Source organism: Cajanus cajan, chromosome 1, assembly GCF_000230855.2.
Source record: "Cajanus cajan strain Asha chromosome 1, NIPB_CcT2T_4, whole genome shotgun sequence".
Taxonomy (NCBI): domain Eukaryota; kingdom Viridiplantae; phylum Streptophyta; class Magnoliopsida; order Fabales; family Fabaceae; genus Cajanus; species Cajanus cajan.
Genome location: NC_138517.1, coordinates 28,616,898 through 28,688,986, shown reverse-complemented (window position 1 = coordinate 28,688,986; position 72,089 = coordinate 28,616,898). Strand labels below are relative to the sequence as shown.

Sequence of the window (72,089 nt, the reverse complement as noted above, 5' to 3'; positions counted from 1 at the left end):
GATTCAACAAGGCAGCATTGGAAATCCGAGATCTCAATCCAGCTGTAGCACTCCATCACCTCACAACGCCCTTAAAGCCAGGGTGGTTCGTCAATAGCATTTTCAAGAAACCTCCTTCGGACATGAACGACCTACGAAGGAGAGCTGATAAGTATATGCAAATGGAAGAGCTGGCATAATACCGCAATCAAGCCCAAGCTGAACCAGTGGGGAAAGTCGAAAAGCAAACGGAACAACCATTCAGAGGGAGAGGCAAAGAAATAACACTACGAGACCGACCCACGCGTGGACCGAAATAATCTCATTACACACCCTTGAATGCTAGTAGGGCAGCGGTACTAGAACAAGCTCTTGCGTCTGAAGTGCTAGCAGTTCCGAAGAGAACTTCTACTCCACCACGCCCCGATACCAGCAAATCTTGCAGGTATCACCGCAATCGTGGACATTCTACCGAAGAGTGTGCTGCTCTAAAGGATAAAATAGAAGATTTGATCAAGCAGGGACAACTTCATAATTTCGTTGATCGATCAAGCTCATCTCGGCCTCGCTCCTCATATCAACCTCGACACCATGATCGGCATAGGCAGGACCGTTCTGAGAGGCCTTGGCGTGAATGAAGCAGGTCACGAGACAGGAAGGACAACCCCACAACTACGCATAAGAGGGTCATTAATACAATTGCAGGTGGATTTGTGGGTGGAGGCTCAACTTCCTCAGCCCAAAAGAGACACTTACGAGCCATCCGGTCGGTTCACGCCCTTGATAGGAAACCTGCCCGAAGGTTACCAACCATAACTTTTATCGATGCCGATTTTCAAGGCATTGACCCTATGCAGGACGATCCAATGGTGATTAGCATGGAAATTCACAATTGCATAGTCAAGAAAACATTGGTCGATCAGGGCAGTTCAGCAGATATTTTATACTGGAATACCTTCAAAAAGTTAGGTATCTCCGAGAAGGAGCTAATCCCATATGATGATCCCCTGGTCGGTTTTTCAGGAGAACGGGTAAGCACTAAGGGATATATTAAGCTCTTCACTCGATTTTGTTTTGACGAACAGGAAAGCAGGGAAATTCAAGTGAAGTATATTGTGGTACATGCTAACACATCCTACAACATCCTTCTCGGTCGACCATCACTGAACATGCTAGGGGCAATTGTCTCGACACTGCACCTAGCAATGAAATTTCCATCTGACAAGGGGAAGATCCTTACAATCCACGCCGATCAGAAGGCAGCTCGAGAATGCTATTTCGCTAGTTTGCGAATATCCCCCATGGAAGAAAGGCAGTTAAAATCCAAGAGGGTTCACACTGTCAACCCTTCGGCATCGGACGAGGCACCAGTTTGGGATCTTGATCCGAGAATGAATGACGAAGAGCACGTAGAACCAATTGAAGAAAAAATCCAACTACAGATCGGTTCACTTTCAACTCAAGTCACCTACATTGGCGCCGACGTGTCCGAAGAGGATCGTTCCACCCTAAGCCATGTGATCATTCAGAACAAGGACCTTTTTGCATGGACACCATCCGACATGCCCGACATAGACCCAAATTTCATGTGTCACAAATTATCAATATGCGCCGAAGCATGGCCGGTTGCTTAGCGTAAAAGGAAAATGGGAACTGATCGAAAACTTGCAGTTGAAACGGAAGTTGCAAAATTGCTTGATGTCAGGATTATTCGGGAAGTTCAATACACTACGTGGTTGGCGAATGTGGTAATGGTGAAAAAGCCGAACGGCAAATGGAGAATGTGTACTGACTACACTAATCTCAATAGGGCATGCCCGAAGGATGCTTACCCACTCCCAAACATTGATCGGTTGGTTGATGGTGCATCAGGGCATAAAGTCCTCACCTTCCTTGACGCTTACTCTGATACAATCAAATCCGCATGCATCCCCGTGATGAAGAAAAGACGGCCTTCATCACCGATTCAGCCAATTATTGCTATCGGGTAATGCCCTTCGGTTTAAAGAATGCAAGCGCAACTTATCAGAGGTTGATGGATAAAATTTTTCGACACCAACTCAGCAGGAATATGGAGGTTTACGTCAATGATATGGTTGTCAAATCTGAAGACCTTTCCCAATACATAGCTGACCTTTCGGAAGTGTTCCAACAGCTACGCAAATATGACATGCGGCTGAACCCAGAAAAATGTGTGTTTGGTATATCGGGCGGAAAATTCCTCGGCTTCATGCTATCGGCAAGGGGCATCGAAGCCAATCCTGACAAATGCATGGCGGTCATCAACATGGCGAGCCCCCAGAATCTCAAAGAAGTTCAAAAGTTAGCAGGACGACTCACGGCTCTGTCAAGATTCCTCCCATGTTTGGCCGAAATAGCAAAACCCATCGTTGGTTTGTTAAGGAAGGTGAAAAAATTTGAATGGACGGTCGGATGCGAAGAGGCTTTTCAGGCGCTGAAGCAACACCTCAGCTTTCCCCCAATTCTTTCAAAACCCAATCCGGAGGCAGATATGGTGGTGTACTTATGTGTATCAAACGAAGCAATCAGTGTCGTTTTGATACAAGAAAAAGAGGTGCAACGGCCTGTGTACTTTATTAGTCAAATGCTGCAGAAAGTCGAGACAAGGTATCAGCTCCTGGAAAAGGTGGCGCTCGGACTTGTTCACACAGCTCGGCGCCTCCGATGGTATTTCCAGAGTCAATGTGTCATAGTCCGAACTGATTTCCCGGTCGCCAAGGTCTTGCATAAACCGGAATTGGCTAGGCAAATGATGGCTTGGTCAATTGAGCTATCGGAATTTGACATTATATTTGAACCGCGAGGTCCGATTAAGTCTCAGTGTTTGGCGGATTTTGTTAATGAGTTGCAGCCGAAAGGACATTTCATAAGTGACTTGTGGACGATGCATGTGGACGGGTCTTCTAACAACCAAGGCAGTGGAGCTGGAATAATCCTAGAAGCACCAACCGGGTTGATACTCGAACAATCTTTGCGATTTGCATTCAAAGCCTCAAATAACCAAGCCGAATATGAAGCATTGCTAGCCGGTTTGAGACTTGCACAAGAAATCGGAGCTCGACGATTAATGTGCTGGACAGATTTGAAAGTTGTATTGGAACAAGTAAACGATAATTTTCACGTAAAAGAACCCAACTTACTGAAATATTATCATTTATTTCAACGGATGCGTGACACTTTCGATGAAGTGCAAGTAAAACACACTCCAAGGGAACACAATGAGAGAGTCGATCAACTGGCTCGGTTGGCCAGCAGTACTCGAAAGCCCAGACAACTGCGAACTACACTTCACCTTGACCTTGCAACTCCGAGTGTGAAACCTACCGAATGTATGACGGTCGAGGAACCTACCTGGACTTGGATCACCGAAATAATGGATTACCTTGAAGTTGGCAAAGAGCCGTCTGACCCTTCCGCCACCAAAAAATTCCGAACAAAAGCAGCCAGGTATTCGGTCGTAGGAGGAGAATTATATCGCAGGGGTTTCTCAGTCCCACTGTTAAAATGTATTGATTTGGCACAAGCGATTATGTTCTTAGAGAAATTCATGAGGGAATATGTGGGTTCCACTCGGGAGGATGAACCTTAGCCATGAAGGTGCTTCGAGCAGGCTATTATTGGCCAGCTCTCAAAGGTGATTGCATATAGTTTGTCAAACGTTGTCTCTCGTGCCAACGGCATGGCAACCTTATCCATACTTCTGCCGAAGAGCTATATAGCATTAGCTCACCTTGGCCGTTCGCAATGTGGGGAATGGATATCCTCGGACCATTCCCAATAGCTAAAGGCCAATGCAAGTTCTTGTTAATCGCGGTTGATTATTTCACAAAATGGGTCGAAGCCAAACCACTGGCCAATATCACAGCAGCCAATGTTTAAAAGTTCTTGTGGAAGAACATCATTACTCGCTTCGACATTCCTCATGCCCTCGTAACTGACAATGGTCTCCAATTTACCGATCAAAAACTCAACCAGTTTATTCAAGACCTCGGCATTAAACACAGGTTTACGTCAGTTGAGCATCCGCAATCTAACGGTCAAGCCGAAGCAGCCAATAAGGTGATCCTCACGGAGTTAAAAAAGAGGTTGGGAGATGCCAAAGGAGCTTGGGCCGAAGAATTGTTGGAGGTCCTATGGGCCTATCAGTGCACTCCTCAGTCCACAACAAAGGAGACCCTTTTCCGGCTAACATATGGTACTGATGCCATGATCCCCGTCGAAGTCGGGGAATCGTCCTTTCGGCGACAACATTTTGATGAGAATGCCAACGAGGCATCACTCCGAGCTGAAGTGGACATGATCGATGAAGTTCGCACCAAGGCCCAGATCATGGCCGAAGCTTGCAAGCAGCGAATGGCCAGGCGATTCAACTCTACACTCTCCAAGAGGGAATTTCATGAGGGAGACCTTGTCTGGAGGGTACAAGGATCAGCAAGACGCAACCCTAGAGAAGGCAAGTTAGCTGCCAACTAGGATGGCCCATTCAGAATCCGACACAACCTCCAGAATTGAGCATACAAGCTAGAAGAGCTTTTAGGAAAAATCATCCCCAGGACCTGGAATTCAACTCACTTAAAGACCTATTACAGTTGATTTGTGTAATGATAAAATAGCAGATGTACACACACGGTGCACTCTTTTCCTTGATCGGTCTTTTCTCCCCTTATAAAAAAGTGAAGGGGTTTTGGCCGACAAGGTTTTTAATGAGGCACCCATTAATGAAATATCAGTTCAATTCTTCTATTCTGCTCTTCATCATTTATCAACTACATAATATGAAACAAAAAAGGCTTCCCTCCCGAGTGAACCCACTCGGCCAAGGATGTGCCTTCGGAATTCGTACAAAAAGGATTCCCTCCTGAGTGAACCCACTCGGCCAAGGAGGTGCCTTCGGAGTTCGTACAAAGAGGCTTCCCTCCCATGTGAACCCACTCGGCCAAGGATGTGCCTTTGGAATTCGTACAAAAAGGCTTCCCTCCCGAGTGAACCCACTCGGCCAAGGATGTGCCTCTGGAGTTCGTACAAAGAGGCTTCCCTCCCGTGTGAACCCACTCGGCCAAGGATGTGCCTTCGGAATTCGTAGACGCTTCCCTCCCGAGTGACCCCACTCGGCCAAGGATGTGCTTTCAGAATTCGTACAAAGAGGCTTCCCTCCCGAGTGACCCCACTCGGCCAAGGATGTGCCTTCGGAATCCGTACAAAAAGCAAGCATTTCCGAGTGAACCCACTCGGTTTTGCTCATGAAGGCAAGCATTTCCGAGTGAAACCACTCGGTTTTGCTCAAAAAGAAATCATTTCCGAATGAACCCACTCGGTTTTGCTCATGAAAGCAAGCATTTCTGAGTGAACCCACTCGGTTTTACTCAGAAAGCAAGCATTTCCGAGTGAACCCACTCGATTTTGCTCAAAAAGTAAGCATTTCTGAGTGAACCCACTCGATTTTTCTCATGAAAGCAAACATTTCCGAGTGAACCCACTCGATTTTGGTCAAAAAGCAAACATTTCCGAGTGAACTCACTCGGTTTTGCTCAAAAAGCAAGCATTTCCGAGTGAACCCACTCGGCCCTGCTCATGAAAGCAAGCATTTTTGAGTGACCCCACTCGGTTTTGCTCGATGAAAAGATCTATCTCGAAACGACCCCACTCGGCCCTTACCAAAACATCTTCATTTGATTATTAACTTAATCAATATGCACTATTAAACAACCCAATTCAACCAAGGGTTTAGGCAAACCCTCCACTCAACAGATTATATAATTCAGATAGACAAGAGTATTTCGGTATACAAGCATAATCCAGTTAGCAAAAGTCACTTTTCATTGATAAAGGAGAAGGCTCTATCAGTCTTTAATAAAAAATAAAAAAAAAGGGAAGGCTCTATCGGCCTTTAGTACAAAACTATGATTCAAGCACATTCATTCATCAGGGTTGTCGGCGGCGTCCTCTTGCGTTTCAGGCTCATCCTCTTGGTCGCGGTTCGGCCCTTCTTGCTCATTTTCAGCCTCACCATACGAAGCACCCTGAGTTTCCTCCTCTTCGGGGCCGTTGTTCGGCTCATCACTATTAGGGACAGCCCCCTCGGGCATATCCCCGAATGATATGAAAGACCCTTGATAGAAGTCTTTGCTCATGTCAAACTCGAAGTTCTCTCTAAAACGGCCGAAATACCTCGCTTGCTGAAAAGCATGGCGAAACCCGGCTTCATGCTGAGCGACAATACGATCCTTAGTCTGCTCTTTAAGCCGCTCCAGCTCAGCCTTTACTGCTCGGTGCTGCTCTTCGTTCGACGCGTTTTGAAGGTCTAGCTGAAGGGTGTCATTATTGCACCTCTGCACATCCAGTTCGGCCGCAAGCTATCGATTCTTAGCCAAAGCTTCCTCGGCCGTCGCCTTATCGGCCTCCTCAACTCTTTGTCTCAATTGCACCAAATTGCCGACTGACTCCATGGCAAGGTGGTGCACGAGTGCGAGTGACCGAGACTGCACTTCACAAAAGTACTTCCACTTAGACACGGTATCCAACCGGCCTAAAAACTCGCGACCCTGTTCCGAGATGGCATCCGGCCAAACCAACGAGTCGGAAAAAACATCCTCACTTAAGAAGGCCCTTGACATCAGCACGGGGGGCACACAAATCACTGTCCCACCTGGGGAAGACACAGTTTGTTTCGATTTCTTTGTCTCTCCTCGGTGCTTTTCCTTTTTCAGCCCTCCTAAGCAACCTTCTTCCCTTTCTTCCCTCTTCGGTGCTTGCGGTTCGGGGAAGGAGGACTTCGGTTGTCTTGCACTGGGTGAGGAGTTTGGGCAATAGCCGAACTGCCCACGGCCCCGGAGGCCTTGGGCTGTTGTATTCAGCCGGCTAGTAGATTGCGAATGTTGAACTCATCAGCCCCGCTTGACACCATGATTCCTGCACAAATAATCAAGTGAACATCAATAGGAATTTAGCTTAAGGCCGAAATAGGACAAATCACATACCTATCAGGTCACTCTCCCATTTGGGAGATTCAATCACGTTTATTAACGACCTCGTCGGCAAGCGCCGAGGGAGGCGAAGTAAAAATTGCAAATCCTCCTGCTCTTCGGTTGTGAGAAGCTCATCCGGGACTTCATCATAGGGCCGAGGGGCACGTGTCCAATACAATGGAAACAAACTTTTCTCATCGGCCCCGAAGAAGAAACGTTGTCCGTTCAGACGAATAGTCACTCGAAAGAACCCAGCCTTGAAATTCTTGTAGGATGAAGTAAAGCTATCCAAGAGTTTTCGACTCCCCACTCGGCTAAGGGACACCCACTTGGCTAAATTCGAAGGCCGAGACGAATAAAAATAAAGAAAGAGCATAGGGGAAAGCCTAATATTCACGCATCGGCACAGGTGTTTGAAACCTTGCAGTTGAGCCCAACTATTCGAATGAAGTTGAGTCGGCGCCACATTCAAAACCCTAAGCACCCCCATCGTTAACTCATCGAACGACAATTTCACCTTTAGGTCTCTCAAAAGGCAGTCATACATGTAAAAGGATGCCATCTTCTCGGCTTGCTTGTCTAGGCAAACCATGTCGGGATTCGAGAAGGCGTCGTTTCGGCAAGCCCGAACCCCGATCGGATATGGTTCCTCTCTAGCGTTGAAATCCAAACATTTGGTATATTCTAACAAATTTGTGATCATTGTGGTATCTCGGTAACGAGAATAATATGAGGTCACCTCCCCGTTCACCCACTCATACTCAGGTACTTCAGATGACCCATATTTTTTCCGAGTGGAGACGCGTTTAGCTCTGGTTGGCACCTCTTCACTCCCACTGGTTGACGTCTCTTCGGATACCCCCACTCTCGCTAGGCCTTTCATCCTCATTCGGCACAGGCATCTCTATGTATAAATGCCCCGAAGCCCTAGACGACGACCCCTTGGATGATGACGACCGAGCCCCACTAGCCGAAGAGCTCTCGGAAGAAGTAGCCATAAAATCCCACTTACCAAGAATGAGGTTCTGAAACGTTCACTCAGTGTGCTGCGATCTGAGCTTCCTCGGACAATACACTTCGGCTGAGAGCGATACGCGTGAGAGGCCCTACCACGCATGCCTATATATAACCAAGAGAATAGGCGGGAAAAATTCAAACTTTTGAAAAACATAACCTCCTGATCATCAAGATCCAACGGTGGAGATGGCCCAAACCGTTCGACTTCCCACACAACCTAACGTCACCTCTGTACCCTTGAAGAAGGTTTCCCTTCTCCCAGGCTGGGGCGCAAGTGTACTAGTAAGACCATTTGGCCACCATGTGACCAACACCCGATCGACACCTAGATGGCCGAACTAGGTAGCCGACAGTTGATCGGCCATCGAATGCTCCATAAGCACGGATCACCCCTGATCAGGAATTAAGGATTACCTTTAATCAAGGGTTAAGAGTTAATCACACTAATAAGTCGATCAGAGGCGTATTACCTAATATGGTAATCCTGTCACAGGGCCCAGGGAAGTCAGGGCCCATAAAGGTCAGTATAAATAGCTCATGTCATGAGGTAACGTCACTGTTCATTAATTGCTATCGATATTTGTGCTTTGTCCTGACTTGAGCGTCAGAGTGCCTTTTGCAGGTACTTCCCCCTCACCGGTACCTCCCCCTCACCGGAATATTCGATTGGAGCTCTCGTTCGACCTTCAGAGTACGAGAAAATCACTAGTGTGCCCTTCAGATAGGTACACGTGGTATTCATGGATATCCACAATTATTGAAAAAATATGCAGATACTCACTTAACAAATATGCACAAGGATATGAGAATAGGTCTGACATGAATATTTATCCAATAGAGAGAGAAACAAAAAACTATTATCCATACCTATTTTGTCCCGTTGACATCTCTAGTCTTACACAATTATAATTTACAATCCAATACATAAGCGAACAAGACCTAGACAAGTCATTAAATACACATAAAGTCATGAGTGATTTATTATTCCCGTTAATATTATCTTGAATTTTAAAATTAAAAATAAATAAAAATAAAATTGTAGTTTTATGAAAGTAGCAACAACAATAAAAGTCTTACCCCCCATCTCGCATTGAATGAGATAAATTACATAAATGATATATATATATATATATATATAAGTATTATATCGATGTAACTTTTATTAAGTATTACACCGCTCAATAACTTTAAATTAATTGTGTATTTTGTAAATCCAACCGTTAGATTGAAAGTTCATATCACTTTATATGTGTATATCAAATTTTGCTAAAATTAAACAACAACTTGAAGGTAATCAAAGTTTTCATATTTTATTATATTTTGAACTGCATATATTACATCAATTTTGTTTTATAAGAATGAAGTATCGAAGCATTTTGGATTAATATAAATTTTGTACATATGATCTAAGAGTAAAAAACTTTCAATTTAATGGTTAGATTTATAAAATTCATATTTAATATAAAGTTATTGAATAGTGTAATACTTGGTAAAAGTTACACCATGTCGTTTGAACCCTTCTCTCTCTCTCTCTCTCTCTCTCTCTCTCTCTATATATATATATATATATATATATATGAGGAAGGTTATAATAACACCATTGTAACTTTTACTAAGTATTACACTGCTCAATAACTTTATCTTAAATATGAATTTTGAAAATCTAATCGTTAGATTGAAAGTTCATATCACTTTATATGTATATATCAAATTTTGTTAAAATTGAACAACAACTTGAAGGTAATCAAAGTGTTCATATTTTAGTATATTTTGAAATGTATATATTACGTCAATTTTTTTTTATAAGAATGAAGTATCAAATCATCTTGGATTAATATAAAATCTTGTATATATGATCTAAGAGATATGAACTTTCAATCCAACGGTTGGATTTTTCAAAATTCACAATTAATATAAAGTTATTGAGCGGTATAATACTTAGTAAAAGTTACATCGGTGTTATTATAACCCTCCTCTCTCTCTGTCTTTGTCTTTGTCTCTCTCTCTCTCTCTCTCTCTCTCTCTCTCTCTATATATATATATATATATATATATATATGAGAGTTATAATAATATCGGTATAATTTATACTGAGCATTATACCGTTTAATAACTTTATATTAAATGTGAATTTTGTAAATCTAACCGTTAGGTTGAAAGTTTATATCACTTTATATGTATGTATCAAATTTTGTTAAAATTGAACAACAACTTGAAGGTAATCAAAGTGTTCATATTTAGTATATTTTGAGATGTATATATTACGTCAATTTTCTTTTATAAGAATGAAGTATCAAATCATCTTGAATTAATATAAAATTTTGTACATATAATCTAAGAGTAAAGAACTTTCAATCTAACGGTTAGATTTACAAAATTCATATTTAAAATTATTGAACGGTGTAATACTTAATAAAAATTATACTGATATTATTATAATCCTCCTTTATATATATATATATATATATAGATAATGATGGAGTATATAATTACCAATTTTATTGAGACTTGATTGATTATTTTTAGTGGATTTTTTCTTTTGATTATATTTTCTCATAGATAAAACTCAAAGTTGAGACATTATATAAAAAAATTTGAATTCAATAACACCCTAACTATTGAGTTATTGATAAATTGATAATAAAAAAAAAAAAAAACAAATGACATAACATTTTAAACTTAGTTAAAGGCCAAATCTTCATATATGTTATTTTTTCTAAAAAGAATAAATGAAAAGAGAGAGAAAAACTATATAAAGTAAGAAGTGTAATTAAAATTATATTTGATATTAAAATTATTTAATAATATTTCTTAGAATGTGTATTTGAATATATTTTAATCTAACAAAGTAAGCATATAAAATGATGATTATTTCCACTCATATATTCTATTTTAACTTTATGATTATTGGTCAACATAAATTTTAAAAAATATCCAATAACATCCACTATTGGATGTTCAGATAGAATAAATTTTTATATTATTTTAAAAATATGAATTTAGATATATCTTAATTCTACGCATCCAATACATACGGCGAGAATTATCCATTTATAAACTTAATTTTCCTTTAATATTCTTTATCATTTCGATAAGTGTGAATATAGTCTTTCATTTTCAAAAGGAAAGCCAAACAGAAGGTTTTTTTTTATTTTTTTTATTTCTAAACGGATATACAAATAATAAAAACGAAAATAAGACTTAATTTAAATTTTGGATATAGATGAAAGACTCAAACCTGATTCGTTCTCTTCTCTCCGTTGTTTTCCATCTGTACACGACTTGGAGCAACTCGAAAAGAATTCATTGGATGTAACAGTGAGTTTGTTAGAAAGTTTGACTGATCACACATTCTTGAAAATTATATGCCCCAAACTAGTCAAGGACATGGCCACCGTTCCAATATCTGCCATAAAAATCTTGACTAATTGCCACTCATGTAGTTTTCCACGTGCACTATACCTAACCCAAACAAAGCAGAACACTTATCCATTCTCAAAAGTGTCTTTACACCGATGTTAATTGACATAGGTATCAATAGTTTGTATTTTTTTAATTACATTGTTGAGTGTTTGAATTTTAATTTTAAATATGTTGTAGATTATATTAAAAACTAAATATTTATTTTATATGTACTTATAGTTCTTAACAAAGATTATGTTGGATTTTAATCAAAGCACGAAACTTATAATAAATATCAAAAAATTCAGTGCGATGTTTCATAAGATAAACTCATCAATAACGAGTATAATCATCAATAAAAGATACATAATAATGAGATCCACCTTTGGTAAGAACAAATGATGGACCCCACACATCAGAATGGATCAAGTCAAAGGATGTATGAGAAATAGAAGCACTCTTACTAAAAGGCAAAACAATAAATTTTGCAAGTTTACAACCACAACAATAAAAAATATCACTAGTTTATAACTTTCCCAAAACTCTAGTAGAAGCCAAGTATTTTAATCTAGAGGAATAAACATGTCCAAGACGGGAATGCCACAAGTAAAAACTAGATGACGTTGAATTCAAATTAAACGACGACAGATCAACAGTGGATGCCACAACATCTGGAACCTTCAACTCATCCAACATATAGAGTCCCCCTATTTATAGCTTGTCCCAATTAGCCTCCCGGATTGTGGATATTGTACATAACAATTAGTGGAACAGAACAAAATTGAGTAACTAGAATCAATTAATTGACCAACAAAAGCAAGATTCAAAGTGAGACTTGGAATGTAATAAACATTTTAAAGTATCAAATTACCTGTGGACACAGATCCAATGCTTGTTAATGGCATTAGGTGCCATCAACAGTCATGACAGGTATAGATGGCATAATATTTAAACACAAAAAAAACATAGGATCATATGACATGTGATGAGATGCTCCAGAATCAAGAATCCATATTGGTGAAGACATACCTAGTGGACTAGAGGAATTCAAACCTTTTATAGAGGAGGCAGACAAGGCATGTGACTGAGTAGTAAGACATTTTTGGAACTGTTATACAATATCAATAACTTGAAAACTGATTTCAGTAGCAAAACTAGGTAGAGCATTAGTAACAACATGTGACGGTGGAGCTTTAAAGTTTCTCTGGTTTGACTGATAGGAAGAAGGACGCCATTGAGTTTGTTGTTGAGTGTCAGAGCTCGGAAAATTCTGATCTTGCTTACAGATGGTTTAGACTTTGTTTGAAAATCTCATTGATTAAAGAATGCCCGAAAACAAGACTAGTCCTTAATCAATGGTTTTAGAAAAGAGTTCAAAGGAGTCGTCACCGATGTTTTACTCAAAACATCAAAAAAATAAAAGATTCTTTTGAAAAAAAAGTCAACTATAGCCTTCATAGCCAGAATTAGATTCGGGGGTTGGTTACGTCTAAGGAATGTGTTAGGCACCCTACGATGCCCTATATTGGTACCCTATGATGAAATTAGTGAGATAGAGAATAAGAATTCGAGCATTTAGCTCCCCATATTGATGGTTATTTACATGTTTAATTCACTACAAAATATATGCAATTTAGCGACCACCAAAATCGGTCGCTAAATTGCTAAAATTGGTCGCTATTTACCTTAACGACCAAATTAACGATCGAATTTAATCAATCGCTAAAACCCTGGTCGCTAAGCTATTTAGCGACGAAAAAAATTTTGGTCGCTATTTAGCGACAGAAAATTTTGGTCGCTAATTCGATCGCAAAATGGTTGCAATAATTTTCGTCGCTGAAGTGTATGGGACCAAATTAGTGACCGAATAAATCGATCGCTAAATATTTATTTTTTTATTTTATTAAATTTTATAGATGTCGTAAATTTGGTCACTATGAACTACTCATATTTGGCCTCTTAAGGATTTTATTTCACAATACTTAACTTTTTAGCATGTTTTGTCCTTAATTACACAATTTTTGGAAACTTCCTAGAAGGTCACCCATCCCTATATTACTGCAAGTCAAGCATGCTTAACTGTGAAGTTTTATGAGATAAGCTACCGAAAAGCAGATGCATGTTGTTAATATAATATAAGTAGTACAAATTAATTCATTTAAGTTATCCTCAACTATCCAATCTCATACTTATATTATCTTTAGATCCTTATCATTTTGGTGTATTCGGACCGTTATAAATATATAATAATTATATTACTAATAATAATAATTATATTATATTTAATTAATCTTTATTTATATATATATATACTTACTTTTATAATTAACAATCTACTTATTTCTATTTAAAATTAATTTTATGATACAATTTAAATTATTTAATATAAATTTAAAAGTTTAAGTAATATATTTTAAAATGAGAAGGGTTATAATAACACTGGTATAACTTTTACTAAGTATTACACCACTCAATAACTTTATATTAAATGTGAATTTTGTAAATCCAACTATTAGATTGAAAGTTCATATCACTTTATATGTTTATATCAATTTTTGTTAAAATTGAACAACAATTTAAAAGTAATCAAAGTGCTCATATTTTATTTGAAATGTATATATTACATCGATCTTGTTTTACAACAATGAAGTATCAAATCATCTTGAATTCATATAAGATTTTGTATGATCTAAGAGTAAAAAAACTTTCAATCTAATGGTTGAATTTATAAAATTCACATTTAATATAAAGTTATTGAACGATGTAATATACTTAGTAAAAGTTATACCAATGTTATTATAACCCTTCTCTTTTAAAATATTATTTTTATAAATTAAATTTTAACATTTTAAATAAATTATTAATTAACTTAATATATTTATTCATCTTAAATCTAAGATATAAAATTCAAAAAATATATTTATCCTTGTTTTATTTTCTAATTATCAACCATTAATAAAATACTAAATTTAAAATCTTATCTAGTTATATCATAATATTTTCATATCAAGTTTAAAATTAGATATTAGTTATACAAAAATATTAAAATCATATAGTAAATTATTAATAAGATTCTAGTTAAATAATTTAAAATAATTTAAAATAATTAATTTTATCACACAACAATAAATAAATACTAATAGTTAAGAAAATAAATTTGTACTCTTCCTATTAGAAAAAAAGAGGATGTTATAATTCTTTTTTTCCTTAAGATATCACATCTCTTCTATCAATAAAATTTAAATATAAAAAATTATTTAAAAATAAAGTTATCATAAGTTAGAAATATATATTATAAATATGGATTAAAATAAATAAGAAATTTTAAAAATTTCATATACTCTAATTAAAAAACCGCCTAAAAATCCAATCATAAAAAAAAAAAACCTCTAAATATTTTTTCACATAAATAAATATTGGTATTAATTATGTAGGAGTGCATATAAATATTTTTTTATTATAAATTAATGTCTTGCTCTTACAAAAAAAAGAAAATGGGATTGATACTCAACAACAATATTATCATCACTTTTAAGAAATTTATAATTTTTTTTAAGTTTTATTTAGTTACCGAATAGAATTTTGTCGCTAATTTTAACTAATATTTAGCAACCAAATAAAATTATGTTGTTAACTATAACTAATATTTAACGACCGAATACAATTGCATCGCTAATTGTAATTAATATTTAGTAATCGAATTTAATTTCGTCGCTAAAAAAATCAAAATTTCTGATTTAGTGATCGAATTTAATTTCGTCGCTAATTTTAAATAATAGTTAGCGACCGAACTTAATTCCGTCACTAAAAAAAATCAAAGTTTCTGATGTAGCGACGGGACGGTCGTAAATATTAGTTAAATTTAACAACCGAATTTTTATTACTATTTAGCGACCAAATTCAGTTCCGTCGCTAATTTTAACAAATATTTAGGGACCAAATTCAATTCTGTCGCTAAATTTTACTACTATTTAGTGACCGAATTCAATTTCGTTGCTAATTTTAACTAATATTTAGCGACCGAATCTAATTCCGTCGCTAAAAAAATTAAATTTTTTATTTAGTGACCGAATTCAATTCGGTCGCTAAATATTAGTTAAATTTAGCGACCGAATTCAATTCCGTCTCTAAATTTAACTACTATTTAGCGACCGAATTCAATTTCGTCGCTAATTTTAACTAATATTTAGAGACTGAATTAAATTCTGTCGCTAAAAAAATCAAAATTTCTTATTTAGTGACCGAAATAGCGACCAATTTTCTAGCGATGACTTATTTTGGTCACTAAATCGGTCGTTATTTTGATTATTCATAATCGGTCGCTAAATCAGTCGCTAAATAGCGACTGATAAATTTCGTTCGCTAATTTCGATCGCTATTTTGCGATTTTCTAGTAGTGATTTAAATTTACGCGAATAATCCTAAGACGTCTACATCGTAGCTTTTATTTGTAGTAATGCTTTATAACAAAAATAATAAATAATAGAGAAGAAAATTGATGGAAATACCTTTTCAACGAACTCTTATAAAATGCTTCCAATATGATAGATCTGAGGTGCTTTTTGGTTGTCTTGCACACTACAATTCACCTCACAATTCTCAAGAAATATAAAGAAAGGAAGAAAGAGAAGATTTTGAGTTATCTTAGACTCTAGTAGACTATTTTTGCTCCATTTTCTGGTCCTCGAGCACTGTGCGTGAGGCTCTTATTTATAGATGCCAGGCCTGATCAGAATAGCCCATTCTGGTTATCAGAATAAGGAATTCAAGATGAGTTCTTTATGAGTAAATTTTGAATCTGGAATGGGCCATTCCAGAATTGGAACGGTCCATTCCAGATTTGAAATTTACTTGTAACAACTAGGACAAAATGACTCGTTCTATATTGGGAACAACCCATTTTGACCTAGAGTTTGTAGGCTATTTAATATGCTTGGAATGACTCATTCCATGCTCTTAATTCAACTTTTTGGGCTTTCAGGCCTTTTAATGTTATCCTGGTCCATTTTGATGTCAATGGGCCATTCTGGTGTTATGTTGGCTCATTTTGACGTCCTATTTGGGCCTTCGAAAACTCCTTTGTCTCGTACTAAAGGCTTATTTCCTTGTTTGTATGTCCCAAATAAAATTAGGTGTTTATAGATGCGCCTCTTTACTTGTCTTTTGGATAGTTATTTGATGCTTTTCCAGAGGCAAGTAAAGACGTAGACATTTCGTCCAAGTCTTCTCTTTTGCTTCAAAGTGTAGGTGCCTCCACATTGTATCCTTCAGGTAGATGGGTTTACCCGTATCCTTGCCCTTTGGAGTAACTAAGTGTTGAGTTGTGTGTTCCGTTGGGTGACAAGGATGGTAAACTATACCATTTGTGGATGTTCCACGTTGATGTTTGGTGATGGTGTGATTGAGGCTTTTATTCAAAACTTGTTGAGGGATGAGTATATTCTAAGCTTAGCCTCTTCAGGATGGACTGACATTAAGACTTCAGTCGGCCTTTGGTGGGGACTCAACGGTGATCCCAATTTCGTTCTCTAATTTGAGGAACTCGGTGGTGTCTTCAAATCGAGATGCATAAATGTTAACTCCCTTTGTGAAGGTGGACATAAAAACCTTTGGTGGATACTCAACGGTGATCTTGGTTTTGACTTGAGGAACTCAATGGTGCTGTCTATGTCGTTCACTAATTTGAGGAACTCAATGGTGTCTTCAAATCGAGATGAATAGATGTTGATGCCCTTTATGAAGGTGGACGTAAGAACCTTTGGTGGATACTCGACGATGATCTTGGTTTCGACTTGAGGAACTCGGCAGTGCCCTCGATGTCGTTCACTAATTTAAGGAACTTGGCGGTGTCTTCAAATTGAGATAAATAGATGTTGATGCCCTTTGTGAAGGTGGACGTAGGAACCTTTGGTGGATACTTGACAATGATCCTGATTTTGACTTGAGGAACTCGAGGGTGCGCTTGATGTCGTTAACTGATTTGAGGAACTCGACGGTGTCTTCAAATCAAGATGGATATATTTTGATGTCCTTTGTAAAGGTGGATATAGGAACCTTTGGTGGATACTAGGCGGTGATCCTGGTTTTGACTTGAGGAAATCAACGATGCCCTCTATGTCGTTCACTAATTTGAGGAACTCAATGGTGTCTTCAAATCGAGATGAATAGATGTTGATGCCCTTTATGAAGGTGGACATAGGAACCTTTGGTGGATACTCAGCGGTGATCTTGGTTTCAACTTGAGGAACTCGGTGGTGCCTTCGATGTCATTCACCTATTTGAGGAACTCAATGATGTCTTCAAATCGAGATGAATAGGATATCCCTGAAGTTGATAGGTAATGGATACTTGGTGTACGCTTGTTGTGGATTTGAGTTCAGTAGGATATTGGTAATGCCCCTACTGTGTGAGTATTGTGATGCCTCTCCAAGCCCCATGTACTAGGGAATGGATGGATGGTAGAGAATTTGGTGTTGCTTTTTTCATGTGAGTATTGTGATGCCTCTCCAGGCGTTTCTATTAGGGAACAAAATGTGTGGTAGGGATTCTAATGTTGTTCCTACTGTGTGACTATTGTGATGCCTCTCCAAGGGTCTGTATTGGGGATGTATGGTGAAAATTTTGTATTTTTCTCGTCATATGAGTATTATGATGCCTCTCCAGACATCTTTTAGGGATTTTTCTGACTAGTTGGTTGGTTGGTAGGAATCTTGTGTTGCTCCTACCAGGTGAGTATTATGATGTCTCTACAGGCATCTGTTGTGGATGTTGAGCTTTTCCTTTATAGATGGGTGTTGATTGTTGAGGTGGATTCAGGTGGATGTGTTGTCGGAATGCTGCCTCAAGTAGTGCTCATTATGGTGACATTGTGAGCATAGGGATGTCGATGCGGATGACTTGGATGTTGTTGCTTTCATTACTAGAGTGCTAGGCATGTCGTATGGTATTGATGTAGCCTGAAGGTGTTGTGGTTTGACGATGACATGATTGACATGCGGATGGTTCTGATCTTCGTCAGATTGCTTGACTTGATCATGAGGTAGGATTGTTTATGTGGGGAGGTTTTCACCCTTGATTGTGGTTGAGTCCCTTTGTTAAGGATTCTTCTGAGCCTTGAGCTCGTCACTATTTTCAGTTTCAGCTTGTCTAATGTGGAAGTTTCATCTTGTGTTGTTTATTTTTCCTTGTTTCAGCTTTTCCTTTATTCAATGTACAAATGATGGATGCATGCTTTACTAGCATATCTATATTTTCATTGTTTATTTTTTAAATAATTCCCCTTAGATGTCAAAAGTTGTTTTTCTAAACATGTATTTCATGTATGTATGCCATGCGTGTGCGATATGCCTTTTAGGTGTCCCTGTTATCGTCTCAAGAAAATGGCCTTTCATTTCTCCCTCAAGCGGGACTTCTTTTGAATGGTTTTTTTTGCTTCGAATGTTATGGAATTTTTGTAATGCTTCCTACTTATTAGCGGCTCATGCAGGGTTATTTGTTCATTTATTTCTTTCCTTTTATTAGACCAATTTGATTTCTGTTTAATTAATAAAACACTTCATTTAAAGATTAGGTCAAGAGAAATGAATGAAAGATGATATATTTGTTATAAATCAAAAGACTTTAAGAAAATATTACAAAAAGGAGTTTAGAAAGAATGACTGGTTGAAGTAGGCTAGTGTTAAACCTCAAACAAACATATCCCTCGGAAAACAAAAGTAAACATCCCCTAGTTGTCCTAAACTGCATGCTTTGGACTCTAGCTGGATTCTTTAAAAAGCTCAAATTCCTTGATAGGGTATCTAGATGCTTGTTACTTATTTTTTATATCATCCCTAACTTTTGCCTAGGACGTATCCTAGCAGATTTTTTTTCAAGAGATATTGTTTAAACGTAGTATTTCTTCACAGCGTCGTAGTTCACTGGATGAGTTAATTCCTCACCATCCATATTGGTAAGGACCAATGCTCCACCTAAAAAAGCCCACTTGACCACATATAGATCCTCATAGTTTAATGTCCATTTCTCTATCTTGTCCTTCTAAGCTGGTATGAGCTTCTTGAGCACGAGACCACCCTCTTGAAAGTGTCAAGGATGAACCTTCTTATCAAAAGCTTTATTGATCCTCCTTTGATAAGTTTTCCCATGACTGATAGCATCCAATCTTTTATCTTCTATGAGGTTTAACTAATCGAATCTACTCTGTAACCATTCAACTTCAGGGAGTTTTACCTCCATGAGCAGTCTCAAAGAAGGAATTTCCACTTCTATTAGTAGAACTACCTCTATATCATATACCAAAGAAAAAGGTGTAGCGTTAGTTGATGTACGGACGGATGTTCTATACCCATACAAGGCGAATGGTAACATCTCATGCCAATCCTTGTAAGTGATGACCATCTTTTGAACAATCTTTTTGATGTTCTTATTGGCTGCTTCAACCGCCCTGTTCATTTTAGGTCTGTAGGGGGAGGAATTATGATGTTGAATTTTGAAAAAGCCACATAATTCAGTCGTCATCTTATTATTGAGGTTAGACCCATTATATGTTATAATCTTGCCAGGAATTCCATATCGGCATATTATGTTTTGCCTGACGAAGTTGACCACCACCTTGCAGGTTACATGTGCATATGACATTGCTTTAACCCATTTGGTGAAATAGTCAATGGCTACAAGCATGAACCAATGTCCATTCGAAGTTTTGGGTTCAATGGGCCCAATAACGTTCATGCCCCACATTGAGAACAACCATGGTGATGTCGTGACATTGAGTTCGTTGGGTGGGACTTGGATGTTATCCACATATACTTGACATTTTTGACATTTTCTTGCATATAGGATTTAGTCCTTCTCCATGGTTAATCAGAAATATCTTGCCCTCATGATTTTCCTAGCCATGATATGTCCTGTCATATGTGTACCAAAGGTTCCCCGTGAATTTCTTTCATTAAGGATTGAGCCTCCTTGTGATTGACACATCTTAATAAGACTAAACTGAAGCTTTTCTTGTAAAGGACTCCCCGTGTGATGAGAATTCGATAGCCCTACGTCTGATTGTCTTCTTATCATTGTCGGATGCTCCCGTTGGGTACTTTCCTCCTTTGATATACTGCTGAATGTCAAAATACCATGGATGACCATCATCTTTTTTGTCTATTATGAAGCAATGGGCCTATACTTCATGACGTCGAATTCTAATGATCGACCTCTGGCTTCCTTCTTTTATGGTGAACATGAAGGATAGTATAGCTAAGACATCTGCTAACTGATTTCCTTCTCTTGGGGTGTGTTCGAAGTTGATTGATTCAAACTAGGGTATAGTTCAAATTTTTCAAGGGCCAGTCGTGATGGTGATAGCATTGGCCCCTTCCTCTTTTTTCTTCCCATAAGGATTCTTATGGTCTTGGCTCCTCGAGGCCTTCCCTATCCTCTCGCTCTTTAGGCCTTGCTTGACCTTTTCGCCTATAGTGACTATGTCAGCAAAAAGGGTTGATATGTTCCCTATCATCTTGTCATAATAGGGCCCACTAAAGGAATTGATGAACATCATCACCGTTTCCTTGTCGGACAGCGGGGGCTCCACTTGTGTAGCTTAGTTCTCTCCATATTTATGCGTAAACCTTGAAAGGCTCATCACCTTTCTTGCTCAAACTCTACAAATCATACCTGTCATGAATCAGGTGGATGTTATATTTATACTATCAGAGAAAAGCATCGGTGAGCTATTTCCACGTCTATACTTTCCCTCCATCCAACTAATGTACCAGTTGAGAGCAACATCAGATAAGCTCTCCTGAAAAATAATGTATCAAGAGCTTCTCATTGCCTATATGGGCGACCATTTTCCTATAGTACATAGTTAAGTGTCCTTTCGGACAACTAGTCTTGATGTACTTTTGGAAATCGGGGACTTTGAACTTGGTGGGGAATTGGATGTCCTACACCAAGCACATTTCTACAGCCTCTTAGATGTCAAAGTTGTGGCCCTCTACAACTCTCAATCTTTCTTCCAAGGCATTCAGGTGATCCTTGGAAACATCCCTGATGTTATTGACACTATTTTTGTCGTGTTGTAGCTTGTTCATGGCTTCGAGCATCTTAGCCATCTGTTCCTTGAGCTGCATGAGTTCTTCATTAAGTATGCAGTTTCTTTCCTTTAAGGCTTCCATAACTCTTACCTTTGAGCCATTGTGAGTACGGAGTGTTGAAAAGCCACCTTCAAGGGACAATGATAACATCCTATTAGGCTTATTGAAGGGGGATGTTCGAAGGAGGTCTCTAAAAAAAATTGGTGACTTGTCTTTGTGAAGGTAAGTCATTAGTGATCCTTTTCATAATATTTTATGATGTAACAAAGGTTACATTGATTCGTTTCTTGTTTTTGTTAGAGATTCCTTGATAACCCTATATATACGCGACATTCATGTTTTCTTTTATGTTTATTATTTTTTCTTAGGGAAATTATAAAAATGAACAAACTAACTTGAACAAACAATCAATGCAACAATCACATGCTCAAACAACATACAGTTGTGAACAGTCACGTTCAAATCCATGGTCTGTGGTTCGCGTCAAAGAAAGTACTTTGTATAGGAAGGTTCTAATTTTCCTCACTAGTCTTTAAAGGTTCCCAAGGTGTTCCTATTATAGGAACCCTGTATCTTTATCGCCGTCACCTAGCAAACTCTAAGGTTTGACGCAGTATTTCAGGCTAGAGTAATCGGTTATCACCTTGAGTGTGATTTTCGACAAGGATCGCAAGCTCCAAGTTCGTTCTTGGGCCGATCATACGTCAATCATTCCCTATGTTTACACACTCATGCCCTTAGGTATAGAGGGAACTATTGCGTGCAAGGTTTGTGTACAATTGTTTATTTCAAACAAGTGTAAAATTTAAATACACATACAGATATTAAAGCCAAATAAAATAAATACATACAAAGTAAGCAAAGTAAAGGGAACAAATATTTGAATTATTATTCTTATTTTGCTAATTTCATCGTTTATTTAGGCCTGACCCTCTTTAAGCTTCTCTAGTGGAGTCGTCATCTGTCAGAACCTGAAAAATTTTGAGTTTTCCCATAGATGATTTAGACTTCATTTGAAAATCTCATCGGTTAGAGAATGCTCGAAAACTAGACTAATCTCTAATCAATGGTTTTAGAAAAGAGTTTGAAGGAGTTGTCACCAATGCTTTACTCAAAACATCGAAAAAAGAAAAGATTTTTTGAAGAAAAAAAAAGTCAATTATGGCCTTCATAGTCATAATTGGGTTCAGGGGTGATGAGTCATTATTTTCCCTTATTTTCTTACCTTTCTGTGCTTATCTTAATCTCTGATTTGTGCTTAATTGTTTATATTCTGCACTGTTTTCTATTTGGGCTTTAATTGGACCGGTAATTCATATTTTAACTAAATTGAATTTTCTAGATCTGATTATCCCAATTTTTATTTTCAGGGCAATTTAATAATTATTTGGGCTTGGAATAAATTTTTGGACTTCAAGAAGAGCTGCCACGTCATCTGCCACATCACATGCCATGTCACCATTGCACCACTTATGCCATATCAACATTTTATTTTATTTTTCGTTTATTTTTATTGTATTTTCGGGTCAGACCAGTTGGGGGCCCATTTTTACACTCTATTAGGGTTTTTCTAGGGAAAAGAGCAGCACCATGCAGACTTGATGTGACCACGTTGCTGTCTCTCTGGGAACTTTGTTTTTTTTCGTTTTCTGCTGGTGGCTCTTTGTTCTTCACGTTTTCTGGTTGTTTTCTGGTTGATCTTCCTCTTGTATCTGAACATTCACGTTTTGCTATTATTATTCACATTTTGTATTCTGTTCCTGCTTCCATTTTCGTTTTCTTCTTCCTCTTCTCTGTTACGTTTTGCTTGCATCGCTGTTGCCACTTTCATGTTTTCTTCTATTTTCGTTTCTGTTGCTATTTTAATGGAGGGCTAAATCCCAGGGTTTGGGCCCTTGGACAGAATGCAATCCTCTGAAAGAGGTTCTCTATGCGTTGCATTTCTGCTCCGCTTGATCCTCCCTTGTGGGATCTCTGTTCTGAGGCGTTCAACATCTGAGCCATGCTTAATGACTCTGGGTTGTTCACGTTCAGTATCTCAGGTTGCTTAATCCTGGGGAAGGAGGTCTTGCAAGGTTCACGTTTGCTTAATTCGTGTAGTGAGGTCTCATGTTAGTCTTCGCTTAGTTGATTAATCATGGACTGAACAGGATTATGTTGGACAGATTATTTGTTGTGAACCAAGGAAATCAGAGGTGCATTATGTTCAGGGGTCTGACCTATTTTAATTACTGCAAGTAATCCATACTTCTGCTCGTTTTATTTAACTCGATAATCTGAACCAACCCCCCCCCACTGTGTGTTGGAACCTTTGACTGAGACAATTGGTCCTTGGGAGACGACCTAGGAGTCACTTCCTAGTACTACATTAATTGTTTTTTTTATTTGACCGGGTACGGCCTCGATCAAATTTGGCGCCGTTGTCGGGGACCATCGGTTCTTGTCAAAGGTTTTGTGTTTGTTGTGTGTTTTGTGTTTTTGTTAGTAGTTTTAAGTTTCTGTTGTGTTCTGTTTGTTCTTGGTGTTCTTGGTGGTGTGTTAGAGTGTGTCAGTCCCATATCAGTTTCATTTCAGTTTTGTGAGTTAGTTTGATGCTTGCATTTTCGTGTCATATTGCATGTTATGTTGTGTAATTTTGTGTGTTATTAGTCCCTAAGGTCATGCAATTAGAGAACCAATTCAACAGTAAACCAATGGAACAGTAACTTAGTCTGATATTTGGTTCAATTTTTGGTTCGAAATCTGGTTTGGTTTCTGGTGCATTTTGGTTCAAATTGTGGTGCATGTTGGTTAGAATTCTGGTCCGGTTTTTGGTTTGATTTCTGGCTCATGTGGTGAAAAATCTGGTGCATGTGGTTAGAAATCTGGTGCAAAATCTGGTCTAGTCTGGTGCGTTTTCTGGTGCATTCTCCCCTGTTTTTTGGTGCGTTTTCTGGTCAGTTTTGGTGCATGCTCTGTTCCGGTTTGGCCTGCTCTGTTTTGGCTGTCTACTAGTCCTCTGTTCGGGTTCCAATTTGGTGGGAAAGGGTGTGAAAATTGGCTCAAAAGCTGGTGCATCAAGTGGCTGTGAATAGTGCTGAATAGTGCTAGAATTTTCCAATTAATTGTGATTTTTGGTTTCCATAGCTAGACTTGTTATTTTTGTCTGATTTTTTTTTGTGGTAACTTCTTTCAACCTATATTTTGTGTAAAAAATAGCTAGGGCACATAGTTTGGTCAAAATTTGGAGATACAAATTTTTTAAAAAAACTTTTTCAGCAAAACTTCAAACGGCCATAACTTTCGCTCTGGTTATCGGAATTAGGCAAACTTTTTTTTCATTTTGTGTAGAAAAAAAAGATCTATCCAACCCACACCGCTACGCCGTGTGGCCCCAGCCAGATCTTCAAAAAAACGTCATTTACTATTTCTTTTGTATTTTTGAAGTTTTATTTCACTATTTTTCCAAACTTTTATAATTTTTAAAAAATAGTTAGGTTTGGAATTTTGTTCTCAACTTTTTTGTGGTAGTGTCTTATGATTTTAGGATGATGTTGGTGCATTAGTTTTGATATTTTCTGAGCTTTCATGGAAATTCCCAGTTTACCCCTACTGTTCACGTGTCCTGATGCATGTGTTGCATGTAGTGCATGACTAGGAGCAACCCTGGATTTTTGTATCCATTTGATCCTGAGATTGATAGGACATTCCATAGATTAATTAGAGAGCATATCATTCCATCTTTAGATAGTGATAGTGATAGTGTTAGTGATAGTATAAGTGTTGCATCTGAACTTCATTCAAGTCAACAACAAAACATGGGTGAACATAATGGACCTCGTGAGAGGACTCTTAGGGAGATGGCTGCACCTGATTTCACTTATGAGACTTTGTGCATCCAATATCCTGAAGAAGATGTTCCTTTCGTGCTTAAAACTGGACTAATTCATTTGTTGCCCAAGTTTCATGGTCATGCAGGTGAGGATCCACACAAACATCTAAAGGAGTTTCATATTGTATGTTCTACCATGAAGCCTCCTGATGTTCAAGAGGATCACATCTACCTGAAGGCATTTCCACATTCATTGGAGGGAGTTGCTAAGGACTGGCTGTATTATTTGGCTCCCAGGTCCATCACTAGTTGGGATGATCTCAAAAGAATGTTTCTGGAGAAATTCTTCCCTGCCTCACGGACCACTGCAATTAGGAAAGATATATCAGGGATCAGACAACTCAGTGGAGAAACCTTGTATGAGTACTGGGAAAGATTCAAGAAATTATGTGCAAGCTGTCCTCACCACCAGATTTCAGAGCAGTTGTTGCTACAATATTTCTATGAGGGGCTGAATAACATGGAGCGGAGTATGATAGATGCAGCAAGTGGTGGAGCACTTGGTGACATGACCCCAGCTGAAGCCAGGAACTTAATAGAAAAGATGGCCTCCAACTCTCAACAATTCAGTACCAGAAACGACAATGCAATTGTTGTTAGAGGAGTTCATGATGTGGCCACTGATACAGATAAAAAGCTGGAGAGTAAACTTGATGCCTTGGTCAGCCTGGTGAGTCAACTTGCTGCGAATCAAAAGTCAGCATCTGTGGCAAGAGTTTGCGGCCTTTGCACATCAAATGATCATCATACAGATTCGTGTCCATCATTGCAGCAGTCTTCTGATGTTAATGCTCCTCAAGCCTATGCTGCAAATATCTACAATAACAGACCAATGCAGCAGCAGCAACAACAAAATTGTGATTTGTCCAGCAACAGATATAATCCAGGATGGAGGAATCATCCTAATCTTAGATGGTCTTCGCAGCAGCAGCAACAACCTTCACCACCATCTCAGAGTTCTGCTGGTCCAAGCAGACCTTATGTGCCTCCACCAGTTCAGCAGCAGCAACAGCAGCAATATCACAGGCAGCAGAATGAAGCTCCTGCACCATCAGCTCCTCAATCTTCTACTTCCGAACCTTCATTGGAGGAGTTAGTGAGGCAGATGACAATTCAAAATATGCAATTCCAGCAAGAGACCAGAGCTTCCATTCAGAGCTTGACCAATCAGATGGGACAGATGGCTACTCAACTTAATCAGGCACAGTCACAAAATTCAGATAAGTTGCCTTCACAGACTGTGCAGAATCCAAGAAATGTGAGTGCCATCACATTGAGGTCCGGGAAACAGATTGACATGCCCACTGTAGTACCTCCACCGCCATCTGCACCTGTACCAGTTCCAGTTCCAACATCTGCATCTGAGCAAAATGATCAACCAGTTGGTGTCAAAAATTTTCATGCAGGTGGACCTTCTTCCAGCACCAGTTCAGATTTGCAGCCTCCTATCCCTCTTCCATTTCCTCCTAAGGTGATTCCAACCAAAAAAATGGAAGAGGTGGATAAGGAAATCTTGGAGACCTTCAGGAAAGTAGAGGTGAACATACCTTTGCTTGATGCCATAAAGCAAATCCCGAGATATGCAAAATTCCTCAAGGAGCTGTGCACTCATAAAAGGAAGATGAAGGGAAATGAGAGAATCAGCATGGGCAGAAATGTGTCTGCTTTGATAGGTAAATCTGTTCCTCACATTCCTGAAAAATGTAAGGACCCAGGTACTTTCTGCATACCTTGTATTATTGGGAATAACAAATTTGAAAATGCCATGCTTGATCTGGGTGCTTCTATAAATGTCATGCCTCTGTCCATTTTTAAATCTTTGTCTCTTGGTCCTATGCAACCTACGGGTGTGGTGATACAGTTGGCAAATAGAAGTGTTGCCCACCCTACAGGTTTGATTGAGGATGTTTTAGTTCGGGTTGGTGAACTGATTTTCCCTGCCGATTTTTATGTGCTTGATATGGAGGAGGGATTCTCCCATGGATCTGCCCCAATCATTTTAGGCAGACCATTTTTGAAAACAGCCCGAACTAAGATTGATGTGTATGCTGGTACATTATCCATGGAATTTGGTGATAGTATTGTCCATTTTAACATTCTTGATGCCATGAAACATCCATCTGAAAACCATTCTGTTTTTCGTGCTGAGATACTTGATGATATTGTTGATGAGTATTCTTCTAATTTTCATTCTCTGCATGATAAGAAACATTGTTTTCTGTCTGATCTATATACTTCTCTTGCATGCACTGATTCTGATTCTGTTTTTGATTTTGAATCTGTTTCTGTATCAGATTTTGATTCCTGTCCCAAGAATAATTGTGATTTTGTAACTGATTGTGCATATGATGTTTTGGGTGCTGTACCTCTGGATATTATCTCTTTAGAGTCAGAATACACTAACCATGTTTCAGGAAGTACACGTGAGTCTGACTTGCAGGTTGAGGTACATGCTGTGGAACCCTTAGTTCCTTCCACTGTTCAGCCAGCACCCATTCCAGAATTAAAGCCTCTACCAGAAAACCTCAAGTATGCCTACTTGGAGGATGATGAGAAGTTTCCAGTTATCATTTCCACCTCCCTTGATGCTGTTCAAGAGGAGAAACTGTTGCACGTTCTAAAAAAGCATAAGAAAGCCATCGGTTGGACCCTGGCGGACATCCCTGGTATCAGCCCATCCACTTGCATGCATAGGATACTCTTAGAGGATGGAGCTAAACCAGTCAGACAACCCCAGAGGCGACTCAACCCTGTCATTTTGGATGTAGTGAAGAAGGAGGTGACCAAGCTTCTTCAAACTGGGATCATTTATCCTATATCAGATAGTCAGTGGGTGAGTCCGGTCCAGGTTGTCCCCAAGAAGACAGGTCTCACTGTTGTGAAAAATGAGAGGGACGAGCTCATTCCCACTAGAGTGCAAAACAGTTGGAGGGTCTGCATCGACTACCGGAGGCTGAATCAAGCAACTAGGAAGGATCACTTTCCTCTGCCCTTCATTGATCAGATGCTTGAGCGTCTGGCAGGTAAATCTCACTACTATTTTCTTGATGGTTTTTCTGGTTACTTTCAAATCCACATTGCTCCTGAGGATCAAGAGAAAACCACATTCACCTGTCCCTTTGGCACTTTTGCCTATAGGAGGATGCCTTTTGGCCTATGCAATGCCCCTGGTACCTTCCAGCGGTGCATGCTCAGTATTTTTAGTGATTTTCTTGAAACTTGCATAGAGGTGTTTATGGATGATTTTACTGTTTATGGATCCTCTTTTGATGCATGCTTGGATAGTTTGGATAGAGTTCTGAATAGATGCATTGAGACTAACCTTGTTCTTAATTTTGAGAAATGTCATTTCATGGTTGAACAGGGTATAGTTTTGGGGCATATCATTTCTAGTAAAGGCATTGAAGTTGATCCTGCCAAGATATCTGTTATTGCACAATTGCCTTACCCCTCTTGCGTGCGAGAGGTGCAATCTTTTCTTGGCCATGCAGGTTTCTACAGGCGCTTCATTAAGGACTTCAGCAAGAAAGCCCTTCCACTATCCAGCTTGCTTCAGAAAGATATTGAATTTGATTTTGATGACAGGTGCAAGGAGGCATTTGATTGCCTCAAGACAGCCTTGACCACCACTCCTATCATACAGGCACCAGACTGGACAGTTCCCTTTGAGTTGATGTGCGATGCTTCAAATTATGCACTAGGGGCTGTCTTAGCACAGAGGGTTGACAGATCACCTAGGGTGATATACTACGCTTCCAGGACATTGGATGCTGCTCAAGCAAATTACACGACCACGGAAAAGGAACTTTTAGCTATTGTTTTTGCACTTGATAAATTTCGATCATATTTGCTTGGTTCTCGTGTTGTTGTTTTTACAGATCATGCAGCTCTAAAGTACCTGTTGAAGAAGGCTGACTCAAAGCCTAGGCTTATCAGATGGATGCTCTGGCTGCAGGAGTTTGATTTGGACATCCGAGACAGGAGTGGAGCACAAAACTTAGTGGCAGACCATCTCGGTAGGATTGAGAGAGCTGAGGACAGTGCTGATGTCATGCCCATCCAGGATAACTTTCCTGATGAAAATTTGTTGATTATTTCTTCTATTTCTGCTTCTACCACCCCTTGGTTTGCGAACATTGTTAATTATTTAGTTGCTTCTGTTTTTCCTCCCTTAGCATCTAAAGCTCAGATTGATAAACTTAAAAGTGATGCTAAGCATTATATTTGGGATGACCCCTATTTGTGGAAGTTGTGCAGTGACCAGGTTATTAGGAGATGCATACCAGATCATGAGATTGATTCGGTCCTGCAGTTTTGTCACTCTTCCGCACCAGGTGGCCATCTTGGCATTCAGAGGACAGCTCGCAAGGTGCTTGACTGTGGTTTTTACTGGCCCACCATCTTCAAGGATGCGTGGAAGATTTGTAGCACTTGTGAGCAGTGTCAACGAGCAGGAGGATCCCTTACATGGAGACAGCAGATGCCTCAACAGCCCATGCTATTCTGTGAGGTGTTTGATGTCTGGGGTATTGATTTCATGGGTCCTTTTCCTGTTTCTTTTGGTTTTTCCTACATTCTTTTAGCTGTTGATTATGTTTCAAAATGGGTGGAAGCCAAACCCACCAGAACTAATGATGCTCGGGTTGTTGTAGATTTTGTCAGATCTAACATATTCTGCAGGTTTGGAGTACCCAGAGCTATTGTTAGTGATCAGGGCACCCATTTTTGTAACAGATCCATGCAGGCCTTGCTTAGGAAGTATGGGGTTGTGCACAGAATTTCTACACCCTACCACCCCCAGACTAATGGGCAAGCTGAGATTTCAAATAGGGAGATCAAAAGGATCTTAGAGAAGATTGTGCAGCCCAACAGAAAAGATTGGAGTAACAGGTTGGATGATGCTCTTTGGGCACATAGGACTGCCTACAAAGCACCCATAGGAATGTCTCCTTATCGGGTTGTCTTTGGCAAGGCATGTCATTTACCAGTTGAGATTGAGCATCGGGCCTACTGTGAAGACCTGTAACTTCTCAATTGATCAGGCTGGTAAGGAAAGGAGGTTGCAACTAAATGAGCTTGATGAGATCCGCTTGGAAGCCTACGAGAATTCAAAATTCTACAAGGAGAAAACCAAGAAGTTCCATGACAGCTTGATAGCTAGGAAGGACTTCGTGGTTGGACAACAAGTTCTCTTGTACAATTCTCGGCTCGGACTCATGGGTGGTAAGTTACGATCTAAGTGGATTGGACCTTTTGTTGTTACTAATGTTTATCCTTATGGTACAGTTGAGATCAAAAGTCAATCCACAGATAAGAGCTTTAAAGTCAATGGGCACCGTCTGAAGCCTTTTCTTAGCAATCCCTCCCTGTTGAATGCAGTGGTAGAGGAGATGTCTCTGCTTGACCCTGCTTCTCTCCCACCATGATTTAGGGAGTCTTCTTTCCCCTTCTCCTTCTTTACTTTCATTGCACTTGTCCAGATTTATTGATTGTTCTAATTGCTCTGATCATCTGTTTGGGCCACATTGGGACAATGTGTGATTTAAGTGTGGGGGGGACTGTTTTGGTTACATGTTTTTAGGGTTTATTTGTTATTTTTGGTTTAGGTTTTACGTTTAGTTGTGTTGTTATATATAGTTTTGCATGTTTCTCTTTGATTTCTGGGTTTTGATAGTTTGTGGGCACTTGCTTCACTCTTGGATATGAGTTACTTGATATTCTATGGATTGAAATCCCTGTCTTTCTCTGCTTGGCAATTTGATTATGAGGTTTGAGAGGTTGAATTGAATGTGACAGATTTACCCTATGTGAGGTTTGACCCTTTCTCTGCTCTTTCTTGTGTGTTTTGCCTCTTGATTGCTTGCACAATATCCTTGGCTTGACTCTGTTTGATATTTCTTGGTCCACATGCATGTTTGGAAAGGATTAAGGCATTTTTATTCTGATAAGCCTCTAGCCAAATAAGCCTACCTTGAATTAACTCCTCTGATAACCCCTACTGAGCCTATTTCCCCTTCTTTGTTCGAACCTCATTACAAGCCTTAAGTGAAAAACCATGATTACCTTAACCTTAGGGAGTTTTGGAGCTTTGGAATTGTTTTGGGAATAAGTTCTTGAATAAGTGTAGGGGTGTGTGTGTATGTTTCATTGGATGATATATATTGGCTAGTTGGTTCTTCATGCTGTATATTTATTTCTCTGCACATCTTATATTAGATTATCTCAAAATTTCGTGTGTACTGTTCATGTATTCAAAAAAAAAAAAAAAACAAAAAAAAACAAAAAAAGAAACAAAAAAAAAAAAAACAAAACAAAACAAAACAAAAAAAAAAAAGAGAAATTGTATGAGGCAAAGGGGAAGAGGATTGGTTATTTTAGAGGTCATTAGAGGTTTTGGGTTTGCTTATTATGTTTATTCTTGACTTATTCCCCATTGTCCCTCTGCTTCCTCTGGTTTGTAGTTACTTATCCCATATATTATCCTCTACCCTGTCCTTGGCCTCATTACAACCCTAAAAAGACCTTTTGATCCTCATGTGCATGTGTGTTGAGTGTTGATTTTAGAGGCTTGCCAAGTCTATCTGTTGCTTGTTTTTCATGAGTGCTTTGAGAGTATACAGTTGCCTAGACACTTGAGAGATACAGTGATACAGTGCATCTTGTGAGGTTCTGTTATTTTTGATTCACCTCTTAAGTTGATTGATTGTCTTGTCATGTTTTGAAATGCTTGGATGATTTCCATAAGTATCCGGTTTCTTTGACTCTTTGTGTGTTGCATGTTGCCTATTCCTCTCTTTTCTCAGGATTCAATGAGGATTATGTAACTCTGTCTGTTTGTGTGTTGTTGTTTTTGTTTTCGTTTCTCTCCATGTAGCTCTCTTTGCTATCTTTGGTATCTTTTAAATTGTTCCTTGCTCTGCTTTTTGATTTTGCCCAGGAGTGCAAAAGGCTAAGTGTGGGGGAATTTGATGAGTCATTATTTTCCCTTATTTTCTTACCTTTCTGTGCTTATCTTAATCTCTGATTTGTGCTTAATTGTTTATATTCTGCACTGTTTTCTATTTGGGCTTTAATTGGACCGGTAATTCATATTTTAACTAAATTGAATTTTCTAGATCTGATTATCCCAATTTTTATTTTCAGGGCAATTTAATAATTATTTGGGCTTGGAATAAATTTTTGGACTTCAAGAAGAGCTGCCACGTCATCTGCCACATCACATGCCATGTCACCATTGCACCACTTATGCCATATCAACATTTTATTTTATTTTTCGTTTATTTTTATTGTATTTTCGGGTCAGACCAGTTGGGGGCCCATTTTTACACTCTATTAGGGTTTTTCTAGGGAAAAGAGCAGCACCATGCAGACTTGATGTGACCACGTTGCTGTCTCTCTGGGAACTTTGTTTTTTTTCGTTTTCTGCTGGTGGCTCTTTGTTCTTCACGTTTTCTGGTTGTTTTCTGGTTGATCTTCCTCTTGTATCTGAACATTCACGTTTTGCTATTATTATTCACATTTTGTATTCTGTTCCTGCTTCCATTTTCGTTTTCTTCTTCCTCTTCTCTGTTACGTTTTGCTTGCATCGCTGTTGCCACTTTCATGTTTTCTTCTATTTTCGTTTCTGTTGCTATTTTAATGGAGGGCTAAATCCCAGGGTTTGGGCCCTTGGACAGAATGCAATCCTCTGAAAGAGGTTCTCTATGCGTTGCATTTCTGCTCCGCTTGATCCTCCCTTGTGGGATCTCTGTTCTGAGGCGTTCAACATCTGAGCCATGCTTAATGACTCTGGGTTGTTCACGTTCAGTATCTCAGGTTGCTTAATCCTGGGGAAGGAGGTCTTGCAAGGTTCACGTTTGCTTAATTCGTGTAGTGAGGTCTCATGTTAGTCTTCGCTTAGTTGATTAATCATGGACTGAACAGGATTATGTTGGACAGATTATTTGTTGTGAACCAAGGAAATCAGAGGTGCATTATGTTCAGGGGTCTGACCTATTTTAATTACTGCAAGTAATCCATACTTCTGCTCGTTTTATTTAACTCGATAATCTGAACCAACCCCCCCCCACTGTGTGTTGGAACCTTTGACTGAGACAATTGGTCCTTGGGAGACGACCTAGGAGTCACTTCCTAGTACTACATTAATTGTTTTTTTTATTTGACCGGGTACGGCCTCGATCAAGGGGTCGGTTACATGTAAGGAAGGTGTTAGGCACCCTACGATGCCCTATGTTGGTACCTTATGATGAAATTAGTGAGATAGAGAATAAAATTTCGAGCATTTAGTTCCCTTTATTAATGGTTATTTACATGTTTAATTTAAATTTATGCGAATAATCTTAAGACGTCTACATGATTGCTTTTATTTGTGGTGATGCTTTAGAACAGAAATAATAAATAGTAGAGAAGAAAATTGATGGAAATACCTCTTGAACGAGCTCTTATAAAATGCTTCCAATATGATAGATCTGAGGTGCTTTTTGACTGCCTTGCACACTACAATTCACCTCACAATTCTCAAGAAATATAAAAAGAAGAAGAAAGAGAAGATTTTGAGTTATCTTAGATTCTAGTAGACTATTTTTGCTCTATTTTTCGATCCCCGAGCATTGTGCACGAAGCTCTTATTTATAGACGTCAAGCCTAACTAGAACGACCTGTTTTTGTTATCGGAATGGGGCATTCCAGATGAGTTCGTTATCAAAAAATTTTGAATCTGGAACGATCCATTCCAGATTTGAAATTTACTTTTAACAACTTAGGTCAAAACGGCCCGTTCTAAATTGGGAATGGCCTATATTGACCTAGGATTTCTATGCCATTTTAGAATCTTGGAATGGTCAGTTCTGCACTCCTAATTCATCCTTATTGGGCTTTTAGACCTTCTAATTTTATCCTGATCCATTTTGATGTCAACAAGCCATTCTGGTGTTACATTGGCTCATTCTGACATCCTATTTGGGCCTTTGGGAACTCCTTTGTCTCGTACTTAAGGCTCATTTCCTTGTTTGCATGTCCTGAATGAAATTAGGCCTTTACATTGAGACTTCAATAATTTTGGACATTGTGCTTTCTAGTGACCTTTCTCCTTGCAATAGCTACATTCATCATAACCCAACCTTTCCCTGAGACTTATTTATATTAAATGGAGCAACTAATAAGATTGGGGACTAGAGATAATTCTATTTTCAAAACCAGAGCTACACTTTAGTCGTATTTCTTCTGCCAACAACTCATTAACCACTGCATCAACACTAGGAAGAGGAGAACGATGTAAAATTATTCCATGAAGCCCCTCAAAATCATCACGTAGTGCCATCAAAAGTTGAACCAAACGTTTTTCTCAAAAATTGGTATACACTTGAAGTCCTTCCAAATCTATAGGTTCATTAAGAGCCAATTGATCCCACAAATTAGACATAGTAGAATAAAATTCTTGAATACTCATGTTATTTTGCTTAAGAACTCAAATATCAATTTTTAATTGATAATGTTTTACAAAATTAGATTGTTCATATAAATTTTTTAAATGATCCCAAACAACCTTGGCCAAGTCATATTTTGCAAGTTTCATCCCTATTGAAACAGAATTATTAATCCAATTAATAATCTTTGAGTTGTTTACTTCCCAAGTTTCCAACTCCTTTGCAAATGTTGTAGTCTGTTCATTTGAAGGCTTGGAAAAAGTTCCATCAACATAACCCCACATTCTTTTGCCCTTTCAAAAAATTCTTCATTACATAACTCCAATAAGAATAATTTTACCCATTCAATTGTACACTAGTGGATTAAAGAGAATCATCTTTATCACCAACCATATTTGTGAACCAAAACAATAACAGAGTATAATGCTAAAAATAACAAAGCAAAAACAAATTACCAAAACCATAGTACCGAAATAGAAATAGAATCGCAACAATACAGAAAAGGTTTATAAAAAATCACAATAGACACTAGTGGAAAATTAGCATATTACGTCGCCCCTTTTACGTCAGAAATACAAAAATCTGACGTAAAAAAAATGCGGTGGCATTTTTGTAATTTTTGCAAACTTTTTTATGTCGGACCCTACCAGGTCCGACGTAAAAAAGGACGCAAATTTGAATAAGAAAGCGCGAGGCACACCGCGTGCATTCACTCTTCATCACTTTTCATTTTTTTCTCTCTAAACCCTCTCCCTCTCCTTTGTTACTGAATCGTTTTTTTTTGTCTTTTGCAGAGGGATGAACTCTTTGTTACTCATTTGCACATTGTTGCTGCTCCTCAGGTATGAATCAAGGTTTCGTTAGCACTTTTCTACTTCGCATTGCTACTCTGGCTATCTGTTTTATTTGATTTTTTGGTTGTTCTATTTGTATAGGTAGTGGACGTTTTCTTTTGGGTTGTTATACGAAGCTGAATGGCTTGTTCTGCAAGCAGAACGACCTGTTCTGCAAGCAGAACGGCCTATTCTGCAAGCAGAACGGCCTATTCTGCAAGCAGAACGGCCTGTTCTGCTTGGAGAACGGGTCGTTCTGCTGACATTTTTATGTTTTTTTTTATTTTTTTTTCCTACTTTTTTACGTCGGATGTCGTAATGTCCGACGTAAATTTACGTCAGTTTTGCAGACTCGACGTAAAATTTACGTCTTCTGCTTCTACGTCGGTATATTTTCTGACGTAAAAAGCTAAAAATATCTGACGTAGTACACCTCTTTTGTACTAGTGAGAACTGAGTTGTGGATGCAAAAGAGAGGTAAAACCCTAAACTTCACGAATCGGGTTGCATCACAAACAAAAAATGCTTTAGGTATTCCCAATCACGAACCATGTTCTTGATGCCATGATAAGAATCATTCAAACGCATACATATGCACAACGGAGAACAACCATAAAGTATAGAAGAAAGGAGGCTAGGATTTCATTGAGAATAATAATATTGTCCCATAAATCATACAATAGACAAAAATACAAGAATAAAATATATAGATAAAAACATAAAAATTAAAGTATCCTCCACTAATATATAATAATAATATCTAACAATAAGAATATGGTTAAAAAAACAAATTCCCTTGCAGCTAGCAATGTTGTTTTCCTAACTACTTTTCGTTTTCCAATTACATAGTTTAAAAAAAGTATATATACCAAATAGGATTTGTTCTTACATTAAACAATTAGTTATGTAATTTTAAACATTTTAGTTGAATTTAAAATATCAAAAAGTCTTATCACTTTATTAGTTATAAAAAAACTTAGTTAGATATAATTCTGAGATTGTACCATCTGTGTAACGAATATAAAATGCATTGTGCCTAACCTCATACTTGCAATAACTTTATTCTTTTATCCACGTGGGGGAGGAATTTTTTCATTTAGATGATACAAATAGGTCAGAAAACATTATTTGGTATTATTTTATTATTTTCTTCATAGAATAAAATCTCAACCGAGATACTAATTAATAATAAAAGCTCGCGTTATTTAATGGGATCATCACAAGTTAATTTTTGCCTAAATTAAATAGTATTTAAAATACCCCAAAAAAATAAGTTACTATATAATAAAAGTATAAAACCTAGGTGCTTTCATAAACATTTTTTCCCTTACGAATTCATGTGTTATGTTGCAGGAAGCTATAATGTTGTATACATTCATCAAGTACAATGCATCATGAATGTGTTTGCTATATACGAGATGGATATGTTACATATTAGCGGAGCTCATGAATTATCGGGTATGATCCTAAGATGCAGATTGTTGGTATTGTCCACCATGGGGTGTAAAAAAAAAAAAAAAATTCATACTCATAGATATCTGCAAACAAGATTCATATCGAGTAGAAAATAGATATCGTAAATGAATATTCAGAGATAATAAATACAAATATTTTTTATACATGTATATTAACGAGGAGGATATGAGTATTATAATATATGTACTTGCATATGTCCATACTTGTTAATATTCAATTTATTTGAATTTATATGAATTTGATTTTATTTGAACTTATAATAGTTAAGTATTGTACTTTATTATCTTTTATTTTGATTTATGTGTAATAAAAATATTTTATTTTAACAATTATTATTTGAACTTTAAACTTATATGAGTAAATGTTAGACATTCAGTTTTTAGATCCATTTATTGCTATTAGTATAATTGTGAAGAATATTTGAATTTTAATGTAATAATCTTCAAATTTTTTCATGTAGATTATTATAACTTTTAAATGAAAAATAAATTGTTACAAATAACCAAAATATATGGTTAAATATTTTGTAGAATATTTTTAAAATATTATTTTTAGTAAATACTCATAGATATTTACAGATATTGAAAAAATATGTGAGTAATCGTTTAACAGATACCCGTACAAATATGAGAACAAGTATGAGACAAATATTTATGTAATGGGGAGGGTAGCGAGGAGCTATTACCTGTATTCACCTGAGACCATTGACATCTCTAATCCACTGATTAAGAAAATGCGTGTGATGAATGATATGATAGATTGTTCAAATAAGTCATGATTCTAGTATTGGTTGGTAAATAAGATTAATGTGTTTATTGATAGGATATTGATCTAGTTAATTAAGCAACAATATGCTAATTAGCAAGTCAAGTTAGTCTGACCTAGTTTGACTTAAACAAGTATTCTTAGGTTAGACTAATTTGGCATGAATAATGTTTGAGCTTATATTTTTTCAATTCAACATGGCTCTTGTTATTGAGCTAAATTGGCTTTAAACAAAAATTAACAAATAATTTAGGCCAAAAAATAAAAAATAAAAAAATAAATAAAGATATGATTTTTTGTACTTGCTTGTATCTTGATGAAGTATAAGATAGAGATGAATTTGAAGTACTTACTTTACATATTTACCAAAGATATTATACAAACACTTTCATCGTATGCACTTTCTCTCTTCATAATCATATAGATAAAGTCTCTTATAACAAATGGTGATGAAATTCAACTTTGCCTTAGGGTCAATAACACATCCAAATACAAAATTGATAATATTCACTTCAACATTTATCAAATAGGTCTTCATCCTTGTTTGAATCGGGACTTACTAAATTATTCTACCTTAAGGCCCTAATGTTTATTACTTACTATTACTAACTACTACCCTTGGTCAATAAAAAATTATACTTTTTTTCCTAATTATAAGGAATAGTCATTAGTTTTTAAAGTTATTCAAGGATAAATTTCTTTTAGACCCTTAATTAATTGCGGATATATTTCTTATGCATTCATTTATAACTAGTATTAAATATAACAACCACTTAAAACAAAGGTCTCTTTGGAATAAAATTGGAATTTATGACAAGATTAATTAAGAACAACCAACTTAATTATTTTTTATGGTCTTGATGATTTGTTATATGTTGCTTATAATTAAAACCATAAATAATATTAAATTATTTTTTTAAAATTTTTTATTGAACCAACCTAAAGCCTATAGGTTAACTTGGTCAAAAGCCATTTGGCTTGTTGGATGATAATTGTCAAATATGCATACAATTTTTATTCAATTTAGACAATTATTAATATTTTATACTTCTAAATATTTTTTTTGGTCACAAAACACTTAGTCTGTAGTTAATTTTATTTTAGGATTTAATTTCTTAAATATTAATATTTTTAATGTTTTTCTTGAGATATAAGACAGGGAGAAAATGCTTTTAAAGCTACAAGTCTCAAAGAGAATCATGGTTCAAAGATACATAGAAGACTACTTTGAGCTAGTGAAGTTCTCTCAAGGCAACGAAATTGTAGTTCAAAGTGAGGCAAGTCAGAAAGCAACCCTAAAGGATTATATCAGCTCGCTTAAAGTGAGTTATTTTGACACTTTGAGCAAGCAAAATTCGCTTAGAGATACCACACAAGCACTCTAAGCAAGCCAAAATAGAGAGCATCATTGGAAGCACGTACAAGATCGCTTAGAGCAAGCCACATGGGCACTCCAAGTGAGCATATCTAACCTAAAAGTCCATTAGAAAATATTATAAAAATAGAGTCTATAGGAGACCTCAAAATCAATCAACACTTTTTTTAGCATAATTCTTGAGAAATTAGAGAGTTCTAGTGACATTACTCTTGTAATCATAGATCCCTCAAAAGTCTCTCTTTAGTTGTGTAATCCTTAATTATGAGTGGCTAAGTCTCTAATGTTGGAGATTGAGGTAGCTATTGGAACTATGTAACTTTCTCTGTGTTTTTCATTCAATAAAGTTTCTGTTCAGTTAATCGTTTTATACCTAATGCTTGTTGCAACCATTGCAACCTGATCAACCTATGAATGATTTTATAATTTTTGATTGGGGTTGGGAAACCTTTTTAAAATTATGACCTACATAAAGTGCTGATAACATTTATTACCAATGAATTAAGACAAATCTTATTAGTCGACTTTCGATCCATAATCTTAATGCAAAATTGTTTAACAAAAATTATCAAAGAATTGAGATTTTTCTTAAACAACCTAGAGTATCTCACCTTAGGAACTAGGGTTTAAATATAACTGTGATCTGTCGAATTAATTGTATAATTTTAACATTAAATGAGTAATTAAGAAATTTTTCATGGAAAAAATTAGTGAATCAATCTCTAATTATTCTCGACATAAGTTCAAACTCTACGCAATTTGCCACTTTAATTTATTTTCACTAAATTTCGTAATTCTTGTAGAACAAATTTAAATTTTTATCAAATCATCTACTTAATATTAAAATCATATTAAACAATTATATCTCAAGTACATGTGAATTTGATAACTTAAACATCTATTCAATTTACTAGATATCACAATCTATATATTTGACAATTGCGTATAATTGGACTAAACAGATCTGGCAAAAAATAATGACATATTTCTATTTAAGTACCTTTTTTAAGACCATTCTTACTTCATTTACATGTTAGTCAAGCCAGCTTATAAAACGAGTCAAAATTGACACTTCTACTGATTAAAACCGATATGCATATGTTTGCTCTGTTTTATTAATAGGAGAAATGATAATGGTACGTAGGTTTTTTGTACGAAAATTTTGTATGAAAATCATGTTTTAATATAATTGGCTGGAGTGTAAATTAAAAGATAATAAAAAATTAGATTATTAACAAAAATCACAGGAAATCAATCATATTTAAGTATTCGTACAGGATGATTCGGACTAACAAACAATCTCCTGTTAATTGATAAATTGTACGGAGCCTATTAGGTTAATCTTACAAAATGGTTTTAAAACAAATAGAGTTATCCTAGTAGTTGGATGAGGAAAGATTGTGGTAGTTAGAAACATGGGAGTCTAAGTTCAATCCTCATTGTGATTATCTTTGTAATCTTTTTTATCTTTACAAAAAAGAAATACAAAATGGTTTTAAAAAATAATAATGCGTGTTTTTTTTAATAACTAGTATTTTAATAGACATGTTATTATATATAATATAATTAAAATATATAATAAATTATATATAAAATATTATATTTCAATATACATAAATATTTTTATTTATATTTAACATAAGTATACATAAATATTTTTAAATACATAAATTATATTTTAAATTTATGATGAATAATTTATATTGTAATTGATAATTTATTTTTAAAATATTAATATTTAATAATAAATAATTATGATAAATAAAAATTTAATTAAATAAGAGGTTAAAAAAATTTCTACAAACATTCTCATTGAAGAAAAATCCTTAAAAATACTCTTGTGCAAGATAGAAAATCATGTTTAATATATAGAGGTTGATTATATCTTAGATGGTTAGTGTTCAAATCTTTGTTCTTATAAATGCAAAAAATTTAAGCTAGGAAGAGATGTCCATTTATATATATATATATATATATATATATATATATATATATATATATATATATATATAATTAATAAAAAATTTAGTTATAAATTAAGAATAACATAATTTCACCAAAATAATTGTTTTACGAAAGATTATAAAATAAGAAGTTTAATATGTAAAAGGAATAGAAAAATAAAATGATTATGATCACAACAAAATAATATATATATATATATATATATATATATTAATTAAACTAACAGGAAAAAAAATTAAAATAAAAATATATATACTAATAATAAGCTAAAAATAATTAGTATCATAAAATAAACAAGTAAGATGAGATTAAAAATACCTCACCAATTATATTTTTTTTACAAGACCATGATAGAAGTCCCCTTCCCTACCAATATTATTTTTAACTTTAAATTCATCTTCTTTGGTGGTTGTAGTAAAACACTTAGAAAGAAAAATTTGTGATAATAACATAAGGAGAAACATTTTGTGCTTTAGAGACCACTACTTGAACCCTTTTTATACTACTAGGTGGGGTTAAATTTGTTAATTTTATTTTAATTAATTATTAATTTATTAACATATAAGTGACACGTTCCTCTTCACTCGTACATTTTGTAATGGCTCCTCACTACAAAAAGACATCAAATCATTCACAAATTCTTCATCTAAAACCAATTTCTATGTGTATATAAATTACAGGAACTTTAGCATTAAAAAGCAACAGGGGTTCACTAGTAGCTGTGTCAGAACATGGTGGTGAAAATAATTTAATGAAATGGTAATCGGAGGACATGGATGAGACTAGAGGAGGAGTCTTGGAGTAGGAACTTTGGTGGGTAGTCGAGAGAGCATGTAATTGCTCTAACATTTTGTCTATCATGGATGTAAGGGACTCGTGACAAGTGTTGTGGATGGCTTGAAGGTTATCTAATTCATGTTGTAGGTGATGAAATTTGTGTGAAAGGGATTGGATGTTCTCTTTAGGTTCCTGTGAAGAATGCTTAAGTGGCATGATAGGCTAATGAAAGCATCACTTTGATATGCAAAAACATAAAAAATAACACTAACGACTAATTTTATTTATGTAAGAAATATATTTCCTCTTCATTTGGGCCTTGTAAAACCCATCCTATATCATACCATTTTGCATATTTTTAGTTATTTTGTAACTAGTCCTAAGAGTTGTTGATAATACTTTTAAGTTATTGATAAGTTTGTACTATCCTTGAAAGAACAAATCTAATGATTACTTTTATTTATTTTGATTTCTATTTTTTTTTTCTTTGTACTAGTTAATCAAATTCATAAAGTCTATAATGTGCATTTGTCACTTGATTTTGTTATATATATATATTACACAATGTTGATTTTGTTATACTCATATAATTAGTTACTAATATAAATTTAATTGTGGTATTAAAATATAATTTTAAAACTTATGTTAAAAATCTCTCTCTCTCTCTCTCTATCTCTCTCTCTCTCTCTCTCTCTCTCTCTCTCTCTCTATATATATATATATATATATATATATATATATATATATATATATATATATATATATATAATTGATGGAAATCTTGAGGTGAGACTTGATTGATGTAACTTCTCCTTTAAGCTTCTTCTTATATCTTTGACTTTTTTTACACTTATTAAGCTTCAAAAGAGTTTTCCGATGGAGAAGGACTCGTAATTTACCTTCAAAGGTAAAACAATCTTTTCAAGTGATGTCAGTTTAAGGAAGAAGATAAACCACTTTAAATTTTACCACACTTTTAGGAAGAGGATTAGAGAAATGAAAGCAAATTAAAGAGAGAATTAAGCTTTTGAGAGAGAGAATGCTAGAGAGCAAACTCATCCAATCTCAATAAAAGCTCAAAAGTTTGTACAAAATGGGTCAAAACTACAATATATAGAGTTTAGTTGACTTATGGTGCAAGCTAGAGTAACCATGGTTAAGTGTAACCATGGTTATCTATCTTATACTTAAGCTAACTAACTCTAGTTAAATGTCTACAAGTCTAGTTAGTTGCCTAGAAGTTTATGGTACAAGTTAAGCTAATCCTAACTTAAGAATAACCTAGGTTAGCTTAAGTTAACTCCAACTTCTTAACCTAATCATTACAACTACTAGATTGATGATTATTTTTAACAAGTTGTTGAGATGTCATTATCAAAGTCATGTGACTTAATTTGTAGCTTGGATGGCAAGCTTGACATGGTTTGGATGTCCAAATCACTTGCATGAGCAAGTGGAGGTCCAAACCTATGGGTCAAAAGAAAAGATTTGGGTCATCCAAGCCCAAATAAGTCTAACAAGTCTTTGCTAGTTATACCTCCCCTAACCTACTAATTACACTCTCAAGTAATATAAGGACAAAATTAACTACACTACTTGACCCAAAATACAAGGTCAAAAATATCCTAACATAATCAATATTAAAATGAATTACACGTAAGAAAAATGTATAACAAAAATAAGAGTCTTTTAAGATAGGATAGGCCTCCAAAGGTAAGGTACCCTACTAAATAAGGGTAAGTGCCCTACAATTCTTCAAACCAACTTTATCATCCTTCATCTTTCTTGGTCTCATCTCTTCCAAAGGGATCCTTGGGAAGTAGTTTTCCATCATCCCCTCCCTCTTCAAAAGGATTTGTCCCCAAATTGAGTGGTTCTTCCACATAGACAACATCACCTACAAGAAAAACAAGAGACAAAGCATTATAGATGATATATTCATATAATATGTGAGAAAAGTGCACCCTATGAGGAATTTATTCTATAGTCCTAACAAGGTTCCCTAGACTAGGAAGAATAGACTCTCTAAGAATAAGGATAGGATCCTCACTATAGGGTAGTCTGTGTGGGTAGTCTGTGTGTAGAAATAAATCCTAAAAATGTTAAGATACTAAAACTATAGCAAACTAAGGAAGTACTCTTACATACTGAGGTATCTTGCTTGAGGTACCCTATGTAGTAACCTAGGCATCTAGAAGAAAAACAAAATGAACATAACAAAGAAACTACCTAGACAACCCTTGATCATATTATTTGTTAGTTACAAAATAGAAGAGGGTGTAAAGAAGGGCCTAAAATGTTCATATAATGTAATTTTGTCTTGAAGAAAAGTAGTCAAGTTAAATTCAAAAAAGTTTGAACTTCCCTTAATATCGAAAATAGAAAATAAGACACCATGAGATGTATCTAATACACAATATAAATCAAAGGTTGGGTGCTTTATTAGAACAAATTAAAGTAGAAGGAGTCTTGAACAAACAATAGCTGCCTAGTTTGGGCACCACCAAATTAGTAGCATAAGAACTAAAACTAGATGAAGTCCACTTCTTCTTCATTAGAATAAGAACTTGAGATCCTTTCTTTTCAAAAATATTTTGGTTTTGGATCTTAAGCTCTAAGTACATGACAATAGTAGAAGAAGATCTAAAATCTTTGTAAAGAAGAAAAGTCTTTTTTCAATCATTTTTAATAGAAAAGTGACTTTCATTTATCACAAGATTTTTGGAGGAGACATTATCCTCCTTACTCTTCTTTAAGAGTAGTGTCTTCTATTGTTTTTCTTTTTTCTTTGTCATTTTGAGTTAATCCTCTAAAACTTGTGAAGGTGATAAAAGAGTCAACACATATCTTTTTCCTAAATAGGTAAGGCGTATCTTATTAGTGAGTCAATCATGGATAATTTGCCTATCATATTGCCAAGGTCTCCCAAGTAATACATGATTTACATCCACAGGAATTATATCACATAAAACTTTATCTTTGTATTTCCCAATGGTGAAAGAAATGTTTACTTGGTCCTTGACTTCTATTGATCCATCCTCATTAAGCCATTGTAAGATTTTGGATAGGAAATAGGAGTCAAGCGTAGTTTTTCAACCAACCTTGCACTACAAAAATTATTACAAGAACCACTATCCACAAGATCGTGTTTAAGGTAATTTCTCTCATGGGTTTTCAACTACCAAGAAGCATAGGCTGCTATCTTCCCATCTTTCATCAACACTCCTCCTAAACTCATATTAGACACATTACAGTACACTACAAAGGGTCTACTAGAATCAAGCAACTCTAGGACTAGTGCATTGATTAGATTCTCTTTAAGGTTTTGGAAACTACTCTCACATTTAGAATCCCAAAGAAAGACTTGTCCCTTCCTAGTCAACTTTGTTAAAGGTAAGACTAACTTAGAGAAATCCTTTATGAACCACTAGTAATATCTAACTAAACTCATAAAACTCCTAATTTCACTCATAGAGCTTAGGGGTTCCCACTTAAGAACAACCTTTACCTTAAAAAAGATCTAAAGTTATACTTATTGTGACCGTAGCGAGTCCTAAAAGCAATCTTTAGGAGGTTGTTAGACTTCATGTAGATTTGATGATAACCTAACCTAAGGTTTCTTACTATACACACACACACTCCCACCAATTGGTGCATAAGGTTATATATCCTAGGAAAATGATACTTATTTTTAATTGTCACATTGTTCAGCTAACAATAATCTATGCACAATTTCATACTCCCATCTTTTTCTTTTTCACTAACAGGATAGGAGCTCCCTAAGGTGATACACTAGGTCTCACAAACTACTTCTCCAACAACTCTTCTAACTGTTTTTTACACTCGACTAGCTTTAAGGTAGACATACTATAGGGTGCTATAGATATGGGTGCAATTCCTAATATTACATCTACAAAAACTCTATCTCACACTCTGGTGATAGACTAGACATGTTGTTAGGAAAAACTCCAGGGAACTCACTTACTATAGGTATCTCACTCACAATAATCTTACTCTCCAACTTCAAGGAGACTAACATCATGTATACTTATTCTTAAGGATGCCTTAACCTGGTTGGTAGTCAAGAAGTCCTTATTCTTACCCTTGACAAACTAACCAAATACAATTGTTTTATTAGAACAATTTATCAGGACATGGTTGGAATTCATACCCAAAATATCATATAGCTGACTAAGGGGCAAAAAAATTAAGTCAACTACAAAATTTCTATTAGCAATTTTTAAAGGACATTTTAGACAAACATTAGAAGTAGAAACTGGCCTACTAGTTGGTGTCTCCACTACAAGTTCTCACTTTAAAGCAAACATAAAAAACTTTAATTTAGACACACAACATGTGATATAAAGGAATGAGTTACAACAAAATCGAATAAGACAACCAAAGGGACCCCATCAATGAGACACACACCTTCGATCATGTCATGTGACTATGAGACTTCAACACACCTCAAAGAAAAAACTTTCTAAGAAGCCTTCGATTTATTGGCTTGGATGTCACTCTTACTAGCACTCACTAACTCCCTCATAGGGTTGGGACAATCCTTTGTGAAATGCCTCTTCCCTTGATAGTTGTGGCAAGTTAACCCTCACCCTAAACAAGCAAACATCTTGTTGCCTAGATGACCACACTTGAAGATGGAAACCTTAAGAGATACTAGATTGATGTAGCTTCTCCTTCAAGCTTCTTGGACGAATATTTCACTCTTTGGAATCCTTCAAGCTTTTTCAATGCATATCATTGATGTGAAAAGTCATTTCTAACACACAAAATAAGATAGGAACTCTCTTAGGTGATGCCATACTCTTGAAGAGTGATAAGTCTCTCCAATTTCTCACCACACTCAAGAAAGAATAAGAGAAAATAAAGAATTTCAAAGAGACAAACAAACTCTAAGAGACATGTTTGAGACATGTAGGAGACAACAAGATCTAAAATAGCCAATAAGCAAGTGCCAAGTGTCTTCTTGACTATAAGTGGTTGGAGGAGTAGTCCCAAGGGTGGAAACTAACCAAGGTGGGCGGCCAAGGTGTCCTTGGCTAGTCATAGCCAAACCAAAAACCAAGGAATTGGTTTACTTTGGTTTAACCAAATGAAAGTTAAACCAAGCCAAATCAATTCCTTGGGCCAAGAGAAGAAAAAATAAGTCCAATATCACTTTTTGCTATTTTCATGCCTTTATAACTTCCACACAATCTAGAATGATTATTGCCACACCACTTGAATAACTATTTCCACTCCAACTACTAAACTAAAAAAAAAAACTAAAAATGGTGACCATGAATATAAGGTCAAAGGAATACATTTCAATAAGGAACATGTCTCAAGTCCTAAAGGCATGACCTAGAAACAAGGAAACATACACCCATAAATATAATAGTAAAAACAACCTATATATCTAACTACTGCATACAAGGGAATGGAAAATAAACTACATAAAGTATATACAATAGAGGACAAAGCAACTAGGAGGGAAATACATACTCTATGCTCATGATAAGAAAAGGTCTAAGAAACACATCTTTTCTAGTAGTTTACTCTAGCCTCCTAACCATAGACCTTGTCAAAGGTCCTATGGCCTTCAAGGATGGTCCTCCATCATAGACTCTTAACCTTCATTTGTTTTGGACTTATCTCTTCCAAAAGGATCCTTGGGAAGTAGGTTACCATCACTTGAAGTACTTCAACTAGCCTATAATAGCAAATCCCACACTACCACCACATGACTGGCTCATGGATGATGGCTAACTCCTCGACTAGGATTGACTTATAGGTGTTGAGTATGGCTTACTCCTACTGGAGGAATCATACCTCCTATGCTCCATCACTGTCCCTCACACTTTAGTATTGTGCTAAATACGCCCTGCCATCCTCGTCATATATGCAACATCTATTTACCAATATATGGAACTGGTAAATTTCTTGATAATTGACGGCTTGCTTCATCTCTGTTTATAGTACATTAACAAACTTTATGCATTTGGGTTGCTCATTGTCTACATCGTTGTAGTGGTAACAAAAATGCACCAACTCCTTAAACTTGGCGATGCACTTCACCACTATTCAATAACTTTATCTCCTCCTTATACTTCACATCTTGAGGGAAGTAATTTTCTAGGAAAATCCTTTGAAGTTATCCTAGTTAATTAAAGCTCTTTCTTCCATCATCCTTTGCAAAGTGTTCTACCACCAAAATCCAGCATCTCCATATAACTTGAAGACATCAAACGATACCTTTTGAGCATTGAGGCACTCTATAGCTTGAAAGATCTTCTCCACCTCAAAGATCTACTCTATAGCTCCATATAGATCATATCCACCTCTAAAGGTAGGCAAATCATTCTGTTGAAACCTAGGCAACCAATTATAGTCCCAACAACATTTGTGTTCCCCAACACTTTAGCTATTGCCTATGGGGAATCAACTAACACGCCATCTTTCCTTCCTACCATAACTTTTCCAATTCACAAAAAAGTACACAAGGTTAAAAACAACACAAACATCATTGTAAGCTCAAAGTACACAAAGAAACATAATGAGCACACAAAACACATTGATCGAATAAACCAACTTGCTCTAATATCACAAAATGTGACACCCTTCTATCTCAAAACATTATAAATAAAGACTTTTAAAATAAATAGAAAATTAATTTAAGATATTATAAAATATATAAATATGACTTCATAATTAAAGGGTTCATAACAGTTGAAACAAAGCCACTTCATAAAAGATAATTAAATAACATCAAAAGTCCAAAAATAAGACACCTTTTATACAAAACTTCTGAAAGAAAAATATAAATCATCATGTGTAAAATGACTTAAATTATAACTAAGAAACCATAAAACTCTCAATGCCCTAATTTCACACTATCAGAGCAAAAAACCAAAAAGGCAAATGAAGCATGAGGCTTAGGCTTCTCCTCCATCCTACTCATCTTCATGTACTTGATCTACTCCTGTAAATGACAATAAGCCCAAAAAATACAACACAAAAGCAAGGAGCGAAAATATATCTCATGCATGATATATATATATATATATATATAACATCCAAAATGTATTCATCTCCTCAACATTGATACATTCAATATAATTAAGCTTCCATATAAAACACAAACTTGTGCGATGCATGCTTTTAACTCTACATGCATGTGATACCAATTTTATCATCACCAATACAAGGCAACCTAGGAGTCATGGACAAGATCATCACACATTGGAAGACCTTTTTAATCCACTCTCAACCAAGGGATGTCTACTAGAATCTAGTTGAAATGTTATACTTGGCCTTGGTTATCTCACACCACCATTAGAGGCTCCCTACATAACACTCCAAGGTCTAGGTAGATGACTCCTACATAGATTCACACAACCTCACCAAAGAAAGTATGTAATGCATGGACTCTATACACAAACCAATGCAAAGTCTAAAATTTTTCACAAAATACCAAGCCTTGCTTGGATTTCATCATTACACTACAACAAAATTTGTTATTAACGATAATTATTTAATGACAATAATTTAATTGCCGCCATATATAAAAATATTAATGGCTAATATATAATAGCCACTAAAAATGTATTTATATTACACTAAAATTTACTATTAGCGACAATTAGTTATTAAAAAAAACTTAAGTCCCACATCGATTAGAGATAAGATAATTAAATAGTATATAAGTGAGTAATAATTATCACCTTACAGGTTCATTCTATAGGGTTGACTCCTAATTCACTATTCTAAATTGGTATCAAATCACCCATTATTACCAAATTCAATAGTGTTGTAAAATAATTAGAGAGCAACTTTCACCTTATAAATCACATTTCTTAAGAGACAAGAGTCAAGACAATTAAAAAAAATAAATTAAAATATATATAAAAAAACGACAACTTTCATCTTACAAATCTCATATCGAGTAGAGATAAAAAAAAAGTATATAAGTTATGAATTTAGAAAAGGAAATTATAGGAATAAATTATTTAAAGTAAAGGAGAAAATTGAAAAAAAAATAACTTTTAACAGCCTTTAAAATGGCTATTAGAATTGCCACTAAAAAAAATAATTTTTCTGACAATTTAGTAGATCTTTACCAGCATTTTATATAAATGTCGGTAATAGTATTAGCAACACTGGATATACCAACCTTTATTTAAATGCTGGTAAAAAAAAATAATAGTCATTTATATGACCGCTAAATAATAAATTAATTGCCACAAAAAATTAATTTTAGTGTAGTGTTATCAGTTGTAGCTTGAACTTATACATCTCATAAGCACCATCACCAATTATTATCATCAACATCATCTTATATATCAATTATCACTATCCATCATCACAATAACATCATCACACATCATAACATTCATCATTATCATATGCTTTACCTCACTTACTTTTAATCTCTTCTCATATTTTTGCTTCACTTGATTAATCGCAATTACTAATTCTCTTATTCTTTTCTTTAAATTCTAACATTAATTAGCTAGTAATGGTGTGGTGCCTAGCGAGATAGAACTCACTTCCAATGCAAAGAAATCATGGATTTCTTTGGCAAATTCCCAACATGGTAATGCTTGCACCCGATGTGATTACTCTCATGCTTAGTGTTAAGGAGTTAGAGATCCCTCTCGAACAAAATTGTCCAGCATGATGCAAGTCACGCCCAAAGTCATCCCTTCTCAAAGGTGTCATCAACATGGCACTAAGCAAGACACCCTCTCATTCAACACAAAGAATTTAGAGACATATCTAGCATGCTTGCGTCCTACATGACTCTCCTCACTCTCAACGTAGAAAATTGCATTTATTACGGCCGACACCATGAATGTGTACCCGATGTTGTCACAAATTCTATACTTCATAGAATCATGAGCTTCGGGATATAAGGCCTTCAAAACCCATCTACATCCACCAATTTGTCTCTTTCACTCCAACATTCAGTAAAGACATGATATATTATTCATACAACATTCATAGAGTATCAATCACTCAAATTCATTGATTCAGGTCAAAAATCCAATAAAAAAAAAGGGGATGTTATATACCTCCTTTTTATTTATATTTTATAATAAATATATATTATTTCTTTTAATTCCAATTTCATGAGAAGAGTATAATTGATTTATAAAAGAGTAATTAACATTATTTTAAAGTTTGAAAATGATATATAAATAATAAATAAATAAATAAATAACCGACACTTTAAAAAAAAAGAATGGAAGGAGTAATTAATTAGATGATATACATTTTTTATATAAAAAAAGGTAATAATTATTTTAAGGGTATATTTAAAATAAGGTATAAATTGTTTACTAAATTATTTTTTATTTTCTAAATATCATCGAATAATAATATAGAATTAAAAATACTTATATTTTGTTATTAGTACTTAAATTTATTTAATTAATGTTATATACAATTAAGTATTGCATATCATCTTTCAAATGTATTGATTACATAAAATAAAACAACATAAATAAAATGAGTAAATAATACATTTAAATAAAATTTTATATTTTATAATATTTATAATTTAATATTATTTATTTATTTTTATATTATTTAAATAAAATAGTTAAATTTAACTTTTTTTTCATTTTTTTTCATTTTTTTCAATTTACAATTATGCTTTTCAATTCTTAGTTGCAAAAATATTTATTAAATAATTTTGTATTATTTATGAATTTCTTCTTAATATATATTGACTTTATTGATTTCTATTTATATAAATTATTTTTTATATTATAAAAATACTATTTAATACTGATATTGAATTTTTTTAAAATATTTTCTTTTGTATTTAATAATTAAATTTTATTTAATCAATTATAAAATAAAATACTTGTTAATTATTTTCAAAATATTATTTTACTTTTAAATTAAAAATATTTAATATATATATATAAACATTTTTATGTACTTTTGTTATCATTAAAATAAATTTCTCTTAACTAAATTAATCTTATATAACTATTTTTATCGAATCATTATTCCATTGAGTAACACGATTAATTTTAAATAAATTTAATCTTTATACTAAGGACTGCTGTATTTACTTAAAAGAATTTATAAGATTTGTCAATGAAATTTACTTCGCTTACAATGATTAGTCCTTGGTTCACCTTTAGAATATTGTGTAAATAATATATATGAAGAAAAAAAAACAACAAAATCTATATCTCTCTCTAATAACTGTTCGTTGATTTTTTTTTTCTTCTGTTTATCTATATTAGTTTTTAAACTTTTTTTTTTTGCACTCTTAACTTCATTGTTTTTAAACTCCATTTATCTCATCTTGAATATTTAAATTAGATACCAATGTATATTTATACTTTTAGTTACAAATATTTAAAATTGAGTAATGTTTATTTTCAGTAAAATTTAATATTAAAATTTAAAATTTCAAAAAATATATTTAAAATAAATTTCACATATATTGAACATTATATTAACCTATCCAAATTAAGAATTTGAAATTAAAATTTTTTAAATTAATTTACCTGAACAAAATATTTAAAATAAATAAATAAATAACCTAATCCAAAGTATCTCCTAGTTAAAAGTTAAAGACTTATCCCTTGAGATACTAAAATTCATTTAATAAGTTGACCTCTCCGAATAATTTTTTTTTTCATACATATCAATAGATATCAAATTCCTAATCACATACTTAAGAGACAAAACTATCTACTAACCATGCAATACCTTGCTGTATAGCACAATGACTATTTAAATAAAATATTTAATTATTAAATAAAAAAAAGTTCGTGTATATTTGAATTAACGATTTTTAAAAAAAAATATAACCAAGATGTTTGTCCAACAATGTTCAATTAGAAGTATTAAATACATACTTATAATTTTATAAAGTATAATAAAAACATGTACAACCATTCCAATATGAACTAATAATTTATATTTATTGCTCTTATTTTCCATAGTAATAAAAAAAATTCTCGCGATATACTCCTTAACTATAGTACAAAAATTTGTATACTAACAACAAAAACATAATGTGTAAATATAAACTTGTAGTTAAATAGGTTGTTCTACTTTTCTTTTTCTGTCTGTAACCATTAAATCAAGATCAATCAACTACCGTAATGAAAGAGTGACAAGTTAGCTCATCCTTCAAGCTGTGAATGAGTGACTATAAACGATTAATTGCAAGTGAAAGGATCATATAATGCAACCATGATCCATAAAAAAATAAGAGCTATGCATTACATTTCCAACTAGGCTATCAATTTACAAGACAATATCATTACCTGGCCTCCACACCCGGACAAGTTTATCATAGAATGAGCAAGTGGCCACAAGTGGTTTGGTTTTCCCATCAATGTGATTTGCATCTCCTTTCTGCCAGTCTGCTCCATAGGCAAGAGAATCATGCTTCTTGTAAGTTTCCAATACTTCGGCTTTGTCGCCTTTAATGGCGACAACAGCAAAACCATTGTGCATACAAGCAGCCAAGACCAGGCCTGGAATGAAGGGATGGTGCTTAACTCTCCAAACTCCTCCACCTAAATTAATTGAAGTCTTATTAACAGGTTTCGAGATTGACCTTAAATCCCATACCCTTAGGAGTTCATCATAGCTTCCGGTTAACAAGATATTTGGGTCATGTGGACTCTTCTCAATGCAACAAACACCCATTTTGTGGACTTTAGAGCTCTGAAATACCACATTGGGAGGTCTATCTCGCAAATCCCAACAACTAAACTTACAATCATCAGAGCCAGTATATACCAAATTTGGTTGGTGGATGTCAAAGGAGGTAGTCCAAAGTTCAAAATCGTGTGCCTTCCACTCTACTTGAATTTCCAGCTTTGATTCAAGAAGAGAAACAATAGACACAGAGCCATCAGAAAGCCCTACTGTGATGGATGTGGCTGAAGGATGCCAATCCAGGTACAAGCACATATTGTTACTGATTTTTTCATTTGTAATCTCCTTTAGATTAACCCCTGGCATAGAGTCAATAGCAAAGCTTAATACAAGTGAGCAAAAGAATGAGAGCACATCTCTTGACCAAAATACAAATTTCAAAATAAGATAATTTAGATGTTGTGAATGAGTTTATCAATAAATGAAAAGCATATCCAGCATGCTGCCAATCTATGACAACTCCTTCGCAATTTCCATGTAAAGACACCATATCTTATTGCTATAATGAAAAACAATAGCTGCTAACAAAATTATTAAGGTAAAGAAACTTGTTATAAGGTCAAATAATTGGTGTAAGTAGTATTGCAGAGTACATAAGGAATAAACCTTCCATTTAAAAAGAGCCGGTAATCAAAATAGAAACAGATTATAATCCCCAACATAGTCATAGATGGGAACCAAACCTGATAGAAGGAATGTCATATATAAGTATCACTGTTTTGACTACATGTGTTAAATTGTTATCAAACTGTTGAGTCATACTATAAATTCAAACGGTTTACAATTTTAAGTACAGGCAACCAATTCACTGTCATAGTCTCTTTCGAGATAAACTTAGGTATAATTGGTAAAGTCGTGCAAATTGACATAAACACAAGTCAATAAGAGTTAGCGAGTTTGAAATCAAATGGAATTTTTGACCCACAGCGAGTGTTTATGCTTGCCTATGTATGTGCTATTTATGAAGCCAAAGAAAACGCAACATTTTACTAGGCTCAAACCCTCACCATTGTTTGTTGTGTTAACCAATTGAAGCTTGGTTGTAGCATGGAGTTTTGTTGTTATCAAGCTTAGTGTTGTCAACTTGTCATTCTTCTATTGTAATGACCCTATGAATTCAGCATCCGTTGTGAACCACACATCACATTAATCCAAAGTTGTCAAGTCAACCCATAAAAAGCAGCAAGGAAGTGTGAGATATAGAGAGATTTTCACAGCCAATAAGGACTGAAGAGTTGTGCTTTCATAAGGAAAACTTGCAACACAAACACCACAATATCCTTCCAACATACCATGTAGCAAAACCACATAACTATACTTTCTGACGTTTTAATAATAACATGGATGGACTGTTAGCTTTGGAGCCAAACAAATGATAATTCAACTCGAGTACATGCATGCAAGTCCAAGTCTATGTGTCTCTACTATGACTTGTTATAGGTAATTTTACCTTTTGTACGGATATTATCATAATTTTCCAAATATTTGTTTGTTAGGAAAATTCTTATGCATTAACAAAATTGAGCCTATAAGTCAAGTTTATGGAAGCTTCACAAGTTTCCTTAGATTCCCAAGTTTGACAAGCTTTTATGTTAATAAAGCTGTAAATGTTATTGAGTACATTTTTCATACTGAAAAATAGTTTCATAGAAACGAATCAAGGGCTAAATCCATACCTTCGACTCCATTACAGCAACCCTGCAGCATTTTAATTCTCAAGTATCCATCAGCATCTGCTTGAGCTAGAAAAGGACTCACATGCCCTCCAGGTGGATTCCACTTTATGTCAAAAATCCCAGAGGTTTCCTCACTAAAAACCATGTCAAGGTGGCCCATGTCCACGTCAACATTGAAGAGTGAAATGCTTCCATGACGACTGGGCTGACAACCTTCTTGTAATGTGTAAGTAGACACCGCTAAAACATTATGGTAGGAATCATGTGGACAAAACTCCACAGCATCAGCATTTCCCTTTAAATAGCAATGTGCTATGTCCATGCTAGCCAAATGATTCCCTAGATAGCTTACCAGCAACTTTGCATCACAAAACAAAGCTTGAATGTCACCAAACTTCCTTGGATTGGGTCAAGCTTAACACAAATGTAAATCATTAACACCCCATAGGTAAATAATAAGAAATCTCGAATGAAAAATATAAATGAGAAAATGACATAACATTTTGCATAAATAAATTTATAGAATTAGTGATTGGGTATTCAATCTCATTTGATACTTACTCAAAATTTTTCAATAATTATCTTTTACATGTCCTAAGTCACCACTGTTATCGAATAAAACCGGAAACCCAAAATAACTTAAGCTAACATAGAACATGAGTATGTTAGAAGAAACATAAGACAAATCAATTTGTAGTACAGCACCCAACCAAATTGAATGGAACGGAAGTTGCTGGATATTCAAAATGCACAACAGAAAAGAGAAGCATAGATTTTTATGACAAACTTTGTAGTTGATCTTGATCATAAAATTCTTCCGGGGAAAATCAAAAGGAGGGTCCAAGAAAAATAAAATTTCGTCGAGGAACCACACCCTCACCCAAAACAAAAGACTTTCTCTCCCTCTTCTGCTGTGAAAAATGTGAACCACTTCCAAGGGTATCGGCATTGTCCACAATGTTAGTTTGATGTGTGGGCTTTAGGATTCGATTTAGTGTTTAGGGCCAAGCATAATATGTTTTGAGCTCTTGCAAAAAGAAAAAGAAACTAAAGTGAAATGCATTGTTTATATTTTTCTCTGAGCTGTTAACAAATAAATAAAAAATTATTTAAACATGGATGAAATTTAATGCATCAAGTAGTTACAAATATCATGTAAACATTATGAAAGGAAAAGTGATAAGTAATAACAACACATTCATTCTAAATTACTCTTTACTGTTGGTTAAAATTTATTAAAAATGACATTCATGAGTGGGAGCTCATTAAATAATGAATGGACCATACCCAAATGTGTAATTTATAATAAATTTCAAATAATAGTGCTTAGAAAAATGTGTTTGAAAGTATATTGTTTTAATGTCTCTTAGTGAAGAAGTCGGTGACCTTTGTTTTTATCCAAACATAAAGAAAAGTGCCAAATTAAGACACACTCTCCCTACATCATCCCAAAACATTAATTTTCACTTTATTACTATTTTAAGGATAAAGTTGAGGTTTTAATTCAGTTGGACAAGTTCATAATTTAAACAAAAAAGAAATTCTTATCTAAAAAAACATAAAAGAAATGATAAATAGAAGGATTTATTTCATGTATGAAGTCAAATTTAATACTTTAACTAATAAAAAACAGACATATTTCATGAGTTTCGCACCCATAACTCCGTGTCAACCACCTAATGTAAATTGAAAATTTTCAAACTCAATCAAACTTTAATATTCATAGTCAAGATTTTCATTTCCAATGTTCTAAAAAATATACCGGTAAAAATATTATTTATAAAATAAATCCAGCTTCCATATGTAGATCTCATTCTATTTAATTTGATTTGAATTTAGTCAGCTAAAGGCTAAAGCTTACAAAGAAATAAAGTGAAGCATCATACTCACCAGCAGACACAAACAGAGGGATCAAAAGCACCTGATGCACAAGAAATGAGCTCATAGTTAGCTTGCTTTCATTCTCCTTTTTAGTTGCCTAAATATAAAGATATCTTGCCAATTAGCATCAAGTAATGAATAAAAGTGTCATTGTATGAGTAATAAATAGTCAAAAGTTGAAGACATATAAGCTTAAATAAAGGAAGGCATATTGACATATCAAACCAAAGTACCAAACAATAAAGGAGCAAAGCAATAAATATAGCAAATTAGCACTAGACCCAAAGGAACATCCAAATGCCACACTGAACCCATAAGTTGAGTCTTTACATGACAACTTAAGTTTAGATGAGAATTAGTTTTTCTTTTATTTAATATCAATGTTTGCTCTCTAAGTTTCTTGTGATTTCATGGTTTTTCATCTGTCTAGGTTGCGGCTACCCAAGCAATTGGTGGATCGCACAACTCTTGTGGAGTGGTGCTGGTGCTGGGAGTTTCCATGCAAATTGCCTCCTTCTTGAAGAATCTCTGTTACATTATATGGCTCAGCCTAATAAATAAAAACCATTAACAATTTATAATATTTCTTATTTTTATTATATATATATATTCAGAAGCACAACAATGGTTTTGAATGACGTTTTAAATGGATAGAGCCAATCTAAGTAATATCCTAATTTTTATCACTCATTTGCTTTTATTTTTTATATTCTTATGCAAAATAGCTCCAAAACAAAGAGAAAGAAAATAATATCTCAACTACTATCCTAACTTTTAAGCATCAAAGCATCTTAGCCATAATTGAATGTCATGATATATATTTTGAACTCCCTCTTGACACAAAGTCAGCTAGTACATGCAACTCATATTCATATATCCACCAGACCTTCTTATGCCCCAGCCTAACTCCCTTTCCCTGGGCCCAACTCTTCTCTATAACATGATAACTGGTTTGTCCTTGTCATCAAGTCTTAACCTGCCCATAAATTTGGAAGGTATCTCTTATCACTTTATTTTAAACTACTGCAAAATTTAACCATGCTTTTCTAAACTTTTACATTGGTTCTTAGCCCCCATTAATATAAAGCATTTAGGTTCATGAGTCTTCCTCAATACGAGAGACATGAATGCATAAGAACTCATTTCCTGGGATAAATACACCCGACTAAAATAGCTTGGGAAAAGGGACCTTAATTTTAATGATTTTTTCAGCTCATAGGCCAAGTGAGCTAGAGTCAGCCCATGTGCCAACTCACTTTAAAAAAATGTTAATCTGACACTGTTTATAAATAAGCTCACCCTAACTCACTCTGTGGGCCAGCCCATTATTAACAAAACATAATTTCCCTTTACACAAACTTCCTCTACACTGTCAAACATTGAAGATTTTGTTCGCCACACACTTGGATAAACAAGAGGATCTCATGTCACATTAAAGAAAACATGACACAACACAATTACTAAGTCTTGAACAAAAAGTTTGATTGTTTGATGTGTACCTAACTAAATAAGTTTTATGAAATAATTCTGGATACTGTCAATTTCCAAGAGTAAAGCCTATCCTATAAGCCACTTACAAAATGAAGAAAGCACCAAATAATGGATAAGTTGGAAACTTACCCACGACAACATACATGCATACAACATGTTTTTATCTCCTAAAGCATATCAATCTGCAATCTCATCTCTCTCAACAAAGATCTCCGTATTGTATTCCAATATGAAAATTGAATTTCAAATAAAAATTAACACACTAAGATAAGATAGAAACTAAGACCAACAGCAAAAGGAAACATTTCCAGAGATATCCCATAAAATGTGGATATGCAGTTTACGAGTGGGATCTCATCAGAGGAAAACCACACAACAGTAAGACTTCTGGATCTTTCAAATGATAATACTTGCCCATGCCATTAAGGATCAATATGACCATACAAATTGCATTGAAAGGCTCAAGTTAGATTCATTGAAGAAGTCTTTCCATCATATAATGTCTGAGAATTTTCATATTAGCAAATAAATAGTAATTAATTCCAAGTTCAAGTTCAAGCCACATTAAGTTCAAATATTCATGACATTTGGCAATAACTTGGTATTAATTATTAAGTGCACAACTGGAACATGCTAAAAATAGACCGGTTGAATCACAATTTTATTCCAGTGCAATCTAGAATAACATATGGATAAATGTCTTAGCACGATACAAAACATACGATTACGAATCGTTTTGGTGGTTGAATAATCGCAGTGTGAATCGCAACTTAGAGAAGAATCGTACCATTCTTGCTCAAGCAATTTGGTGAAGCCCAGAAGGAGTTGCAACACCCTAACGCCCCTTCAAGGGCCGCCACACCTCGAGCGGTGTGTTTGGCAACCAAACTCTCTGAAAATGGTTTGAACGGGCAGTGTACCGCTAATTCAATAAATGACAGCAACAACCCTAATCTTAAGCCACAGCAGCCTCTCAGTATTTACTTTTAACTTCGATATAAATTTTAATATAAAATAATTCTAATAGAAAAATTATTATAAATTTTAATGTGAAATAATTATAATACCAGAATATTTAGTATAAATTTAATATTATACTATTATAACAATGCATTTCATATTACTAGACTTATAGATCATTGACTACATGTTTTAATAATCTTACGACTCACTATTCGAAAAATAGACTCTTTGATACATAAATTATCACATTAAAAAGTTCCATCCAATAAAAGGAATTTATGGCTCACATTCACAAGGTTATACTAGAGGTTTATAACCTAATTACATGACTAGAACTTCTATCACATCTCAAACCAATTGAGGTTAGGACAACTTGTTAAGTGTATAAATATACAAAAGAATAAAATTGGGTATCATGCACTAACCATTTGGTATTGGTATTTTATGTTGTAACTACTAAAAGATGAAATAATAATAATAATAATAATAATAATAATAATAATAATAATACTTAATAAAAATAAAAAGTATTATAATAATAATATCTCAATTTTCGTTGTAACTTCTGCGTCATTCTTAAAAGTATTTATGATTAACCAAATAAATTTTCATAATTTTCAAACAAAAAAAATATCATATATCAAATGTTCTCTAAAAGAAATTAATCTATGTTACGATACAAAAACAATCTCAATCAGAATCGGTGAGAGTCCTTATAAGTTTTCAAACTTTCATCAACCATACCCTCATCATTCATCAAGAACTATTATCCTTACCTCAGATCCTAGATAAATATCACATATTCACACACATTCAAGATTCTATATTAAAATAAAAACAACAATAGCCCAATGATGAGTTACAACAACATTTAACATCTCAATTTTTATATTTTGACACCTCAATCGAAATCAACCTCATTTTCACATTTTCAAGCAAGTCAAAGCACTCACGTTTTACACAATGCAATAATAGAAGGAAAAAAATGGCAAAGGTGCGTTCAATTAAGGGGAGGGATTAGTGAACGAGGCGTGTAGAGCTTAAGAACACGATTTATGAGCTTTTTAAAATGATTTTCCGATATGCTTAACTTTTGAAAACGGTTCATGAAATTCGATCAAATTCAATTAATCGATTAAGTTCATAAAATGTTCATAAAATAATTCAAATGGAACACAAATTTCATTCACACCAAAAATGTTATGAATTCGATTAGAAAAACGCTAGAAAGAGAGGTACCTGATGAAAGAAAGGGTGTGTACTCTGTCACCGTGGACATCAATGACTATGAAACGCAGTGTGTTGCTTCTGTCGCATAGGATTTTCCCAAGGCCTTTTACTAATTAGTTTTAATAAAAAAAATAATATTAAATATTTTAATTTGGAGGGAGGAGAAAAATATTAGCACCAAAGATAATATGAGGAATAATCTTAAGAGTTTAATTTTTATAAATAATCAAAAATTATTTGAAGTATAATTTTTAAATAATCATTACAAAAAAGATAAAATAAAACTACAATACATAACAAAATGTAATTAGACGATAATATGGAAAACTTTTACATTATTAATATATTTTAATTAAATTCTAATTTTAAAAGCAACAAATTACAAAAAAAAAAAAAAACAAATATAGTATAAAAAATGTAACTGTTTAAACCTGTTCATAAATAAAAGTTAAGAGAATAGTTTTCAAGTGTTGCAAAGAAATTGTTACATGAACGTTTAAATTGTTCTTATTTAGACTTAGGAATACTAGACCACTATTGCAAAAGGGTATCAGATAAGATGTACATTTTCTGATATTTTATCTTAAAATGGTAGGTAATTTACTTTTATGTTCGTAAATTTTTTTTATATTAATGAATAAGACGATGTACTAAACTAATAACATTTTATTAAATGTTGCAAAGAAACTACTAAATTTATATGCATCATAGACTATCAGTAGAACACCATTTTAGTCATTTTAGAAGAACTTCTAAATTGATTTATATTTTTAGATGATTTTTCCTCATTAGATAAAGTTCCTTTCTTCCATGGACTGAAAACTTCGACATAACAAAAGGTGGAATTTTTTTAATTCTGATTTCTATAATGTATGCAAAATGTATTTTTGTCAAAATAAATAAAAATGTATACAATCATTTTACTTATGGACTAGACAAAAACACATAACTTGCAATTCAAAACTCAATAATTTTATTATTAATGTCAAAGTTGAAATAACATAACACATACAGCTGTAATAATTATAAATCCTAATTAAATTAAATTCTAAAGATTAAATATGTTTAAATTCCTTATAAATGGGATAATATTTATTTTTAATCATAAAAAAAACTACCATCTTTTGTCTCTCATTTATAGAAATGAATCATGTGTGAGCTCTTTTTCCCATAAACAAGAAACAAGGGCCATAATTAATACATTTCCAAAACTGAGGGATTAAAAGAAAAAAACTTTTTTCAATCAACTAAAAAAATGGGTATTTGTATATTAATAGGAACTAAAATATATGTAACCCATGTAACCCAAATCCTACACGTATATTAGTTTTCTAAAAATATATTGTAATCAATTCAAATCAAATCAAATTAGAAATCCTAATATGACAATATATTTTAAAAAAATTCATTTAACAAAGATAATATTTCTAAAAAAAAGGTCAAATCCTTAAATAAGAATAAAAAAAATTATCTTAAGTCTTGTACATCATCAATCATCCATGTAGGATCAAATTAAAGCCTGAAGGCTCCCTTGATGCATAAAAGATCAAGCATTCCCTAGTCCTAAGTCAATATCCATAGAGCTGTCAAAATGGGCTTGGCCCGGTGAGCCAACCCGGCTCACCATGGGTTCGAGCCGGGTTGGATTGAAAAAAATTTAAAAATTTCAATACGGGTCAAATTTGAACCCGGCTCACTAATAACCCGGCTCACCTGGATTGAACCCGTGGTGAGCCGGGCTGACCCACCAACCCGTGATTAATTTTTTTTTAAAAAAAATACAATAATTATTGGGTCATGGTGCAGTCCAACATGAGACAATAATGATTTAATGTTGAATTGTGATTTGTAATTTTAATGATTTTGGATAGTATTTGAAGTTTAAGATGATTTTGGATTATATTTGAAGTTTAAGATGATTTTGGATTATATTTATCTATTTGAGATTATTTAGATTTGATTTGATTGTATTCAAAATTATCATTTAATGTTTGGGATGAATGATTTATTTATGGATGTTTTAATTAAGAATCTCAAATTTTTAAAATAAGTTTAAATTTTGGGGCTTTAGTTGTATATTAAGAAGAAAAAAAATGAAAAAAATTACTTTTTTTTTAAAGGTGAGCCAACCCGTTTAACCCACCAACCCGTGGTGGGCCGGGCCGAGTTTGATTTTTTTGAGCTCACTGATAAATGAGCCGGGTTGGGTTGGCCCACCAAATGGCCAATCCGTAGTGGGCCGGGCCGGGCCGGATAGCCCATTTTGACAGCTTTAAATATCCATGATAGAGAGGATCGTCAACACGATTCTTCAACAAATATCTTATCAAATACAAGTTGAACTGCAACCAAAAGTCATGCAACAAGAAATGACATCAGTATGAGTTTAACTCACCAACGGTTAGAGTAAAAAAATTTTCAAACTATCATCTAAGTCCAATCATGTGTTTGGCACATCCATATTACATGATAGTTACCAGAGAATGAAAGAAATAAAAATGAGCAGAATTCCAAAGTACTATATTATTAAGATGAAGTCAGGCTTGTATCAAGGTGATATCAGATCGTAAGTTTCTGAAACACAAGTAGGAAATGCATAGCAATAAATAAATAATAATAAATCAAGTTTAGGTGTCATAACCGGGATCACGACGGAATGACGGTAACCTTTCTTTTCAATGGAGCTGCCACCAATATTTTATTTTAAAGGAAAAATATTATAAGACCCTTTAAAAGATAATCTTTAAAATTAAAGTTGGGTTCGGGAGTCAATTACGTGTAGGGAAGGTATTAGCACCATACAACGCCTATAAAAACAGTACCTTTAATTAATTCCGCAAAATTCTATAAATTTATAAATATTTAATTTACTCCTCAGAAATGTATATATATATATATATATATATATATATATATATATATTTTTTTTTTAAATGTGAGATGCCTTTTTTTGTATTTTTATTAGAAAATTATAGGGATTTGGGTTAACAAATGGCTAATCAATAAACCCTTCCAATAACATGAAAGATAGAATTGTTATTCAATCAATGTTATTGATTTTTATTAGTTGATACTAAATTATACTTAAAGCTTAGGACAATGAATAATTATTCTATTAACTTTATGATTTACATGATATTAAAGGGTAGAAGTGCTAAATATCATTAACCATAAAAATAAGTATACATGAATATTTTTATCTAAAGAAATAGATTTTGCATAAGGATTCAAGTTAGCAAATGGCTAATCAATAAGTCCCTTCAATAACGTTAAAAATAGAAGTGCTACTTAATTAACGTTATTGGTTGCAACATCTTTATTCTTTAAAAAGAAATTTTGTACAGGAGAGTTTAAGCTAGCAAATGACTAGTCATTAAACTCCTAGAACCAAATAAGGTTAAAGATAAAATGTTATTCAATTAACATTATTATTTATCGTATATTGAATACTTTTTAAACAATTATTTTAAAGACAACAAATCATATTCATTATGTACATACAATTATTAAATAAAAAATAAAAAATAAAAAAAATAAATAAAAGATAAATAAATAAAAAGAAAGAAAAAGAAATGATACCAAATGAGAGACTTTAACTTGCTGAATCTTCAAATATGATGATCTATTAGGTGCTTTTTGGCGACCTAATACACTACAATGTTTCTCACAAAATCTCAAGAAATACAGAGGAGAAAAAGAGAAATTTCGAGATCTAAGGAGTCTTGGACGAAATTTTCTGGCCCCAAAAATTATGCCCGAGTCGTCTATTTATAGACGTCAAAAGTTGCTAGAATGGCCCGTTCCAAAATCGAAACGGCCCATTCTGAAATTGGTCGTTATGTGTTAATTTTGTAACTGGAATGGCCCATTCTTAAACTAGAACAGCCCATTCCAGAGATGAGTTTAACACATAACTGGCTACCCAGGAACGACCGTTCCAAACAAAAGTTCCAAATAACTTAGAACGGCGAGTTCCAGTTTAGGAACAACCCGTTCCAGTTTAGGAACGACTCGTTCCAAGCATAGATTTTATCCCTTTTTTAGGAGATTGGAACGGCTCGTTGCAATTTAGAAATGGCCCGTCCCAAGCTAGGATTTTAGGCCCTTTTAGGAACTTGGAATGGCTCGTTCCAAATTGGGAACGGCCCGTTTCATTTTTACAACTTTTCGTTCCTGACTCCTAAAACCAGCTTGTTTGGGCTTCAAGCTTCCTTGTTGTCATATGGTATTGACTCCATACTTTGGGAGCTCTTCCTCTTCATAGTAGACATCCATTTCATTGTTATTGTGGATCCGGATAAAATTGGTTATTCACACTAGGCAATTTGAGAGTCTCAATGTTCCAACTAATTCCAGCCTACCTCACTTCTCCACATTCCCTCTTAACACCCCTTTACAACCAAATCAGTAGTTAGTTACTTAGTTCCATAATGGAGACTCCCCCTTCTTTGTTTTTTTTTTTTTTTTTTTTTCTATTTTCATCTTAGGGATCTTATCTTTGAACAATACAAAAGACAACATACCTTAAAAGTTAAAAATGTTTTATTGTACTATAGTATCTATATTTATTCTTGCCTCCCCCTACCCTCAAAACATAGTGTGGAACATCTGTACAAATTAATAAACATCCATTTTTTTCCTTTTTTATGTTTTACATATTTGCTTTTCCTAAAATAGGGTTATCACAAGTTCAAAACCTTTAGTGAACAACTTGCAGCATTATCTTAGAAAATTGAGTAAATTACATAAGCACTCCTTTAGCTTGTGTAAGATTGCACAAACAATCTTTACCCTTTTTACCCCTACAATAACCCCTCTTAATTGACATGTAGTGGCTACTGATCACAGTTTCTAGAGAAACCGGTCCCAGGCATGTAAATGATGGCCTCCACCTTTGTGACATCTAGACGACCACCCGTAAAATTCCTGTACTCGCACTGCTCTGGAGGGTTTAGGTGTGTCCCCAAAAAGTCATTGATGGTATATATGCATCATAGGGAACAGTGACCCCCCTCACATAATTGGTATAAGTTTCTATGCCTTCCTGAAAGCACAAAGCATTGGCGTAAAATTCTTTGACCACAACTATGTTGGCTGGGGCAGGATAGGACCCAATAATGTCCCAGCTTCTTTGAGTGAGCTCTTCCTTGAACTCAGGGCTTCGCCATCCTCGAGCTCAACCCACCTCTCCAAATGAATTTTCTGTCCCCCACACTTTCAAAGTGTTTTTCATGTTGTTTTGTTAGAAAAGGTGTTGGAGTACAGTTTGCTAGACTTCTTAGGAGGCTGGGAAGGTTGTCCCGAGCGTTGTTGTTTGCTTGAAGAAGCCATTCGAGTGTAGAGTGAAGCAGGCCAATATATTTAAGAATTTTGCGACCTTAAGCAAAAATTAATACAAGACCTATGTTAATATAGTCTAATAATTTTGTTATTTTTTTTTCATTTTTTGAGCTGCAAAATTATTTATTAAAATTTTATAATTGAGTAATTCTAACATTTCATTCTCAATAGATAATATAGCTAACTCATTTAATCTATCTTGTAGCATAATTGATCTTAAATATAATTTAATTTATTTTAATTTTAAAAAATTTCTTTCAGCAGTCGTAGCAGTTTTAGGTAATGTTATTAATATTCTATAAGCAATGTATGTATTTGAAAAAAAAAACATGATCTTTTATATAGTTCAATAATTTTAATAGTGTGTTAATTTCATTTGTTAGAATTTCTTTCAATAGCTTTAATTCTGAAAACAAATCAAGACCATGAATATTAGAATGGTCCTCAAAACTCAAAATCTTTTCAAGATTGATATAATGTTTCAATCCATCTTCCCCTAAAGTTAAAAATTTATTTGAATCAAATAAAAAATTAAACATGTTTTCATATTCTAAAAATTGTTCAAATCGACTTTCAATAGAAGAAATAGATTGATCTAATATATATAAAAAAATAATCTTTGCGAAAAGAATCTTCAGCAAAATGAGCTATCATATCACTATCAATGTCATCAAAATGTTTTTTTCCTATGAATCTTACGTTTTTCATTGAACTTAGGCTCTATATCCATTTTAATAGTCATTTCTTTAGTGGATTCTAATGCAAATGCAAAACCATTTTTCCTATAATTTTATAAATAAGTTATAAGGCCTCTTAAGTGATCTATAGCAACATCTATATGCATATCTTTAGATTGCATGATCATACTTATAGAATTAACCGCAAAAAGTATATCATACCAAATATTCATTCCCAATAAAAATTCAAAATTCTTCATCTCATAAGTCGCTAAACACATGGCTTCACTCTTTATCTTAGGATCTTCACTAGTTTTCGATAATTGAGCAAGTGCATCCCTTATTTTTTGTGCTTGAAACTTTATGGCTTTAGCACTTTCAATTCTACGTTCTCATCTTGTTTGAGATAGTGATTTAATTGAAACTTAGATACATTTTCTTGTAAGATTTTCCATCGTTTGGTAAAAGAAGCAAACAAAGAATAAATACGTTGCAAAACTTAAAAAAAAAAAAGAAAAAAAGAAAAAAGAAACAGCTCTAGTACATGAATTTGCCATATCACCTAGAACTAAATTCAAATTATGACAACTAGGGTTTTTGTCCATCAATCTCTTTTATGCTCCTTGATTTTTACCTTTCATATTAGACCCGTTATCATACCCTTACCCCCTAAAGGTCATATTTTTTTTAATACATGAGTAAGTTCCTTAAAAAGACTTTTTCATGTTGTGTCATTGACTTGTAAAAGCTCCAAAAAAAAATATTCTTCTATTTTGATGGGACAACTCAAAGTATCAACACATCTCAAAATAAGAGTCATTTGCTCTTGATGACTTACATCTGGAGTACAATCAAGAATGTTAGAAAAATATTTTGCATCTTTAACTTTTTTTAGTATAATATTTTTTATTTGAGAAGCTAACAATTCTATAAGTTCATTCTGTATAGTCTTACTCAAATAATGATTTTGAAGTTTACCATTCTTTATACGCTTAACATTCTTTATACGCTTACCATTGCCTTTTTGGTATATATATATTTTTTTTAATTTTTCCCATGAAAAGCTAAATTGTTTTTAGAAAGATGTTTAACTATAACTATAATCCTTACCAAAACATTCTCCCAATGTTCCTTCTTTTTATTGATTTGTTTTTGGATCTCCTTATCAATTGCATTTTTCTTTCTCAATCTTGCTTCAAATTCAATCTATTTATCCATATTAGTTACATGTTCATAACTTGTTCCGTGACTCTTAAGCTTGGGACCAATATTTTTCCAATCTCTAGTACCTTCATTAACTAATTGATTAGCAATACAAGCACTACTTTTTGAACAAAACAACTTACAACAAAAATAATACACTTTATCTAAATTCTTTGAATAAACTAGCCATCTTTGATCATATTTTTCTCCATTTGGCATTACTTTTTGGTAGTAAAATGAAGAAAAGTGTCTATTATTTTCATCTTTTGGATACTTCATATTGTTATATCTAATTGGACCATTTTCAACTATTAAATCTCTAAAGTTTTCATCAATATTTTCCCATTTTCCTAGATCATAAATATTTTTAGAAACTTCATAAATATTTAATGTACTATCTTCTTGACTAGGATCATGACTATTGATATTGTTAAGATTTTCTACCACTTGAATGTTTTCATTATCAGTATTTTGCTCTACTATATTAATATTATTTGGGATTTCTAGTGAAGAATTCTCTGTCATATTTGTATTTTTTGAACTAGTTGTAACATCCTTTTTCATGAATAGTAACAAATTTTTGAAGAGCATCTTGTTGATACATACTTTCTATTTGACATATTTTACTGATTGGTTAAAATAAAAATAACAAGAAAAATAATTTTTAAAATTAAAAGAAGATAACAATGAAACAATAAAACCTAGAAAGTGAAAAATTATATCCATGAATGAAAATTTCTTTAAGTTATGGCTATACACTATCATAACTACGAGTATCCAAAACTGAAACCATAGTGACAATCACTTTGCTTGCACCTACAATGATAAACAATAAAAAAAATGAGATCTAAAAATTGTAATTTGTAAATAAAAGTACTGTACTAAATTGTTTTTTCTCTTTGAAATAGTTTGGATCATCATTTGAAAATAATGAATGAATGCTCATGTCTCATTTGTTAAGTTAGATGAAACAATTCCTAGCAAAGTTTTGAATGAAACAAATATAATACATATTGTTATGTCTAATTGAGACTATTGAGTATGGTTTGAGTTTAAATCTTTTCTTCTAGAGCACACCTAGCTTTTACCGGAAATAATCTTATGAGTTAAAGATATTCATGCATTTGGTATTACCAACCTTTCCATGAAAATTTTATCTTATACACAAAATACTTGAATTTGAGATTATTCTTAAAAAAATTAATAATGTGTCATTTAAGGCTTATTTGAAAAAATTCTTCCAAAAATACTTATAGGAGAAAAAAAATATGAAAGAAAATCAACTTTTTTATAGGGTAAAATTAACTTAAACATAAGCTGATTTGTAGAAACTTTCATATAATTAAGTTTCTCTAAAAACTTATTTTTAACTTGTGGATAAACTAATTTTAGTTTATAAAGAAACTTAAATATATATATATATATATATATATATATTTTTTTTTTTTTTTTTTGCATTTTCTTTTCTATAAGTGCTTTTGGAAAAACTTATCTACATGCCCTTAAACCATCCACTCGTTGATTTATTTATTTATTTTTCGTTCTTTTCTTGATATTTCCGTTTCCCACCTTGTTCATTTATTTTCGCGTTAAGTTGATATTATTGATTATTTTGGGATGGGTGGGCCTAGTTTCTCATTTCAAGTTAAGTTTGTAGGACATGAAATCTTGTTAAGTTGTTTACAGGGGGTTCATGTGGGTTTTGCTAATTAATGGATCAAGACTTTTTTGCTCAGCTAATATTTTTTTCCTGAAAATTAAATTCGTTTTTTTATTTATAATTAATAGGTGCTTTTAAATTTAATTTCCGAAACATATTAAATACATTTGGAAAACTAAATTTTTAAAAAATACTGTGAACAGCAAGAATATCCAATCAAAGCAAATTTGGTCATGTCTCATGTGAAGATTGCACCTTCATGGATTGGATCACCTTGTACCCCCTATTGTATAACGCTGATGATGAAGCTCTCTTTAATATTTGAGCTCATCTGGGGTGCTTCACTGCTTTGGGTCAAAAGGAATAAACGTCTTTTTGAAGCATATTTGATGCTCATTGATCTCTGCCTTACCAAAGCCAACACCGTTCGCATCTTCACAAGAATATATCATCATGACCTTACTGCACAGTAATGTGACGAAACATAGCAAAGAAGAATTAACATTAGAAGCTATTCTCATCCTTAGCTAGATGTATTTCAACTTTAAAACTTCCGTATTTAGTTTTTTAAAAGTGTATTGTAAAAAAAATTACAAAAAAAAATAGAAAAGTGTAGAAATAAAAAGAGGGTGCAAGTAGTAATTTTCAACCTTTAATTTTATTTTATTTCGTCTCTGAAGTATCACTGCCGATGATTAATTTCCTGCGAGGGAGGCAGCTTAAAGGGTGGGATAGCTAGCCCCAAAATTTAATACGGTTGCATACACAAAGCAGGATTCAAACTCCTGACCTTGCTTAAGCGTGGATCAACCTTTACCGCTAAACCACACGCATTGATTCCAACCTTTAATTTGATATTAGCTAGGATGGACTATGGTCTAGTATTTTCTGTCAGTGGGCTCAGCTTTATTGATGGGCCTCATTAACAACCTTTATTTCCAACGTTACACTTCGTAATTGTCACCCATTATAGAGAAAGTATTTTTATTGGATTTAAGTGTTTATCATTAATAACATTCAAATAAAAAATCCAGATTACTGAATACCAAAGTGCATGCCAACTCCGGGTCAAGAAGTAAGAAAGCAAAGAACACTTGCTTCTTTTTTTTTTATCAGGAATGAATAAAAAAAGAATGCTACCACCATCACCGTCATGTTCATCTCTAACGACTACAAAAATAGATGAACAAATACAAAATGAATTGGATCGGAGTTCCGAAGCTGTAAATAAGATATTTTAGTAAAATAATTACAAATGAAAATAATGAAGCTATCTGCTAGTTATTCTTGAAATGTAGCCCCGTATCTAATCTCAATTTGACCTGATAGCAATTTCTGATCATCATGAATGGAGGCAACTTCACCTCAAAAAAGCTTGCGATAGAACTCACCCCACAAGACTTGAGGTGAGTAATTATTCTATTGGTGTCATTATGCAGATGATACAGCTTCTATAGCGCTGCCTAGGGGCCATGCAGCTTCAACAAGATAATCATGATATTTAACTTTCTTCACTAACGTAATTTCTTGCCATGGATCTAGGCCTGCCAACACATGAATCCAGTCAGTGCAGGAAGATAATACCATTACTCAAGATTTTGCAGAAAGATTGACCCAAAAAAGAAAAAATAGAAGATTTCACAGAAAGTATCATCATCATGCACTACTGTTCCAACTTCCAACACCAGTACAAAAACAAAACCTACCGAATCCAACAAGAAGCAAAGTATACTGGTATACGAGATCCATGCATAAATATGGACGGTTCCCTTCCTCCACACTTGGATAAGTGGATTTGGCATCTTCAAGTTTTGTTTGACAAGCTTGCTTAGCTGCTTCCTCAAAATCCGTAGGACGAACCTTCACAACGGGTAAGCTTGGATCGGCTAAACCAGCCTATGAATGAATAAATAACATGATTAGCATGGCAAAGTTGCATTAAATGAAGGGATAGTATTTGGTCATGGTTGAATAAAATAATGAATACCTCAGCTGCCCGGTCAAAGAAAAATGAGGCAACAAAAAGGTTTTTCTGTCCATCACCCCCACCACCATTCCATATCCCATCAAAAGTGCACTTCATATGTGTACATGTTGACCCATTAACCTTGAGAGCCTTATGAGCTATGCTTTTGCATTCATTCAAGCTTGCGCCAGAAGGGGAGGACGAGGCCTTAAAAGATTTTCCTCCATAATTGTAAGATCCTGCGGATGTTTTAAAATAAAACTTATTATTGGGATCAAAATAGAGCCAGTCAGCCAATCATGCAGAAAGCCAAAGTAACATTTACCGTCAAAGCCATCTAAGATGCAAG

General features: G+C 34.4%; 5 protein-coding genes across 12 annotated transcripts in view; 2 read left to right on the top strand and 3 right to left on the bottom strand.

Moving 5' to 3' along the window:
* Positions 1-1,613, top strand: part of LOC145954120 (uncharacterized) — a 2,648-nt gene extending 1,035 nt beyond the window's left edge. The window contains exons 3-6 of the mRNA XM_083067852.1: positions 1-151; positions 329-591; positions 685-1,010; positions 1,065-1,613. The exon at positions 1-151 is cut by the window's left edge and continues 235 nt beyond it. Of these exons, the coding sequence (XP_082923978.1) occupies positions 1-151; positions 329-591; positions 685-1,010; positions 1,065-1,613 (1,289 nt within the window). The remainder of the gene's footprint in view (positions 152-328; positions 592-684; positions 1,011-1,064) is intronic.
* A 437-nt stretch (positions 1,614-2,050) lies between these two features.
* Positions 2,051-4,473, top strand: LOC145954118 (uncharacterized). The gene is made up of 2 exons (XM_083067846.1): positions 2,051-3,447; positions 4,005-4,473. Exons 1-2 carry the CDS (start codon positions 2,051-2,053, stop codon positions 4,471-4,473), a joined length of 1,866 nt encoding a protein of 621 aa, XP_082923972.1.
* Positions 4,474-19,568: 15,095 nt separating this feature from the next.
* LOC145954115 (uncharacterized) lies at positions 19,569-20,123 on the bottom strand. Its single transcript, XM_083067845.1, has one exon. It carries the CDS (start codon positions 20,121-20,123, stop codon positions 19,569-19,571), a length of 555 nt encoding a protein of 184 aa, XP_082923971.1.
* A 32,850-nt stretch (positions 20,124-52,973) lies between these two features.
* Positions 52,974-59,647, bottom strand: LOC109812829 (uncharacterized). 8 transcript variants are annotated; one of them, XM_029274281.2, is made up of 5 exons: positions 59,489-59,647; positions 57,220-57,307; positions 56,210-56,356; positions 55,330-55,687; positions 52,974-53,952 (listed from the first exon to the last, which is right to left on the bottom strand). In XM_029274281.2, exons 3-5 carry the CDS (start codon positions 56,276-56,278, stop codon positions 53,234-53,236), a joined length of 1,146 nt encoding a protein of 381 aa, XP_029130114.1. In that variant the 5' UTR covers positions 56,279-56,356; positions 57,220-57,307; positions 59,489-59,647; the 3' UTR covers positions 52,974-53,233. The 8 variants fall into 8 exon arrangements, with proteins under 8 accessions (XP_029130114.1, XP_029130113.1, XP_082933604.1 ...); XM_029274280.2 differs by having other exon boundaries at positions 57,220-57,250; XM_083077478.1 differs by lacking the exon at positions 56,210-56,356.
* Positions 59,648-70,850: 11,203 nt separating this feature from the next.
* The window catches only part of LOC109812807 (apyrase 2), an 11,689-nt gene continuing 10,450 nt past the window's right edge, over positions 70,851-72,089 (bottom strand). Inside the window, exons 6-9 of the mRNA XM_020376863.3 lie at positions 72,066-72,089; positions 71,762-71,979; positions 71,481-71,670; positions 70,851-71,318 (exon numbers count right to left, since the gene is read on the bottom strand). The exon at positions 72,066-72,089 is cut by the window's right edge and continues 68 nt beyond it. Of these exons, the coding sequence (XP_020232452.1) occupies positions 71,206-71,318; positions 71,481-71,670; positions 71,762-71,979; positions 72,066-72,089 (545 nt within the window). The 3' untranslated portion in view covers positions 70,851-71,205. The remainder of the gene's footprint in view (positions 71,319-71,480; positions 71,671-71,761; positions 71,980-72,065) is intronic.

Excerpts from the sequence above, each read along its gene's own strand:
- LOC109812829 (XM_029274281.2), bottom strand. The coding sequence starts at position 56,278 with ATGCCGATACCCTTGGAAGTGGTTCACATTTTTCACAGCAGAAGAGGG. Across the intron at positions 55,688-56,209 it reads GAGAAAGTCTTTTGTTTTGG|TTGCTGGTAAGCTATCTAGG; the intron begins GTGAGGGTGTGG and ends TGTGATGCAAAG. Across the intron at positions 53,953-55,329 it reads TTGCTGTAATGGAGTCGAAG|GGGTTAATCTAAAGGAGATT; the intron begins GTATGGATTTAG and ends ACTCTATGCCAG.
- LOC145954118 (XM_083067846.1), top strand. The coding sequence starts at position 2,051 with ATGGAGGTTTACGTCAATGATATGGTTGTCAAATCTGAAGACCTTTCC. Across the intron at positions 3,448-4,004 it reads TTCCGAACAAAAGCAGCCAG|GTTTACGTCAGTTGAGCATC; the intron begins GTATTCGGTCGT and ends CATTAAACACAG.
- LOC145954115 (XM_083067845.1), bottom strand. The coding sequence starts at position 20,123 with ATGTGGGGCATGAACGTTATTGGGCCCATTGAACCCAAAACTTCGAAT.